At 46.4% G+C, this 71,337-nt stretch overlaps 3 protein-coding genes and 1 long non-coding RNA gene across 11 annotated transcripts; all 4 read left to right on the top strand.

Moving 5' to 3' along the window:
• The first annotated feature begins 17,089 nt into the window (after nt 1–17,089).
• Nucleotides 17,090–20,898, top strand: LOC123052188 (golgin subfamily A member 4). 4 transcript variants are annotated; one of them, XM_044475295.1, is made up of 8 exons: nt 17,090–17,757; nt 18,172–18,257; nt 18,772–18,874; nt 18,962–19,381; nt 19,448–19,572; nt 19,815–19,982; nt 20,198–20,308; nt 20,426–20,898. In XM_044475295.1, the coding sequence occupies exons 1-8, from the start codon at nt 17,682–17,684 to the stop codon at nt 20,648–20,650; spliced, it is 1,314 nt and encodes a 437-aa protein (XP_044331230.1). In that variant the 5' UTR covers nt 17,090–17,681; the 3' UTR covers nt 20,651–20,898. The 4 variants fall into 4 exon arrangements, with proteins under 4 accessions (XP_044331230.1, XP_044331232.1, XP_044331231.1 ...); XM_044475297.1 differs by having other exon boundaries at nt 18,962–19,572; nt 20,198–20,318; XM_044475296.1 differs by having other exon boundaries at nt 17,090–17,503; nt 18,962–19,572; nt 20,426–20,831.
• Nucleotides 20,899–21,273: 375 nt separating this feature from the next.
• Nucleotides 21,274–24,305, top strand: LOC123052189 (putative SNAP25 homologous protein SNAP30). 2 transcript variants are annotated; one of them, XM_044475299.1, is made up of 6 exons: nt 21,274–21,456; nt 22,243–22,616; nt 22,694–22,790; nt 22,869–22,996; nt 23,071–23,189; nt 23,956–24,305. In XM_044475299.1, the coding sequence occupies exons 1-6, from the start codon at nt 21,306–21,308 to the stop codon at nt 24,053–24,055; spliced, it is 969 nt and encodes a 322-aa protein (XP_044331234.1). In that variant the 5' UTR covers nt 21,274–21,305; the 3' UTR covers nt 24,056–24,305. The 2 variants fall into 2 exon arrangements, with proteins under 2 accessions (XP_044331234.1, XP_044331233.1); XM_044475298.1 differs by having other exon boundaries at nt 23,071–23,221; nt 23,956–24,302.
• Nucleotides 24,306–25,723: 1,418 nt separating this feature from the next.
• Nucleotides 25,724–32,155, top strand: LOC123052191 (uncharacterized). Of its 4 annotated transcripts, XR_006424511.1 has the most exons (5): nt 25,731–27,090; nt 28,263–28,331; nt 29,169–29,232; nt 30,379–30,661; nt 31,901–32,155. It is a non-coding gene; the product is annotated as an uncharacterized lncRNA (long non-coding RNA). The 4 variants fall into 4 exon arrangements; XR_006424513.1 differs by having other exon boundaries at nt 25,724–26,668; nt 26,960–27,090; nt 28,263–30,661; XR_006424512.1 differs by having other exon boundaries at nt 25,724–26,510; nt 26,960–27,090; nt 28,263–30,661.
• A 1,252-nt stretch (nt 32,156–33,407) lies between these two features.
• LOC123049055 (heparanase-like protein 2) lies at nt 33,408–35,771 on the top strand. Its single transcript, XM_044472052.1, has 5 exons — nt 33,408–33,765; nt 33,871–33,907; nt 34,069–34,252; nt 34,349–34,740; nt 34,822–35,771. The coding sequence occupies exons 1-5, from the start codon at nt 33,544–33,546 to the stop codon at nt 35,595–35,597; spliced, it is 1,611 nt and encodes a 536-aa protein (XP_044327987.1). The 5' UTR covers nt 33,408–33,543; the 3' UTR covers nt 35,598–35,771.
• The last annotated feature ends 35,566 nt before the right edge of the window (nt 35,772–71,337 follow it).

Consider the following 71,337-nt stretch of genomic DNA (forward strand, 5'->3'; position numbering starts at 1 on the left):
GCATATGGTGTCTAGTTTGTATTGCTCCTAATTAGTGTAAACTGCATCTGCTTAGCTTACACATGATACATGTGAATATGACACGCTTTCCTATTTTTCGTACATACTATATCTGTCTATCACACCATGTTCTTACATGAAACTACTCTTCTTGTGTATCCTGCATCAGTCACTTATGATGGAACACCTTTAAGTTGGCAGTGTGATATTGGTTTGCGTCTTGAATATGATTTCTAGCATGTATTGCTTCTAGTTTGATGAACGCCGCCTATGACGAGACAGTTTTAACTTGGCAGAGTGATATTGATTTCACCTTTCATATGGTTTCTAGTTTGCAGTGCTTCTAATTTGTTGAAGTGCCTTCTGCTTAGTTACCACATCATAGGTGTGAATATGTCAAGCCGTCCATTTTTTCGTACATATTCCATCTTCGTATCATGACTTTGCCTTTCATCAGAGTAGTGTTCGTCAGTATCATGCATCAATGAGTTCTGAAGAGCAAATTGTATTCCTTTTTCTTGTCGGTTTGACTTGACAAGGCAAAATCAAGAAAGAGGAAGGAAAAGAGTAAGGAAGGCGATGATGGTGGTCCTCTGCAGCAACGTAAACAGAGCATCTGTACCGATTCTCCTTGTACTGATAGTGCATTACAAGGTCCAAGTCTCCGCTCCCCTACTCCACCATCCAAGGTGCTTGCTCTAACTTGGTAGTGTGATATATGGTTGCATGTTGCATATGGTGTCTAGTTTGTATTGCTCCTAATTAGTGTAAACTGCATCTGCTTAGCTTACACATGATACATGTGAATATGACACGCTTTCCTATTTTTGGTACATACTATATCTGTCTATCACACCATGTTCTTACATGAAACTACTCTTCTTGTGTATCCTGCATCAGTCACTTATGATGGAACACCTTTAAGTTGGCAGTGTGATATTGGTTTGCGTCTTGAATATGATTTCTAGCATGTATTGCTTCTAGTTTGATGAACGCCGCCTATGACGAGACAGTTTTAACTTGGCAGAGTGATATTGATTTCACCTTTCATATGGTTTCTAGTTTGCAGTGCTTCTAATTTGTTGAAGTGCCTTCTGCTTAGTTACCACATCATAGGTGTGAATATGTCAAGCCGTCCATTTTTTCGTACATATTCCATCCTCGTATCATGACTTTGCCTTTCATCAGAGTAGTGTTCGTCAGTATCATGCATCAATGAGTTCTGAAGAGCGAATTTTATTCCTTTTTCTTGTCGGTTTGACTTGACAAGGCAAAATCAAGAAAGAGGAAGGAAAAGAGTAAGGAAGGCGATGATGGTGGTCCTCTGCAGCAACGTAAATAGAGCATCTGTACCGATTCTCCTTGTACTGATAGTGCATTACAAGGTCCAAGTCTCCGCTCCCCTACTCCACCATCCAAGGTGCTTGCTCTAACTTGGTAGTGTGATATATGGTTGCATGTTGCATATGGTGTCTAGCTTGTATTGCTCCTAATTAGTGTAAACTGCATCTGCTTAGCTTACACATGATACATGTGAATATGACACGCTTTCCTATTTTTGGTACATACTATATCTGTCTATCACACCATGTTCTTACATGAAACTACTCTTCTTGTGTATCCTGCATCAGTCACTTATGATGGAACACCTTTAAGTTGGCAGTGTGATATTGGTTTGCGTCTTGAATATGATTTCTAGCATGTATTGCTTCTAGTTTGATGAACGCCGCCTATGACGAGACAGTTTTAACTTGGCAGAGTGATATTGATTTCACCTTTCATATGGTTTCTAGTTTGCAGTGCTTCTAATTTGTTGAAGTGCCTTCTGCTTAGTTACCACATCATAGGTGTGAATATGTCAAGACGTCCATTTTTTCGTACATATTCCATCCTCGTATCATGACTTTGCCTTTCATCAGAGTAGTGTTCGTCAGTATCATGCATGAATGAGTTATGAAGAGCGAATTATATTCCTTTTTCTTGTCGGTTTGACCTCATAATGCAAAATCAATAAAGCTGAAGGAAATTGGCAAGGCATTGGATGATGGTGGTCCTTTCGAGCAACTGAAACGGAGGTTCTCTACAGATTCTACTCCGCCATCCTCCCAACAAGATTCGCAAGACAACGCAAGGCTAGACAGTCAATGTAGCTGTGTAGATGATGAGCACATCTCCCCTACTCCACCATCATAGGTGCTTGCTCTAACTTAGCACTATTATATGTGGTTGCATGTTGCATATGATGTCTAGCATGTATTGCTTCTAACTTTGTTGAATTGCATCTGCTTACTTTACACATAATGCGTGTGAATATGACACGTGTTCCTGTTTCTAGAACATGCGTGTACATGATGAGCACATCTCCCCTACTCCACCATCACAGGTGCTTGCTCTAACTTGGAACTGTTATATGTGGTTGCGTTTTCCGTATGATGTCTAGTTTGTATTGCTTCTGATTATGTTGAATTGCATCTGCGTAGCTTACAACTTATACCTTCAACGATCACTTACCCATAAGACACATTTAACTTGGGACTGTGATGTAGGTTGCATCTTGCATTGTCTTCTAGCTTGTACTGCTTCTAATTTCTTGAAATGGCACTTACGACGAGACACTTTTTACCTGATAGAGTGATATTGGTTGCATGTTCATATGGTGCCTAGCTTTCATTTCTTCTAATTTTGTTGAAATGTCTTCCGCTTACTGTTTTTCATACATATTCCATCCTCCTATCGTACGTGTGAATATGAAACGCTGTCTTTTTTTGTATATATTCCATCCTCCTATCATGTGCTTGCCTTACATCAAAGTAGTGTCCGTCTGTATCATGCATCAACCAGTTATGCAGAGCTAATTTTATTCATCTTCTTGTGGTTTTGACTTCATAAGGCAATATCAGAAAATAGGAAGGAAAAGAGTAAGTTAGGGGATGTTGGTGGTCCTCCGCACCGACGCAAACAGAGACTCTCTAGATTTGCCACTGCTACTGCTAATGAAGTTGAAGTCTCAAGTCTACATGATGAGTTCATCTCCCGTACTCCACCATCGCAGGTGCTTGCTCTAAGTTGACAGTGTGATAATTGGTTTCATGTTGCATATGTTGTCTAGCCTGTATTTCTTCTAGTTTGATTAAATTGCACCTGCTGAGTTCATACGTTATACATGTGCATATGACATGGCATTCTGTGTCTAGAATACACTGCATCTATCTATCATACCATGTTCTTACATCAAAGTACTGCTGTTGTGTATCCTGCATAAGTCACTCATGATTGGACACTTTTAACATGGCAGTTTGATAGTGGTTGCATCTTGCATTGATTTCTATGTTGTACTGCTTCTAATTTTTTGAATTGCCACTTATGACAAGACACTTTTAACTTGGCAGAGTAATATTGGTTGCATCTTTCATATGGTGTCTAGCTTGCATCACTTCTATTTTCTTGAAAATCCTTCTGCTTAGTTTACACATCATAGCTATGAATATGTCATGTCGTCCTGTTTTTCTTACATATTCCATCCTCATACGGTTGTCTTACATCAAAGTATTGCTTGTCTGTATCATGCATCAATGAGTTCTGAAGAGCGATTTTATTCTTTTGTGTTGTGGGTACGGCTTGACATGGAAAAGTCAAAAAAGAGCAAGGAAAAAATATAGAAGGGAGTGGTGTTACTCGTCGGGTGAAACGGAAAAGGATCGGCCGTCCAGATTCTGCTGGTACTTATAGTGCAGTAGAAGGTCCAAGTCCACCGGCTAAATCTACAAACACAGTATCACCTGCTCCACCAGCTACAGCACCTGCTTCAACTGTACCAACATCTTAACGAGTTACTCGTTCGTTTGCTCCGGAACTGGCTAGTTCCCAAGCTGCCTTCACACCTAACACTACTTCCGAAGCACTGCTGACACAACAGGACTTGGCAAGATCAGATGAACCTCATGAGCATCAACACCAAGACGGTACCTGACCGAGTCAAGTTGCAGTTGCATGCTCCTTTATATGTACTCTCACAGTTTGATGTACACTAACACTTTCCATATTCGTTGTTGAACTAGCACCATGACGCAAGCGGAAACAGACATCAGGGATAATGCTTGACAGATTAACAAAATCTAAAGGAGGAAGAATGGAGATCCATTTCGAGGCAGGTTTAAAAAGGCCACGTGATGCTACAGAGTCAGCCAAGTTAGTATCACAGGCAGCCGTTGCCGTTAGGTGTCATGCACGTATCCTCCCAACGTGGATCCAGTACAGGAATGAGAAAGACAATACCCAGTTTAACACCTTCCTTGACCATTTATCCGTAAGTAATGTTATTCATCGCAATTGGTAATATTGTCTTGCTTTGTCCCATACTTTCTAGCTTCCTCCTAATAAGACTCACATTCTTTTTTCAACAGATGAGGTTCAAGTTGGATCCGAAAGATGATGCAAATAAACAAGCATGCACTCATGTTTTTCAGTCTGCTTTGCGACAGTATCGGTACCACCTTAGAAAATCTCACTTTGAAGGCAAGGCTAACAATGAAATCGCCCAAACATCTCCAGTGGAATATATTACGGATGAAGACTGGACAGCCCTCGTTAAACACTGGTCTGATCCAAAGTATCAGGTAGGCTATATGTATTTGACCAGACCACATATTGAACTTGTATTTATGTATGTGCCTTACAAGTGTATCTTCTTCTAGGCTAACTGTTTGAAGAACAAGACCAACCGTTCTAAAGTGAAATTCCGACAGACAACAGGATCTCGTAGCTATATTGCACACTGCGAGGCTCTTGTAAATAGCTGCTACTTCCTTCTTTTTTCTGTGCCATATTATCGTATCTCTATTGACTTGTTCCAAATACAGAGGAAAGCCTGTGCGGACCAAAGAGAACCTGAACCGAATGCAGTGCAAATCTTCAAGGATTGCCACACCAGCAAGATGAAGGGCATGAGCACACCAGTTCAAGCCGCTGTTGTAAGTCCTTACTCCTCCTGCCTTTGAACTGATTGGTACTGTGATGTGTTCATTTAACTACTTGGTTTGCAGCGAATGTCAGTTACTCTGTTCACTTTTATGCACAGTTGTCTTAACGTATCATTTCACCTTACATGGTTTAAAAGAGATGAAGGATATTCTTTTGGTCTTGATCTGTATTCTAGTTGTTATGTTCACGTGCGCACACAATGATAAAATAGCCTGTTTGTTTTATATCTATTTGCCCATGATATGAATGATGTCATACTATGTTCATCCTACTTTAAACCATGTCTCTTTATCCTTAGATGTCAACGAATGTGAGGAAATAGACAATACAGTAGGCATGCTACATGGACATATGTTACGAAAGTGATTTTATTATGTAGTTGGCACTACAATACATGCTAATGTATTACAGTAGTTCACCAAAATAAGTTATGTATAAACGTGTAACCTACTTTGTTTGTTTTTGTCTCATTAGTAACTTATCTGGTACACTAATCTACAAGTTCAAACTTTCAGGAAGTTATGGAAAAAAATGATTGAACAGCCACGACCACCTGAAGGTGACGAGGCTACCACAGGCACAATGTCACCTCTTGCTGCAGTGCGTTAGTATCTCTCCACTAACAGTGCAAAAAAGCACCTGTCTGCGTAATTCTGGGTTGGTTATCAAGGTAACCTCGTCCAAATCGCCTACTAAACAAAATCTTCCGGCTAGACAGAGTGATATATATGTGCTCCAGACACAAGTCCAATCCCTAATGGACGTCGTTTTGGAAACAAGAATAGTGGTTGACAAATGTCGTCAAGATATGAATGGTTTTGAAACCAAACTATCAGACATTCGCTTCGTTGTTCAAGAGCAATGGCGGAAAAAAGGTGAAGATCGTGCTGCTCCATCAGATTCTACAGCCTGAAACATTAGCACTCAGGTCAAATGATCTGTGCTTCTATACATCTGATGGTGCTTTTATCTGCAAGGACTGTAAACTTTATGCCAACAGGCCTTTTGTTGTGATACATCATTTATGCTGCTGCCAAAGGCTGCAATAATTACGACGCTATTTTTGTATAGTGTAGGTTTATCTTAGTAATGTATTCGGCCGAAAGCTTCGTAGGAGCCCAACATGCCAACATTCGTCGGGCCCATTCCAATTGGGCTAAAAACGATTATGGGCCGAAGTTTCCATGTAGCCCACTAAAAATATCTGGGCCTAAATCAGCATAAGATTTCATATTTTTCTGGTAGGCCTGTTCCCATAGTGGGCCTTTAACAGGCCTAAACATAATTTGGGCCCTCAGTAACAATAGGCCGTTTACAGGTGTAACTATCTCAAGCCCATAAAAAACATGGGCCTTTAAAAGACCGAAAGTGAGATTGGGCCCATTTACGATGCGGATCTTTCACAGGCCGAAATTCGGACGGGCCGTAAATGCGGCGACCTAATATACGGGCCTTTAACAGGCCGGAAGTTCGGTCGGGCTAGATTATCGTCATTTTTATATGGGCCATTAATGGGCCCGATGTGACGTTGGGCCACATATGGCCCATGGATTTCGTCCGACGTTAACAGACCGAAAATCGCAATAGGCCGAAAGTGGCCCAAATCTATGGTGGGCCGCTAACAGGCCGAATGTCAGACATGGCCGAATATGGCCCAAATCCTTCATAGTCGTTTATGGGCCGAAAGTTTCAATGGCCTGTAAATGGGCCGAAATGAAGCAGGACCTTTAACAGGACGGAAATACACCGGGCCGTAATTCGGCCCATATACTTAGCGGACTATTAACGGGCCATAAGTGATCATGGGCCGCGATGATGACAAGTTTAGGACAGGCCGTTGACGGGCCGATTTGACACTAGCCGTACGGGCCATAACTGAGAATGTTGGGCCTTTATCTGGGCCGGCCCATTATGGTCCGCAAAATCTCGCGGCGCAAAATCTCGTGGGCCTTTAGCTGGGCCGGCCCATTATGATACGAAAAATCTCGTGGGCCTTTTGATGGGCTGGCCCATTATGGACCGCAAAATCTTATGGGCCTTTAGTTGGGCCGGCCCATTTAAACTTTATGGACCACTTTTGGGCCGGTCCACGTGTCAGCATATCATAGGCACATCTCGCCCATTGGATGAGTGACACCTGTGCCAACGCGGAGCTGACACGTGTTTCGCCAGCCAATCAGAATTTTACACGTGGAAAATCCCCATTGGTCCGGGCTGTTAACGGGTTATCGGATCCAAAACCTGACCCGATAGCTTAACGGCGTTCCGTTACGGTGGATGCCACGTATCGGTCACCCTTGACGAAAGCACTTCTGTGACGCGCGATTTAGCGTCATGGAAGTGGACACTTCCGTGATGATAATTTTGGTAATGTCATGGAACACTTCTACGACAGCACAGGTATGACTATCTTGATTCTGTCATAAATTTGTCATGGATGTACATGCATGACAGAAAATGTGTGGGGGCCGGTTGTCTTGCCAGATCTTTACATTTTCTTTTTTGAACACCAGATATTTACATCGTCTGATGATTTTTTAACTCACACACAAGTACACAAAAATATGATTTTTCAAACCGTTATGATTAGCCGTTGCATGTAGATGTAGTTCAAATTTGAATTATGGTCATTAAATGGCTAGAAAATCACTTAAATGACTTTAAAAGGTCAAATGACCCCTGAAATTTTCCAAATTTTCACATGACAGTTGTATTAGTGCATGTTAAACATAGAAAAAAATGAAGGTTGTAAGAGGAATCTATCTCCCCTTCGTCATCAAACATGCATTGTTCCCTGTCGGAACCACGAACTTTCTAGTGAGTTGCTCCAGTTTGTGAGGGGTGTGTCCAAACATTCGTCAAACAGGCTAATTTTTTTACAACATCATCTTGGTGGCATGACATTACATCAAGCAAGGTTTCATGTTTTTCTGATCATTTTTTAATTTTTTGGAATTAAAATGCCATGGCACTCCATGCAGGTGCCCATGCCTTGAGACCAATATGTTCGAAAATTCCTTCTATTTTACTGCACATGGAATTAACTCGCACACAAGTACACAAATATGATTTTTCAAACCGTTATGGTTAGCCGTTGCATGTAGATGTAGTTCAAATCTGAATTACGGTCATTAAATGGCTAGAAAATCACTTAAATGTCTTTAAAAGGTCAAATGACCGCGAGAATTTTCCAAATTTTCACAGTACAGTTGTAGTAGTGCACGTTAAACATAGAAAAAATATGAAGGCCGTAAGAGAAAGCTATCTCCTGTTCGTCATCAAACATGCATTGTTCCCTCTTGGAACCACGAGCCTTCTAGTGAGTTCTCCGGTTTGTGAGGGGTGTGTCCAAACTTTCGTCAAAGATGCCAATTTTTTTACCACATCATCTTGGTGGCATGACATTACATCAACCAAGGTTTCATGTTTTTCTGATCATTTTTATTTTTTTGGAATTAAAATGCCATGGCACTCCATGCATACATATGCATGTGTCCATGTCGTGAGACCAATATGTTTGAAAAATCCTTCTAATTTACTACACATGGAATTAACTCGCACACAAGTACACAAATATGATTTTTCAAACCATTATGGCTAGCCGTTGCATGTAGATGTAGTGCAAATTTGTATTACGGTCATTAAATGGCTAGAAAATCACTTAAATGTCTTTAAAAGGTCAAATGACCCATATAATTTTCACATTACAGTTGTAGTAGTGCACGTTAAACGTAGAAAAAATTTGAAGGCCGTAAGAGGAAGCTATCTCCCATTCGTCATCAAACATGCATTGTACCCTCTCGGAACCACGAGCCTTCTAGTGAGTTGCTCCGGTTTGTGAGGGGTGTGTGTCCAAACTTTCATCAAACATGCGAAATTCTTTACGACATCATCTTGGTGGCATGACATTACATCAAGTAAGGTTTCATGTGTTTCCGATATTTTTTTAATTTTTTGGAATTAAAATGCCATGTCACACCATGCATACATATGCATGTGTCCATGTCGTGAGACACATGTGTTTAAAATTCTTTCTAATTTACTGCACATGGAATTAACTCGCACACAAGTACACAAATATGAATTTTAAAACCGTTACGGTTAGGCGTTGCATGTAGATGTAGTTCAAATTTGAATTACGATAATTAAATGGCTAGAAAATTACTTAAATGTCTTTAAAAGTTCAAATGACCCTTAGAATTTTCCAAATTTTCACATTACAGTTGTAGTAGTCACGTTAAACATAGAAAATATTTGAAGGCCGTAAGAGGAAGCTATCTCCCGTTCGTCATGAAACATGCATTGTTCCCTCTCGGAACCACAAGCCTTCTAGTGAGTTGCTCCGGTTTGTGAGGGGTGTGTGTCCAAACTTTCGTCAAACATGCAAAAAACTACCATATCATCTTGGTGGCATGACATTACATCAACCAAGGTTTCATGTGTTTCGGATTTTTTTTTTAATTTTTTGGAATTAAAATGCCATGGCACTCCATGCATACATATGCATGTGTCCATGTCGTGAGACAAATATGTTTGAGAATTCCTTCTAATTTACTGCACATGAAATTAACTCGCACACAAGTACACAGATATGATTATTCAAACCGTTATGGTTAGCCGTTGCATGCAGATGTAGTTCAAATTTGAATTACGGTCATTAAATGGCTAGAAAATCACTTAAATGTATTTAAAAGGTCAAATGACCCCTGAAATTTTCCAAATTTTCACAAGACAGTTGTATTAGTGCACGTTACACGTAGAAAAAATTTGAAGGCTGTAAGAGGAAGCTATCTCCCGTTCGTCATCAAACATGCATTGTTCCCTCTCGGAACCACGAGCCTTCTAGTGAGTTGCTCCGGTTTGTGAGGAGTGTGTGTCCAAACTTTCGTCACACATGCCAAAATTTTTACCACATCATCTTGGTGGCATGACATTACATCAACCAAGGTTTCATGTGTTTTTGATTTTTTTTAAATTTTTTGGATTTTAAATGCCATGGCACTCCATGCATACATATGCATGTGTCCATGTCGTGAGACAAATATGTTTGAAAATTCCTTTCTAATTTACTACACATGAAATTAACTCGCACACAAGTACACAAAAATTATTTTTCAAATTGTTATGGTTAGGCGTTGCATGTAGATGTAGTTCAAATTTGAATTACGGTCATTAAATGGCTAGAAAATCACTTAAATGTCTTTAAAAGGTCAAATGACCCCTAGAATTTTCCAAATTTTCACATTACAGTTGTAGTAGTGCATGTTAAACGTAGAAAAAATTTGAAGGTTGTAAGAGGAAGCTATCTCCTGTTCGTCATCAAACATGCATTGTTCCCTCTCGGAACCACGAGCCTTCTAGTGAGTTGCTCTCGTTTGTGAGGGGTGTGTGTCCAAACTTTCGTCAAACATGCCAATTTTTTTACCACATTATCTTGGTGGCATGACATTACATCAACCAAGGTTTCATGTGTTTCTGATATTTTTTAATTTTTTGGATTAAATGCCATGGCACTCCATGCATGCATATGCATGTGTCCATGTCGTGAGACAATATGTTTGAAAATTTCTTCTAATTTACTGCACATGGAATTAACTCGCACACAAGTACACAAATATGATTTTTCAAACCGTTATGGTTAGTCATTGCATGTAGATGTAGTTCAAATTTGAATTACGGTCATTAAATGGCTAGAAAATCACTTACATGTCTTCAAAAGGTCAAATGACCCCTGAAATTTTCCAAATTTTCACATGACAATTGTATTAGTGCATGTTACACGTAGAAAAAATTTGAAGGTTGTACGAGGAAGCTATCTCCCGTTCGTCATAAAACATGCATTGTTCCCTCTCGGAACCACGAGCCTTCTAGTGAGTTGCTCCGGTTTATGAGGGATGTGTGTCCAAACTTTCGTCACACATGCCAAAATTTTACCACATCATCTTGGTGGCATGACATCACATCAACCAAGGTTTCATGTGTTTCTGACATTTTTTTAAATTTTTTGGAATTTAAATGCGATGGCACGCCATGCTTACTTGTGTCATACCCGTTAGACCAATATGTTTAAAAATTTCTTCCAATTTACTGCACATGGAATTAAATCGCACACAAGTACACAAAAATTGACTTTTCAAACCGTTATGATTAGCTGTTGCATGTACATGTAGTTCAAATTTCAATTACGGTCATTAAATGGCTAGAAAATCACTTAAATGTCTTAAAAGGTCAAATGACCCCTGAAATTTTCCAATTTTTGACATGACAGTTGTATTAGTACTACAAAATTTCTCGTACATTTAAAACACCGTCCGTTGCCACTTTAATCCAAATTCGTCTTTCACAGCTAATAAAAAAATATCTACAACATCACACACAGTTGTTTTCTAGGAACCGTTTGCGATGAAAATATCTCGGTCTATTTAAGTCTCCCTCCTTAAGCTTCGCCGGCTCGTCTGCTCCAGTGCCGGCAACCCCCGAATCCACAAATCCTGATCCCCATTCCCGCACCCCTTTTTGCAAAGATAACGCCCTGGAAACACTTCGTGAAGGCCCGTACGATGGCCGCCCCCCCGAGCACCGTCGCCTGCGCCGAGAGCGCAGCCGCCTACGCCGAGAGTGTCGCCGCATCCGCATTGAGCGCGGCCGCTTCCGCCGAGAGGGCGTTTGCGGCAGCCGACAGGGCAGCTGCAGTAGCCGAGACGGCTGCAGCTGCTGCTGCGACGGCGGCTGCAAACACCAAGAGCGCTCGAGCTGCCATCCGTGCCGCCGATGTCGCCCTGGCCCGGGTCGAGGCCATCCACGCCAAGATCGAGGATGCACGCGCCAAGATATTCCGGCCACCTCGGACTCCAGCATGCAACCCACGTCTGAAAAGGCGGCGGTCTCCATGGAGCACCTGCTTCCTCATGAGGTCGCCGAGCGGGAGCTGGAGATGCAGGATGCGGCGGAGATCGAGAAGCGCCGGGAGGAAGAGTTGCGTGTGGCTGAGGTCGGGGTAGAGAAGAGTCTGTCCGTCGAGGATCGGCGGTGGAGTACCAATGCGAGCTCTGGCGCAGCCACTACTACGAGTACTACAACCTTGAGGGCGGCGTCGAGGACGGGGACGAGGACGCGGTCGACTTCAGTAGGGGGGACGCGGAGTCCACCAACGGCGGCATGTCGCCAGGACAAGTCATCGACGTCTCATCTCACACCGGTGATGCATAGGCCGGCGCGGCGGCGGATTTGTTAAAATTATGCGTACTTAGGCTTTGTTTTTAATGCTGGTCTTTTGTTAGAGCAATGTTTAGGTCAACTGGCTCTATTTAATTACTAAAATTGCTCGATTCAGTAAATGTGGTATGTCTGCTGTACGCTCTTTTGTGTGCCCAAATTAGCAAGCAATGTTAAATTATGCAATGACGTACCCGGGGAAATTTCCACCCAAATTTGAATTATCAAACTCATCCCATGCACGTAAAGCAGAAGAATCGTTTGCGATGCACACAATCATTCAAAGTGAATGGTCCGGCGGCACCGCGCGCAAAGTTTCCCTCCACATTTCCAAAATTTTGGCCTACCGCCAAAATATCTACCCCCTTCCCCACCCCATTTTCTCCCTGACCACAAGTAACATTTCCCTTGTTTCCTCCTTCCTTCCTTCCTAAGCTATAGCCGCTTCCTCGCTCTCGTCGTCTCGCATCCTACCGCCGGGGTCGCCATGGTCTTCTTCAAAGACATCTCCAGCAGTTCCTCCTCCGGCGACGACTCCTTCACCACGCGGGTATGCCTCTCTTCTCTCTCTTGGGCTATGACTTGGAATGAAGGATTTTTTTACCCGGTGGTCGATTTGAGTCATTTCTTCCTCTTGTAGCTCCCTAGGACCATCAGTGACAAGGAATGGAGCGGGGTGGCTGAAGATCTATCTGCTCGTTGTCATCATCAATCTCCATGCGTGAAGCTAGTTGCGTTTGAATCTGTGGGCAGTGGGAGGAAGTTTCTGGCATGTGCAGAGAAGGTTAGACCCTCTTTCGTTGTTACAAATCATTTGTTAGATGTGATTCAGACAATGTCACGGTCCCAACCCATTCATACCACACCTTCAACCAAACACATCCTAAGACAGTGTCATAGTTTGTACCTAGTATCTAAAATTGTTGCCATCTCATCAGAGGTGCCATTAGAAAATTATTTGGCACCGCTTCAGCACTTTGTGCAGCCAATAGCCAAGCAGTAAAATACTAAATCTTTATGACACGAAGGAACTGGGCATCGAAGTAACTAGGTGCTCCGGAGTCCGGGTCCCTGATTCTTTTCCTCTACATCGGCTCGCCAGTGTAGGGCACCGGTGCGAGATGTAGCAACAGTTGTCTTTACACCAGTTTTGGCATACATAGTGGACGGCCTTAGTGCTATTAGTTCTATGTTACTAAATTTGTGCATGTATACACATGTTAGTATCAATTTGCTATCATCCAAACACTGTCGCTATGCTATTGCAGTTATATTTACCTTTCTCATAAAATATTCAATTTGTTATTTATTGTACATGAGTAAGAACTTGTAGCGTTGTTGTAGTTTATTATAGCTTCTGATGTTCCAGAATTTGGTTGTTGTCTCAGTAGCAATTGATTCATTTGCACATTGATCTTTTTGAGAAGATATGTCATAATTAACATGTTTCTTCAGTTTTTCAAAATAAGCATTGGTGGTTTTATATGTTGCTATAAACCCATTTCCCCTACAATTGTTACTGACCTAATTTTAAATATTATAGGATGAACGAAAGTGTTCTTACTTGGAGTGGGTTGATCAAGAGTGGCCACAGTCTTTGAAGATGTGCCTAGCGAAGCTCTGGAGCATGTATGAGGAAGATAACAGAGAAAGTGTTGTCAACACTGAAGAATATTTGAAGATGCGGGATAAAAAGAGGAAGGTGGAGAATGAGCTCAGATTTTTAAATCAGACTTTGCTAAGATGGTGTTGGCGAAGGAGAAGGCACTTTCCCAGTTGGCCAGTGCAAAATAGGTTCTTACTAAACTGAAAGAAGAGGTGGATAAGACGAGCCTGGATGATCTCGATTAGGGAAATGAATACATTGTTCTTATGAAGTTGAACTAGCTATATGTTGTGCTGTGCTATTTTCATGTAGCTATCGTACTATGATATTATAATATATTTATGTGCCTGATATTAAATTGCCAAATAGATGTTCGATATAAAATGTGAATTTGCGTAATACTGGAATTATTAATTGTAAACTAATAAACCTGCTAAATGTGCCATGGAACTTTGCAAACGGTTCTAGCAGTAAAAGTGCTTGTGATGGATAGCCCAATGCCACACAGTTTTCTTTATCAAATTGTGTGTGATGTAGTTGATAGAAGCAAAGAGTTAACCAAGGCAGAGCGTGTGCGATAGTTACACCTTTCACACACGAGCCTACACATAAAACTGTGTGGGATGTACATATGAACGGAAATGTTTTCCTGGATTGACTGTGTGGGATGTACATAAGAACGGAAACATATTCCTTGGATTGACTATGTGTGATATACATACCTACGGAAATGTTTTTCTGGGATTCACCGTGTGGGATGTACATACCTACGGAAATGATTGGGTTTCGATGCCTCGTCCGATCGCACACGAGCTCATTTGGTGTCCCAGGAGGGCCTATGCCCAACGATTTCTGGGTCGTGTGGGAAGGACCCCCCTATCTCCCACACTCACTTGGCGACGGTTCCAAATGCCGTCGCAGAAAGGGGTTAAAACCGTTTATATAGCACCGACGCGTACCAGTGAATGGTGAACTTTTGAATTCTTTCCACCTTCGAGAGGTTTGCATCAAGGTGACCCACTAAGTTCGTACCTCTTTCTCCTAATGGTTGATGTTGTGTGTACTTTGCTGCTCAAGGAGGTGGCTAAGGGGGGAGGTTTGTGTCAAGGTGACCCACTAAGCTCGTACCTCTTTCTCCTAATGGTTGATGTTGTGTGTACTTTGTTGTGCAAGGAGGTGGCTAAGGGGGAGGTTTGCGTCAAGGTGACCCACTAAGCTCGTACCTCTTTCTCCTAATGGTTGATGTTGTGTGTACTTTGCTGCGCAAGGAGGTGGCCAAGGGGGGTCTAACACCGATAAGGTTGCAAGGGTGAGCCCAGGTATCTCAAATCTTTTTATTTGCGGATGATAGCCTCCTATTCTTTAATCTCACTGTTGAATAAGTGCAAAAGATCAATGATGTTCGGATCACATTCCAAAAATGTCCAGGCTCGGCACGACACGACCGTGGGGCTGTCCGCGTTGATTTTTGGCCTTCTAGGTGTGCAGAAAATCGTTAGTTCCCTCGGTAGGGTACCTAGCATAGCTGAAAGTCACAGATCGGAGGTCGCACGTGGAATTTACCCAGGTGCCTCCATGGTGGAGTACTACCTACGTCGTGTTTGTGTTTGTTATTGATGATGGGTATACCTCGAGCGAGGAATGATTATAGAGACATGTATGAGTCTACCGAGAGTTGTTTCTACCAGCGAGGAGATGGGAATGAGAGCTCCCTAGCCTCCCATATACACGATGGAGGCTAAGGTTTTACAAGGAGAGATGCGATCTAGATCGTCGCTGTCGTTATCTTGGAGATCAAGATGATCCAGGGACGTATATCCCTTCCTCCGGGCACTCTCTTGTTGTTGGGTATAAGGCGGGCCTCGTAGGCCTACCGGTAGGTCTGCTGCTGGGCTCCTTGCTGATGAACCACCGCCGATGTATGACAACGTCACTAGATCTTTTGTTTATTAAAATCTAGAAAAAATCAAAAAAAAGGACAAAAGTTGTGAAAACCTAAAAAAATACAAGAAAATTGAAAAAACAAAAAAAAACAGAATAATAATCTTTACCTAATAATAAAGCAAATTGGGTTTCTTTCGTCCGTCATGGCATTTTTCAGAAAAGTTCCTCTATTTCAGAGAATTCAACCCGCAGTCCTGTTTTAAGTTAAAACGAATCGTTATTTTCGTATTTTACACAAAAGTCTCTGTCTTTTCTTGAAATCAACCCGCCGTCTGGATTTAAGTCACACCCGAACCGTTATTTTACATTTTTTCGAAAACCCCTGATGTTTTAGGTAATTCACCCGCGGATCATATTTAAGTCAAACAAATGCTTTTTAAAATCATCCATATCTTTTAAACCGTAACTCCGATTTGAACATGTTATATATGAAATTTGATTAGAAAAATATGTAGAATATGAATATGAGATTATTTTTACCTGTTAAGTATTTTTAAATACTATTTTGGAATATATTTGAGTCAAACCAAATGATTTTCTAAATTATCTGTATCTTTTAACTTTGATTTTAACATATTATATATGAAATTTTATTAGAAAAATGTGTGGAATCTAAATATGATGTTAATTTTACCTGTTAAATATTTTTTAAATATTGTTATGGAAGCAAACTTATAATTTATAGCGCAAGATTCATTTTTTTCATATTGGCGGTGATCCGGATTGCAAATAAACACCCCACTATAACCATATACGAAAAAAAAACATCAATAACTACACATGCATACCTCTGAAAAATGTCACAGGGGAAAACAACAGATTTCTCATCGCGAGAGTGAGAGAAAGCGAGAGAGAGAGAGAGAGAGAGAGACACCTTAGGATTAACCATATTCAACACAGGTTTTTTGTTGTTTTGCGTGAACACCGAGGCCATCGCCGGCGAGTGTGAGAAGGAGGTTAAGCGACAACACAAATATGATGCCTCGCAAAAATAAAGGAGATGGACCTATTATGGTTTTGAGTGATGGTTGTTGAGTTAAGAGCGTGTGTTATGTATTCTCTCCCGTTGCAACGCACGGGCTCTTTTGCTAGTAATATTTTAACAAAGATATAAAGTGCCAAACGGGCTGCCGCACTAGGCCCTGACTGTGTCATGCCGGCCCTCAATTAAAAAGGTCGTGTCGTGTCCGACCTTAAGGCCTGACTTTTGGGGGGTAAAGGCCAGCCCGGCCTTTAATTGCGTGTCGTGCCGGGCCCAGATTCCATGCCCGTGGGCTGGCCCACACGGCACGACCCATATGTCCAGGATTGCCTCACATGGTCAGGTCAAGCCAAGATCGGTGGAGTCACACCTCACCAGACCTGACCGCGACTCTTCCCATCGCTGGACCTCCACCAGAGCTACCTACCCACGCCGGCCGCCCCGCCGACTATACTCCGGCTGCCGCCGCCGTCGCCACCACGCTCCTACCCGGACGCCGCTCCGAGCGCCTCCCCTCCAAACGCGCCGTATTAACCCCTGCTCTTACAACCGAGGCCTACAGCTGCCGCCGTGCCCGTACCTTAGCGGCGTCACCGCCGACGCCTCAACCCCCCCTCCCTCCCCCCCACCCCACATCCACCCATCCACACGAAGCACCACGGCCTCTAAGGCGCGTTGCCTAGCCACCTCCGCCGTTCCCGTTCTTCCTCGTCGGGGCATCGCGTTCCCGCTGCCCCCACCCCGTCCGCAGTGCTCACCCATTTCGTCTAGAGGAGGTACGGCATTGCTTTTCATCCAGCGATTAGTTAAATTAATCACACTGAACACATCATCTAGATCCACCCGCGCCGGAAGTTTAGCGGTGGATGCAACCGAGCAAGTAGGTGCCAACAAGTTTGGGATATGTCTTTCTTGCATCTGCTGCCCACGAAGTTCCTTCCTCTGTAAAATGAGATGCTCTATTGGGTTCATTGCGCTCGAGACTATCAAACATATCATTATCTTTTCTTCTCACAATTGAACCTGAAAGGTGACTTTTCTCGATTTGCAACTCAATTGTTGTGTGCATCCCTGTTTGCTTAAAATTAACAAATTGCCCAATTTGCACCTGGTGGCAGTTTTTCAACTTGCCTTGGTAGATTCCTCGTGAGCAACATTTTCCAATCTGACAAATGAAAGTTTCCTGAATGCATTTGTATGCACACCTGAAAAAATTTAGGACTTAGTTTATATACTTTAGGTAAAATTATGATCCCCTTATGGCTGCTTTTATTTGTAGTGGTAATGATTATTGTTTATGGTCTTTATCGATTGCCAGATATTAGTTTTGAGATGGTGTTCTAATGACAAATTTGTTCCCAATGGGTGATTCAAAGGGTACAACATGCCATTTTAGATAACTTATGGCGCCCATGTTCGTACTTAGCCTTTTCTTATTCTGCAGATCGGCATATGGCTAGTAGCTCCAATGGCCATTGTCCAGCTAATGGTGCAAAAGTTCTGCCTGGAAGGGGGAAGAAGAATCAGGAGGTACTGATGGTTTGAACATCCCTTTCATGATTTTTTTTCTACTGTAGATTCCAATTTTAAAATGCATTATTTGTTGGTATTGATATGATAGAATAGTAATTTGCATGATGATATTGATACTGGACTACTCTCGCATTGATCGTTCTCATAATGGTATGTGGTACTTAGATGGTTCCTCTTTGGCTAATATCATGCATGGCTGCATGGTATTGATTGATGTGTTAGAGATAAAATTGCTGATTTGATAAGATGTTATGTCTTACTTAGAGTAAGTCGTAATTTTGCATGATGATTATGTTTTCTTGAGGTCTGATGAGAATGTATTTTAAGCATTTCACATGGTAGCATAAAGATAAAAATGCACTTGAAACATTTTCAGAGTAAACAAATTTTTTTGCATCACTTTGCTCTGTCTTATCCCAAGTCAAATAGCAACGCAATTTCTTTATAAAAATATTCCAACTTTTTTTAATAGAGATACCACTTCACTGAATTCGTAGTTTTGTTAATGCAGAAATTACAGCTTGACAAAGATGCAGCTTCTAGGGCCTGTCAAAAGGACAGGCAATACATTGAGAAATTGGAAACTGAGCTGAGCAACTGCTATCAGGAAATTGGTATGCTCTAGGAATTATTCCATTTCTTGTTTGTCTGGCTATTGCAAACCTTATTGCTTATGTAGTCTTTGCTGATCGCAAGTGCAGACTATTTGCAGGATCAGTTAAATATCAGGAATGTTGAAGCAAACATCATGGGGGAGCATATTCACGGCCTTGAACTGAAACTAACTGAACTTGAGAAATTTCCTGAAAGAGTGAGAGTTATGGACAATGCTCTGATGCGGTCTGATTCTCAGTGCTGGCTTCTGATGGAAGAAGTCCAAAGTAAAGAAGAGGAGCTGCAAAAGGCAGCCTTACAAATAGAGAAGCTCGAAAGCGTAACTTTGGACATGCAATGTGAAATTGAGAGTTTAAAACTTGATTTGACTACGCTTGAGCAAAGACTTTTTGATGCTGAGAGCTTTAGCCAGCATACTGCCGAGTACAAAGTTAGAATAGAGAAGCAACTGGGAGAACATGAGCTCCAGCTGCAAGAGGCATGGAAGACTATTGATCATCTTGAGGGTGAGAATAAACAACTGAAAAAAGAGTACTTGCCTGGAAGAGCTCCTAAACAATCCTCTTCTACAGGCGTGGAGCAACTTGATAAAACAGTGGAGCATGATGGTCATGCAAACTATGAAAGAGGTCATGAAATTCTTGAAAAGATGGGGAAGCAAAATGAAGAACCTGAACTTATAATTGAGCAGCTCAAGGTCAGAGTTTGTGTACTACTTGTACTTCAGCATTTTGGTATAAGTTCGTTCGAATACGTTCCATCTGTAGTTTTCTACTACCAAACAAGTTCAGAAACAAATTATTTTGAACGTATCGCTATGGAATTTAGTTGCTTGCACTGCTAGTTGGGTAAATTCAAGGATCTGTCTGTTTTGTTGATTCTGATTTCAATATAAGTTTCCCATTTCCGGTGAGATTTAAGTGTTGCTCTCCTTGTTAGGTAGAACTTCGAGAACAAAAACTGAAAGCAAAGGAGGATGCAGAAGATCTCACTCAAGAAATGGCTGAATTGAGGTACCAGATAACTGGCATGCTTGAGGAAGAATACAAGCGTCGGTCTTGCATTGAGCAAGCGGCTATTCAACAAATTCAGCAGCTGGAGGCTCAGGTAGAGAAATAGACTCTTTTTTTTTCCTAACTGTAACTGCACCAGTAGAAATATAGTTGCACATATAGCTCAAGTTGTTGCTCCATAAGACCATTATTTGAATTTTGAATCTAATCGCATGATTACAAATGAAATAGACACAATCTCTTAGTCTTGTCATATTGACAACCCCTCTACGCCCTGATTTAATTTTGTTTTCTGATATTCAAAACCAGGTCTCCAAAGAGCAAAGGAAATTGAGCGGAGCACTAAGACAACTGCAGGAATCGCATGAGCTAGCTGACACGCAAGCTACGGAGATTAAGAAACTGAAGGATGCTTTAGGGGTATGTGCATGTAGGTTATAGCATCCCACCAAAAATGAACTAATCTTTGCAGCAGTCTTCTGCTCGATACTAGTTGTTTCATGGTACTGATACACCATGCATATGCCTCCATTGTAGAGATTGAACTCTGCAATGAACCTCGGGAGGGTTTGCAAATCTTGCTCTTGCGGGTTCTGTCCAATGCTGGTAGAGTTGTCTAATTGCTCGATTGAAGGGTCGCTTGACCTCAGATCTTCCGATGCTAGCAACATTGACGAAACACCACCGGAGAACCAAGCGCTAGTAGAGTGGCATCCCGATGAAGCTTCAGATGGTGCCGCAGTAAATAATGTAGGATGCTAGATGCATATGCACTCATGTGGGCAGTTGCTGTATATAATTCTTTGTGCCACTGTTGTTTGTAGATGCATTTGTAACCTTAGTGAGCTATTTTACTTACAGATTACCACTTGAGTTAAGCTCCAACGGCAGCGCGAATGTAACTTGTAAAAGCTTCATATGTATCGTCTCAGATTCAGCCTCAGGACTCACAAGGATGTTACATGTATTAGCATACACAGATTTGCCAAATGAGAATGTTGTAAGTGGCATGAGTTTGGTGTGTACACGTGGTTTGTACGAGAGTTATTTGTCCAATAGGATCAGAAACATATTCCAGGATTAGAAAAGAAATGGTGAACACGTAGCTTAGATGGTTAGGTTTCTTATATGTTGAAATAAGCCCATTCAAATCCTAGACTTGCACGGCTGCATGCACATTTCTCGAATTATTTTGGCCTTCTCAACAATGTTTGATGCTCATATGGGCATGAACGGTTTGTAGGAGTGATCATATAACGCAGGAAGTTTGCCTAAACTTGCAGTCATTTCTATAGTAGTAGTAACAATTTAGCTTCAGTTATTCCACACATAAAAAAACAATTTAATCTCAGTTATTACAGGACGAGGTCAAGTCATATGGCCAGAACATGACGCCGGGTAATCCGAGATTATAAAAATGCGATTTGCGAGGCAAGAAGGTCTGCAACTGTCCTGGAAGAAAAGGACATCCTCCTTGCCTCCAACTCCAGTTCTGCCGCCCAGCCCAGGAAAAAGCAGGCGGCCGGCAACCTCTCCGCACCCTCGTCGCGCGCCTCCTCTCCTCTCAGGTTCGATCCATTCCCTCCTTCCACCTCTATCAACTCATCGGAACTCCTTCGCCCCAGGATGCGGCTCTTCCCTACCTCAGTTCGTTCCTCTTGCCGGTCTTCTTCCGGCAACTGCGACCCGCGCACGGCAGTTTCTCGACCCCGGTTTCTTCAGGCGACATGGGATCCTAGACTGTTCTTTTTTAGGTGCGGGATCAGCCTGTGATTCGTGTCGTTCGTGTCACGACTGATCTTGGGTTTCGGTCTCTGAAGACATGGTCGGTCTTTAGGATTTTTGCAGGGATGTTGTGCGATCGTCGTGCAAGCCAGGAGGAAGTTCTTGCGCAATGTTACTTGGGTTATAACTATATATACTGCTCAAAATTATAGTAAAGTACAACTGTAGAACAAATTCACGAGTTTTAACCGTTTTGATTAAGCATTTACCCTTTTTCTTCGAATGTCATAGATATATGGAATTGACTTATATTTCGAAACTTTTCAGGTATATATAGCACATCAACCCACATCCACTATTTTTACTGAGATTAAATTGAAGCTTCCGAATTTCCTAAAAATGAGAATATTCACATGGTTTCATCGATTTAAATTTCTAGTATATATTGTTATCTCATAGGTTTCATTCAGCGATGGCTCTTACTTTGAGGCTTTCAGCTTTCTACTGCTCCCCTCACTTATGAATTAGACGTGGAGTTCACTACTTTTATCTCTAGTAAACACAATCCTGAATTCCTTTCTTCAGTCTTCTTTGCATTTTATAACTAGCTAAATCGTGGCTACGAACAGGAAAGATGCCCGTGTCAAGCGTCGCAAAACCTTTGTCCTCTAAACCAAATCCGTTCGATTCCGACTCAGACTCTGAATTTACCTCGAGGCGTGCAAGAGCATCATCTTCCAACTCAGTTGATCCTGGCGCCAATGGCCGATACAAGAATGGCTTCCGCGATTCAGGCGGGTTCGACAACCAATCCGTGCAAGAGCTGGAGGGCTACGTTGCACACAAGGCCGAGGAGGTCACTCAGAAAGTGAACGTCTGCCTTCGGCTCGCTGAAAACATCAAGGAGGATGCTACCAACACTATGATCGCCCTGCACAAGCAGGGTCAACAAATGAATAGGACCCATGAAACCGCTGCGAACATTGATCAGGACCTTAGCAGGGTAAGCTCGAAGCCGGCAGTTTCTTTTGCACTACTGTACTTCTTACTGGTGTTTGAGCTCTTGGTTTTCCTTCTCAGAGTGAGACACTTCTGGGAAGCCTTGGAGGGTTTTTCTCAAAAACCTGGAAGCCCAAGAAAACCAGGCAAATAAAGGGACCAGCAGTTATCTCGAGAGGTTTGCATTTTCATTGGGCTCAAACAAGGTTGACTTTGAGTGTTCTCTTTATGCTGACATTGTTACTTATTGAAATAGATGATCCCTTCAAAAGAAGGGCTAACCACCTAGAGCAGAGAGAAAAATTAGGATTGTCTTCAAGCCCCGTAGGGAAGTCGGATCCTCAGAAGTATTCTGATCCTACCAACGCCATGGAGAAGGTTCAGGTTTGTGCTGGTGCTGGGATCCATGCAGCATAAATTGGACCTAATGACTAATCACAAACCATTTTATTTGGCAGGTGGAGAAAGATAAGCAAGACAATGCCCTTTCTGATCTTAGCGATGTCCTGGGACAGCTCAAGGGCATGGCTCTCGACATGGGCTCAGAAATCGATAGATACGTGCTTCATCGACTTCAGTTCACCATATCTTATTTCATTGGCCAACAGGGTGAGGATTCTGCCTGAAAAACATCACACCCAAGTTAAAAAGTATCCTCACCCTGTTTTCTTCCATGGAATTGTACAGTCCTTTCCCGGTTTGTTTGTCAGTGGGTTTGGAACAATGTTTTGAATGCAACACGTCTCACTGCCTTTTAAGCGCTTACAGGAAAAAAAATGAGATTGCTCACCAAGTTGATGCTTTATACAGAACAGTAAATAATGAGTGCTCTTGATTGATTGGTGTTTGTTCAGCTTAACAAACTCCAAGAAGTGACAATAAATTAATGAAACTTCACATGTATATTTGTCTTATTTTACGAAAGTAAACAGTGTCATGTTTTTAAGCTAAATGGAAATATTATTGTGTTTATGCGTGTGTGCACAAGTAACATTATGTATGTGTGGGTGTGGCCAAGTAACATTTTAGCGCTTAAAACATAACTCTAGTGCAGATAGAATCTTCGCACAAGGTCGAAAACGTGCACCGCACATGGTTTCACAAAACATGCCATTAGGGTCTTTAAGGACAAAGAAAGAAAATAAACATTTCACCATAATCTTGTGTTCCTAGTTACCTTTTACTGACAAGAAAAAACAACTTTAAAGGAGTCCTTTTATAAAATAGATAAAACAATCTTTTCAGATTGAAATGTACAATAAAACATTCCATCAGGACTTTTTCTTCTGTTCTGTGCTTGTGCATCCTGCTGAATGGTGTTGTATATACATACTGGAATGCAGGCAAAACAAAGCCATGGACGGTCTACAAGATGATGTGGAGGAACTCAACTCCAGGGTGAAAGGAGCCAACCAGCGTGCACGCCGTTTGCTTGGGAAATAATATTGCCTCGAAAATGTATGAGTGCAGTCTTGGTATGTGAGGTTGCAGAATCAAAACATGGCTGCTGCTGCTGCCGCTGCCTTGCTAAGCATACCCTTGTAACTTCTCTTGGGAAGGAAAAGTATCCTTGCAAGTTGCAACATTGCCCCCAAAATACGTATGTGGTGCACACATATAATCATCTATTTTCCATAGTTTGTGATCAACCAAATTGCTCAGAGATTTTGAAAGCAACATCAACTATCTGTATTTGTACAAAGATTTGTAGTTTTCTGTCTTTCGAAATTCAACATAGAAAAACCCTCGGCTTTCCATAGTTGACACATGCCACTCATAAATTGTGATCCACATATAATGTTTAAAAAATGTTCATTCAACTATTGACGAGTTTAAGCTTGGTTCCTAAACTCCAAAATCTAACAACTTAACTCTTAACTTTCAGTACCACAATACTTTGGTCTCTCACCCAGGTCAAACCAGTATGACTTGTGACGTGGAGGTGATTTGGAACAAGATGTAACATAGTATATGATCATTTGGAGTCAAGTGTGGAAGCAAACTTGCATGAAAGTAAAGTGAGTAAGGCACATATACTGCAATTACAAGGAGTCTATTGTTGGCACATTGTTGGCGGAAGCTTGGCAGTCATATTTCAACACCTTCAGTAGTGTGTTGATGTTTAAACTAGTGTGTGATGGCATGAACATAGCAGCACTCTAGGTTGGCACTAGGTGTTCAAACCGGTTTAGCATTGTGAACTTAGGGCATCTCCAAACGACGTCCCACGAATTTCATCAAACACGATGGTATTAACTAAAATTCAGACGTGTATATATAAGGGACAGTATTCCATCCGTTTAACTTAAACTTTTAAAAAACTAGACCTAGTACGCGTGGTCAACCTGGCCAGCGGCACCGTAGTCGTCCCTCGTCGAAGTGCTCCCTCCAGCGGCGGAAGGGCACGGTGAGGAGTCATTCTGCTTCTCCTGCTCCGTGCGGAGGGCCGTCATGGCCAACGCCGACCTAGGCCGGGGAGCCTTGCCCTTGCCCCTGCCGGCGGCGGCGATGGCGATCCTGTAGAGAGACCACTCCTCGTCGATCTTGGCGAGCTCCCCGTTGAGGTAGCGATGTCACAACATGGTTGTCTCAGGTCGAGGGCCCATGCCATTGCGAGGTTGGGGTCCGCGTGGCGACGGCTCCTCCTTCACGCGGGTTGGTGGCAGCGATGACAGCGCCGGACTACGACCCCGGTGCGACCACTCCATCAAGAGCTCGATCTGCCGCACAAGCTGGTCGTCCATGACCACGGCCTCCAAGAGGAGGCGCGGTTGCTCCTCCTCGTCGCCGGAGGAGATGACGATTTTCTCCTTCTCGGAGGAGGAGGCTGTGGAGGATGAGGGCCTCGGAGAGCAAGGGCGCCGACACCAAGATCTGGAGCCACCACCGCCTGTCGCACGGAGAACCAGGACTTGGGCATGGTGGAGAAGGTGGTCTAGCCGGCGCCCGAGTGTAGAGGTGGGTGTGGTGTGGACGGCAACGGAGCGCTTCTCAAATGATCGATATAGACATATGATTGATTCCTTTTTATAATATCTCTATTCCTAATGGACGACTTGATGAATAGTCTCCGCAGTTTAATTTCACTGGGTTTTTTCCGTCATCCTCCCACCTCCGTGCTCCCTGTTGGTTTCCCCCCTCCGCATCGCTCGATCCAACTCCTCCCTCTCCCTCGGTCTCGCCTCTCCTATCGCTCGATGTCGCTCGATCCTCTCTAGGGTTCGCCGCCCGCCGCCGTCCCTCGCCGTCCTGCTCCGCTGTCGCCCCTCCCTCCACCTACCTCGCCCCTGCTCTAGGGTTCGCCTCCCGCCGCCGCCGCCCCCCGTCGCCCTGCTCCGCTGTTGCCCGTCCTTCCGCCTGCCTCGCCCCCTCCCCTACACTCACCCCTGCCCGATCTGGATGAGGCGTTGCCTCCTGTTCCTCTCATCGCGTCCCTTGTGCCAGCCATGGAAGAGGGGAGGAAGAAGGGGAGGGAGAGCAAAGAGGACCGCGGTGGCGATGTGCCAACGTTGGCAGGACGAAGATGTGTGAATCAAGGAGTCCCTGCATCTACCCGCGACCCTAGAATAGCCGCTACCGCTGTGACCTTTCTCCATGCCGTGAGCTTCGAGGAGTCTGGCGGCGCCATCACGCCGGCCTCTGTCCAAGAGGTCATCGCGCTCAACAGGCCCTCACTCCTCGGCTCCGCCTGCGGAGGTCGTCGACGCCATCGCAGGGTGCCGCTTTGAGGCCGGGGTTGAAGCTGCCACCGAGGAGGCCATCTTGACGCAGATGTTGCAGGCACTCCTGACGTTCATGCGCTCCCCTGCGATTAGTGACCAACACATCTGCTCTGTCGTGAGCATGTGCTTCGTGTCATACAGGTCGCGGCCAAAGGCGAGCTCGTGCAGCGGTTCAGGTGCATCCCATAGGGGCAGCTCAAGTTTCTTTCATAATGCTATTTGTTCTGAGTGCATTGTATATTGAAGTAAACTGGATGGGTTAATCTTGAGTTCCTCCATCAAGTTATATTACCTCGACAAGAAAAGGTGCAGGGAAACCATATAAAGTACTATGGTGAGTCTATCTCAATTGAACTAGAACTCAAATTGTAGCAATTCCAAGCTTTTCTCTACAACTGCAATTGGGTGGACTATGGTATGGGTCGGTTTATTAGTTTGAAGGGATTTTAAGTGACAACCTGCTACTTTTTCTACTGGTAGTGAATTCAAATTAAGTCTGATGTCTCTATCTAATATACTGAACCTGGAAGATTTGTCTGAGGTCTTTATCTAATATATCAAGAATTGTCTTTCTGTTCTGAACATGGAACTGAACATGAGAAATTTACCTTACTGTTAATTGCAGTTTTGTCTCATTGCCAATATATCTGCATAAGGTACATCTAAGGAGGCCTTCTCCGACAAGGAGGCTGCGGGTCGAGGTCGTCGGCAGTGACGATGCCGCCAGCCGCAAGCGCCGCCGCGAGGACGACAAAAGTGAGCACTTTACCCCCGCCAGATCGATCGCGTCTTCCCCCTTCTTTGCGCGCAAATTAAACCTGTGCGCAACTCGGATAATTGATTTGTGTAAAGGGAGAGCAAGATAATGGAGATAATTTGAATAAATAAAAAAGTTTGGATTTCGAGCTGTACGCCTGTACTCTACTATGTAATCCAGGCGACTAATTTGGATGCAGCACATCTGTCGCCACATATTTGGTTGTAGCAGTAGTGTTCAGCAGACTGCATCATATACCATTTACTCCCTCCGTCCCAAATTAGTTGACTCAGACTTGTCTAGATAGACATGTTTTAGTGTTAGATACATACGTGCCTAGACAAATCTAAGACAACTAATTTGGGACGGAGGTAATAGAGTATTTTGTATGCGATTGGTCTGCAGAACTGGTGAGCTGCATACTGGTTAAGGCCAGTTATGTGTGATTCGCGTTCTGTGTCTGTATGTGTGATCCAGGCAGCACAATTCTCCAGACTCGGATCAAAGGAACAGGCTGATCAAGTATTAAACATCTTTCACAAGAGAAATGTGATTTGCTTGATTGCTGCATTGAATCTGCAGTTTTTATATCTCTGAATGTATCATCCAAAGGTCCAACACAAGTAGAAGGAAAGATTCATCAAAACTGTTATATTTCTGAATGTATACATGGATATCTAGAAATGTGTTTAGTTTTTTTTTTTTTGCAAATAAGAAATATATTTAGTTAGGAGGTGTGGAGTGAGGAGCTCCTAAATCTCTAGAACTCTCTCCATAAACCTGCTCTCTATTCCACATCTCATCTCAATTTATGTCGTTTTGCATTGATACATTTACAGTCGATATTAGTCTGCTCATAATCAGTTAATCACTTACTTTTAGTTAGTACGAACACTTGTAGACTGTTATACACACCGGTAATGTCGGTACAGTACTAGCACAGTCCATTGATCAAATATTTAGTATTTAGTTGATTGTTTTTTCATAAATGATCAACATACTATTTATGACCCAGTCCTAGCAAGATACAAATTATTTTGCAATGGAGGAACAATAATTTGCACCGTACTACATGCGGAACTATATCGCCGCAGGTTCCACCCAAAAATATTTAGAATATTTTATGTAAATATCAGGCCGCTGCCAACATGATGTTTCTATTATGTTTCAGGAGAAGTTTAGATCTTTTTGGACAGTTATTGCAGCCAACAGCCAACATTCTAAATGAGTATAAAATGAGGTAATATATCCCTCTGTGATAATAGTTTAACATATGGGCTACTCGTGGTTGCATGCTAAATTATTGCTGGTATCAACTTTATTATTAGTTTAGTGATTATTACAAGCATCTCAATTTTTCAGTCAAAGGCATCTAAAATGTTTCTTGATTCACGCATGTATATTTCAAAGAGGAATGCAGCCTTGAGTAAATGAATATTGCAAAGCTTAATACCAGTCCCCAAAACTTGCTCTGGCCAGAGAAAGAGGCCAATATCCGGCGTGGTCTGTTCAATCTACTACATGTAATTTGATATGTGTAGCTAGACCCCGTCGAAGTGATCTTTTTGTTTCTCGTCTCATGTAACTGAAGAAAATGAGAGAAGGTATTGGACACTGGTCATGTATGTAGTCGGCAGAGCTGTTTTATGCAATGCCTATTGTCACAATAGCATATATGTCTATACGGGGAGGAGACCAAGAGAGTACATCAGAAGCCATTGATTTGCCATGGAATATTAAAAACTTTCAGATTACCTGTTCATATGATGGTATCCACAAGAAACTTCCTATCCTGTATGTTTTAGCATGCTCCACACAAATATATTAATTAATTTGTGTAGGTATGCTTCTCCTTCTTTCAGTTCCTGAATAATTATACCACCATCTGTGTGGAGTATCTTGTAGTGCTCCACACAAATAGATAAATTATTATTTATGAGTATGCTTCTCCTTTTATCAGCTCCTGAAGAATTATACTGATGTCGTGTGCTTTATTTGCAAGATTTATATGACTTAAACAAGAACTTGTTAAATAATATGAGTGCATATAAGTAGATTGATCTTGCCTCTTATGTAGTCTGGTAGATTTGGAAAGAAAGGAATTGCAGATTTTGTCTGGACAAAGAGATGAAGCCAGAAAGGTAAATGTCTCAAGTTCTACAGAATGTTCGCCTCATATTGGAGGCATTTGAAACAAGCCTTTGCTACTGTACATCCAAGCTGGGTTCTTGATGTTAATTTCATTTATACGCATAGTAATAAATTTTGCCCCTGGCTTCCTAAGCATATACTTTGTTCCTGGCTAGGAATAATTTCCAAACAGTTTTACAAATGGTGAAAAAGAAAGGGTTTTGTTTACTATTTTTTATGACCGTGGACTCATGAGTTCATAACATATAATGTATTATTTGTGTTCATTCCTTTAATGTGGATTATAACATGATCTACCTTTGCATAAACATCAAGGACTACTTTTGGTTCATATTCATGCATCCACTTCTCGATATTGAGATTTTTCACATATACTGAACTTGTCTTAGTCAGCCCAACTCAGCTGTATGTGTGACATTTATAAGATGACTCCGTAAAATTCATAGAAGACACTATTCTTTTATTCTGTTCTTTTGTTTCTTCCAGATTTTGCTCTCCTTGCTTATATTTCGATATTGTTAATTTGATTAGATGACTCGGTCGATGATGTTGGGCATGTCCATGGTATCCATTAAAAAACTTAAAAAAAGTCTTGCACCGGAATAAAATTAGATAGCACACCACTTATGAGTCGAAACATATGCAAGCCAAGCCGGTACCATAAAATTAGTAGATTAGGTCCATTCCAGCCGCTAATTCTTTGTGCCAATGCTAAGTATGTGATGATCTTTCCACAAAAAATCAAGTTTGTATAGAGTGACCAATGCTAAGTATGTGATAAGCTTGCACTGACTTTTAGTTACATCTGATGATCTTTCCACAAAAAATGTATTATAGAGTGTAATATTTACAGTGTGGGGATGTTGGTGGCCAAGAAAGTTTATGCCCTTGTGAAGACATTACTATGAAATCCTAAGTTATCCTGTAAAAAGGATTCTTATGATACGCATGTAAAGCAACTTCTGAACTTTTATGTAGATATTTAAGTGCCAATACCATCTTTTGGTATAACACAAAAAAATCAAGTTTTGAGGCCAGAGATTTACCTTGCTTTTGCATGTGCATTACTTTAGCTATTCAACCTGCCGTCGAGCTTTTAGTTGAAGTTCACTAAATTTCTTATATCGGCATTTCAGGGATAATACGATTGACCCAACTGTTACCGGTGCAATGCTTTTGGGGTCGACCAAAACATTTAAAAATGTTAAATGTGGTTATGTGATAAAATCAAGTATGAAGGAGGAAGAGATCAACACCAGCCGCGGCAACAAAGATGACAGTGTGTCTCACTGAGCATGAGCAATGGCACACTCTTGTCGAGTACCTACCAAGATGCTTCCCTGGTCAGACTTCGAGCACTTCCTCCTTGCCGCCGCCGCCTTGGCTAATGTTGTTGTTTCCTTGGATAAGCCGTATCAGGTTGGTTCCATTGCACTGCAAATACTACCACTTCTATTGGGCAACTAAATACAACTTGCAAGCACGGGAAAACATGTACACCAATGTTGTCGGGCGCGCGGAAGCCAATTCCTTGGGTCACCCATTGTACATCTGCTGCTCTAACAGTAACCATGCCTTGCTCCCAGTAAATTTGAGCTCGCAGCCATTTAGGTAGATTCTTGTCATGCTCACATCTAGCAGCAAGAAAAAAGAGAAGCAGATGACCAGAGTGTAATGTCTTAGTGGTAGTGTAGACCACCAAGATATGATGCTCTAATCCAAAATATTATAGGAATATCTACTTACTTTAACCACTTTTCGTAATTGGTATTTAATCCATCTACATGTAGAAACACGAAATGCAGATATTGTTTTGTTGAGAAATTTTATGATTTGCCCAAATGATTATGGACCGTACATTGATAATGATCTAATGGTTAGGATGATGCATCATTTGATAATTCAAGAAAATGTCGTGTCTTTACAGAAATGTTCAATTCCCCCTCAGTTTGAACTTGTAAGGTATTAATTTTTTAAAAATTCAAACTTACCTAATTTTCACCAATTTTATAGAATAAAACATAAATATCTACTATAGAAAATCATTATCATTAGATTCATGATGAAGTATATTTCCATATTTGATTTATTTAGTATTGTAGGTGTTAGATGTATTTTGCTACAGATTTGATCAAACATAGGAAACTTTGACTTTTGAAAATTTAATTCATCTTATATTTTGACACACATGGAGTAGTAATCGCTGGGACCAGATCCATGCACCATCATCTGAAACCCATGTATTCATGAGGTGTGATGTTAATTTTAACAAATCTGCCCATGGACAGAACCTCGATACCATGATTCACAGACCAGCCCACATAGAATTTCTGTAGACTGACATATGCGCCGAGCTCATCTTGTGGTATGTCCCTGAACTTTTCTGATGACAATGCTCTTAGTTGGGATGCCATCAGGCTCCAAACCAAACCAAAGCAAACCTGGGAGCACTTTACTTAACAATAAATTAAGATAACTTTTGCATAAGGTTTTGTTGTAATTCGTTACCAAGATGGGTAGCACTGTATAGTTTCCTAGCAGCAACATTTGGCCAGCTTCTTAGATTTTATCTGCATGAATAGTAGATTTTCTCATTTTGATTTAGAACATTGTAAATGTTCACGTCAGCTGCCAGATTAACATAATGGAACGTCTCAGGTGTATTTGAAGGTTGCCAGTTTAGGTGGGCCAAACAACCAGTGCGCTGAGGTCAAAATAAGCATGACACCAGCTTTATTCTTTTAGGGGTCGCCTACATGATGAAGGATGCTCAGGCACACATCATTGTTGGGTTTTCGCATGTCATGTCATACTTGGTCTGTAACTGAATCTTGAGAATTCATTTGTATGACTTGATGTACAGACGTGTTATTCATAATGAAAATAATATCATTGTATGTGCTTAAAATATTATGTCATAACTCTGTAAAAAATGGCATCTTCTACTAGATAAAGAAGTGATAATGGTAAAAAAAATCTTTGGGCAGTCTCCATGTGTAGAAGGTTGGAACGTTAGATATTAGGAAGTGTGCATTAATTCTCCCGATGGAAAATCGCCCAGCTAGGGAATGAGAATAGCGACACGAAATCCAGATTTTTGATGTGCTTGTATTTAAAACAAGATAAGAGCAAGATAATAAAAATTGATGTATGCTTTCATAAAGGTTTAAGGAACTACGGATAACAATGTCTGCACACTATCGATACACACATGCACTCACATACATGGATGGGTATCATCACTATCCTAACCATTGAACTATTGGCTGGTTTCAATAACATTTGGTTTATCAGCAAGTAACATATTATTGCGTTTGATAGTATGATTTATGTTAGTTGATCGTAAAAAAAGAGACGTGTGTTCTTTTAGACGGCATTGTTCTCGGTTATTTTAGCTTTATGAATTGCATCTTAATTTTTTGTAAAAGCCTGTGGCAACGCACGGGCGTTATACTAGTCAAGTAGTACTATTTGTGTAGATTTGGTATTAGAGATTCACTATGTGATTGATTCCTTCCCATAAATACATTACTAAATATACTGAAGATTGATCTGCCTGATTTTATGTAGATTTGGCAGATAAAAACTGAATTAAATAGATCTGTGGGCTAAAAACCAGTTTAAGTAAATTGATGGAATAGAAAAAATTGATGAGAACGGTTTTATTGAAGTGGAGGCGATCTTACCAACTTCTTTTTTAGAGTAGAGATTATCAGGGCACATTGTACAAGCAATCAGCCTCAAATATAGTACTCCCTCTGTCTCATAATATAAAAACGTTTTTGTCAACTCCCTCCGTCTCATAATATAAGAGCGCTCTTATATTATGGGACGGAGGGACTAGTACTAGGCGAGCTCAAGAAAAGCGCACCGTGCCTGAAAATCCACCCTGTAAATCATTGGTCAGCTAATCTATGGCAATCAGACTACTCTTATGCAAAGGCCAATTTCTTCCCTAAGCGCCGGCCATGGTTTTTACCAACGCTGTTCGTCGGTTGCGAACGTTTTGGGCTTACCGCAGATTGTGCTGGAAGTATGTTTGTCGAAGAGACGACTTTTTCTTACTTAGACTCTGTCGCATGCAAAAAAACAACACACACACACACACACTAACAACCCGTCCTGTTCGTGTGCAACGTAGTGCTTATCCATAGTCCCTTCTGCAACGCAAAGCCCTATTCTATTGCTTCCTGGGCTGACTTCACTCCGAGCTCTCATATATAGCTCCACCCATATAACCGTCATCGAAGGCACCGGCGTGGCACCAGCACCATTGCTCCCGAGCACGAATTCCTTCTCCAATGGCCGCTCCAGCTGGGGTCCTTCTCCTTTGCCTCCTCGTCTTATCCGGTCCGCCGTATGCCGCCGTCGCCGCCGGCGAGAAGGCGACCGTGTCGGTGAGGGCGGTGACGGCCATCTCCCACACCGACGACGACTTCATCTGCGCGACGCTCGACTGGTGGCCCAGGGACAAGTGCAACTACGGCATGTGCCCCTGGCACAACTCCTCCATCATCAACCTGGTAACTTAATTAGCCCAACGTGTTTGTATGTGCATGGTTAATTGCATGCCGTCTTGCACACACCTTTAATCCTACTGATTATGTATCGGGGTTAATTACCTGCAGGATCTCTACAGCCCTATCCTGTACAATGCTGTCAAAGGTGAAATAAATAGAAAATGAACTTGGTTGTTTTGAGATTGATATATGAATTAATCACTGGTTCGATTGATCGATCAGTGCATGCATGCATGCATCCACATGTTGTAGTACTATATGATGCATGATCCATATCGACATGATGGTTCCATCTTTGCATGGCAGCCTTCAACTCGTTGCGGATTAGGCTTGGAGGATCGCTGCAGGACCAGATCACGTACAAGGTTGGCAAGCACTACGCCGACTGCCCCAGCTTCCGGCGAAACGACGACCGCCTCTTCGGCTTCACCGACGGCTGCCTCGCCATGAACCGCTGGGACGAGCTCAACATCTTCTTCCGCCGAACCAAGTAAGCGATCATGCATGCATGCCACATCTCTGATGCAACCATTAATTCATGCATGGCTACAAGAATCCAAGTTCACATCTGATCTGCATGCACCAGCACGACGGTGACGTTCGGGCTGAACGCGCTGAGGGGCCGGCGCAAGGCCGCCGAGAACGGCAGCACGCTCCACGTCGGCGGCTGGGACGGCCGCAACGCGCGCGACCTGATGCGCTACACCGTGAGCAAGGGCTACCGCGTGGAGTCGTGGGAGCTGGGAAACGAGCTGTGCGCCGGCGGTGTGGAGGCCAAGGTGAAGGCGGCGCAGTACGGGAAGGACGTGCTCCGCCTCAGGAGGATGGTGGAGAAGGTGTACAACGGCACCGGCCACCTCCCCAAGGTCCTCGCGCCGGGGGGCTTCTACGACGGGCCCTGGTTCTCCGAGATGCTGCGCGTCTCCGGCCCGGGCGTCGTCGACGGCGTCACGCACCACATCTACAACCTCGGCTCCGGTGATTCACTCGCGCGTCGCCGGCCGCGCTGGATGTTTGGTGACGTGTACGTGATCGAGTGAGTGTTGCGTGAACTTGCAGGGAAGGACAAGGAGATGATCAACAAGATGCAGGACCCGTACTACCTGGACAAGGTGGCGCAGACGTTCAGCGACATGGAGGCGACGGTGCGGGAGTCCGGGCCGTGGAGCTCGGCGTGGGTGGGCGAGTCCGGCGGCGCGTACAACAGCGGCGGAAAGGACGTGTCGGACAGGTTCGCCAACAGCTTCTGGTACCTGGACCAGCTGGGGATGTCGGCCGTGTTCGGCACCAAGGTGTACTGCCGGCAGGCCCTCGTCGGCGGGAACTACTGCCTCCTCAACACCACCACGCTCGCCCCCAACCCGGACTACTACAGCGCGCTGCTCTGGCACCGGCTCATGGGCCCGGGGGTCCTCCAGACCACCGCCGCCGCCGGCTCGCCGTACCTCCGCTCCTACGCGCACTGCTCCAAGAAGCAGCCAGGCGTGACGGTGCTCCTCATCAACCTGTCCAACTCGACGGCGTTCGACGTGACGGTGGCCGGCGACATGGACCTGCACCCGCCGCCGCGGAGGTTGCTGCAGGCGGAAGCCGGCGGCGGAAAGGAGGCGGTGTGCGGCGGGCGGAGGGAGGAATACCACCTGAGCCCAGAGGGCGGCGACATCCAGAGCCAGGTGGTGCTGCTCAACGGGGAGCCGCTCGCGCTCGGCCCGTGCGGCCAGATCCCCGAGCTGCGGCCGGCGATCGCCATCGACGAGTGCACGCCGGTGCACGTCGAGCCCCACTCCATCGCGTTCGTCAGGTTCACCGGCTTCAAGGCTCCTGCCTGCGCGTGATAGAAGCGACGAGGTTCCATTTGTATTTATTAAGTACAGTAGTTAGGATTAGGACGCGCGTGACATGAAGAAGGCACTAGCCACTAGGTGCCCATGCCGGCGCCACACCGTGAAATCTGAGCTGTCCACCGATAACTCTTGATTATAGAACAATAAATACAAAAATTGACGTGAGCAAGAATTAGCAGGTATCAAGAAGAGTTAACATTATTAAGTCAGATAATTTGGAGGCCATTGGCATCACAAAGAGCCCTCTCACTAAGGCCCCGTTTGATAGCAAAGTATTTTTAAAGTATTCTAACAATACCGTAGTTTTTTAAAATACTACTCCCTCCTTCCATCTATATAGGGCTTAATGCGTTTTTCGAGGCTAACTTTGATCAAATATTAAAGCAATAATATATGATATGCAACTTACACAAAGCACACCGTTAAATTCGTGTGTGAAAGGAGCTTTCAATAATATAATTTTCAAATTATGCATGTCATGTACTATTAATCTTGTCAATAGTCAAAGGCGGTCTTAAAAAACACATTAGGCCCTATATAAATGGAAGGAGGGAGTATGGTTTTAATTACTGTGAGGTGTTTGACTACCCAGAAAAACTGTGGTATTAATACTACGGTATTCCCAAAACCACAATATTTTCTCTGTCTAAAAAAAGAACTCCAGACCTCTTTTTTTGAAACAGAGCATGCGAAAGAAACGGCTGCTGTTATCTTCTTCCTCGGTCCAAGTCGTCTCCTCCCTGTTGTCCCTCGAGATCTTCTCCTTCGGCGGTCATGGACAAACCAAGAGACAACAAAGGAAAAATAACAGTGAATATGTTGATCTTCATCCTCCCGCCTCTCCCCGCAGGCCGCCCGTGTTCACCTACAAGGCTACAATAGAAGCTAGCACAAGGGATCTAATCCAGTTCACCACGCATGATTTAGCCACAAGTGCACGCTAGCACTCCATGGGTTACCTACGTGATATGTACCTTGCCGTAGACTATGCCCGTGGACACCGTGCCGCTCCGCGGCTGGCAGGACGACCAATGCCGATGCCGGCACCCTGAACTTTAGCCTTGGAACGCAGTTATGGTGGAGGTGCTGCACGAGGAGTCACTATTAGAGAAGGCAGGCTTGCAGCAAGCTGTGGACACGACGAACGCCATCTTGGGCGCGCGGTTACAGTTCACGGCCAGCTCCAGGTGCCTCTCCACGGCGGTGTGGATGAAGGCCAGGCCGTTTCAGTCCACGCACACTCGCGTAGCTTTGTCCCATGGTACACCACCAGCAATGCCATATTGCAGTGCGTCAAGTGGTCGCTCCACCATGACTCTACTGACACAGAAGAAGGCCAAACAGTCTCGTTGTGCGTCGTCGGCTATGTCGTGTTGCCGAACGTCGTCCATGGAAAGGTACAAGCCTTGTGCATGGCCATGCAGTGCCGTTCAATTTGTGCATGCAAGCTAGGCATTAGCTAAAACCCATTTTACATCGCTGCATACGGCACTGCCAAACAGGTCGCTGTATCGTCAATACTCTAAAATAGTTTGATATATCAATACTGTGGTATCTTATGCCAACGGGCTAAAATACTGCGGTTTTTCAATACTCTGTTTTTTGCAGTACTTTGTTATCAAACACAGCCTAATTTCAAACATTTGTAATAGAAAAGCAAATGGGAAATTTTCCACCCGGTGTGCCAGCCGAAACGTTGCGCCGGACGACACGGGCCTTGCGATCGCTCTTAGATCGTGCGCGCTCGCATCCAACATGGCCCCATGTGAACTACAGTAGTTAGGACGGACGTGACATGGAGAAGGCACCCGGCGCCACACTGTGAAATCTGAGCTGTCCACCGAGACCTCGTAATTGTAGAACAATTAATTCGAAGATCATTGGCATCATGAAGATGAAGAATGGAGGGCAGTATGCGCCAGCGGCGGCGCGTGGTTGTTTTTGGCGATTGTTATTTAAAAGGAAAGCAAATAGGGTCACTCATGAACTTGCGAGAGTGGTTTTTTATGGCTTGCATGGTTTAAGGAGTCTCAAATGGATTAATCTCGCCCCCTCCCTGTACGACCGGGTCGTACATGCTGAAATTTGAGATGGACTCTAGGCCCATGTAGCAATTTCTGAAAAATCTCTAAGGGCCCATGTGGGTTATATGGCACTAGGTGTAGTGGGAAGTTTAGTCCCACCCCGAAAGTGGAAGAGGAGTTGGACCTCCTTATAAGGGTTTCTCTTCTACATGCTATTGGAGCTTGAGAAGAGAAGAGGCCCTCGCGCACTCCTCCTCCTCCGCCCGCCACGCCGCGGGTTGCGGGATTGAGCCGAGCTTACACCTACGCGCTTATTTTTGCCAGTCACTAACGGAGAGTTTTCTGTAAGTGTGCGGTGACTCCATCCCGTCCGCCTACACGGTCGACGGGAGAGCAGGTCTCCGAAACCACGCCCTTCTGGTTCCTGTACGGGGTGAGGGGCGAATAGGTTTTTGGGCAGCGATTACGCGACTGCTCACTTCCGATCGTCTACTTCCTCTGCGTCCGCGTCGCCTTCATCATCACCATGTCCACCGACGCCGAACGTGCCGCCGCCGAGAAAGCTGAAGCTGACAAGAAGGCCGCCGAGGACGCCGCTGCTGCCACCAAAGCCGCAGCCTCTGCATGGCCTACTGGAGGGTATAACTCGTTTATCCCGCTCCTATTGTTTTCTGTTTTAGCCATGCTAGCGTTATACGTAGATCTTTCTGCAATTAGCGTAGTATGTGCTACTTTGACTGAATATCAGTATGCGATCATATGTGTCAATGCCATGCTAGTGATTTACTCGTGGATTAATTTAATCGAGAAATTGCCTATTTACTCAACAGTACAGTGCCCGTCGGGAGACCACCTCCAGCAATTGACATGTGGCAAAACTGGATCTCAAAGCAACAAGGCACAGGAATAAGTCGGATCCCCTTTCCTTCTTCTCCCCTGCCTCTCTGCTCCCGCTGCAGTCCACGGCCGCGCTCCCCGGCGGCCCGGCAGCTAGCCCCTGGCGGCACAACTCTTTAGCTCGTTACGGCCATGGCAACCCTCTTCGATGCCTCCGCTCGCACCACCGGCGATGATTGGTCACACATCCACAATGTTTGTTTTCTGGGCTGGACATCTTCTCCCAGATTCCTTGGTTGATTGATTTCACAACCACAAAATTTACATAATCGAAGCAATTTATCCTCTAAATAGTTGAAGCAAATAGCAAAATCTCAAATCACAGCCACACCAACACTCATCAGGCACCAGGCTTGGTGAACGCTAGTACTTAATTAAGCCTGTAGGCTGCAGCTATGCCCTCGTCGCGTGTCCTGTCGCCGGACTTGACGCCAGAGCCGATGATGTGTGCAGACTGGGGAATCGTGGAGCATTGTTGTGGATGAAGCGCTGGTGGTTAGCGACGCAGCGAGTGGCGCCGCCAGCGGCGAGCTGCAGGCCCGTCGAGGATCACGCCCGTCGACGGTGGGGGAGAGCAGATGGTTCCAGCGACAAAGGTAGCAGGGGAGTTGCCGGAGCGTGGGCGCCGGAGAAGAAAACAAGGAATTATAGAGGATATAAGGGGCCTTCATGCTTTGAGATTCGTCTTTGCCACATGTCAATTGCTGGAGATGGTCTCCCGACGGGCACTGTACGACCCGGTCGTACAGGATTTTTTCCCTCCCTCCCCCCTCCCTCCCCTCCTTCAATTTCAGTCACAACAGTTTACATCAGCTAGCTCTGTAAAACTTCCGTCGATGTAGCATTGCTCTAGATAATTACCCGCACCAACACAAAACGAAGTCCAAAAAACTTAGTAGTTCGATGGACTCGACACCCAAAATTGATAGTTACAACTGCATTATAACTTTATTTTCTGGAATTCAAAGTAAAATAGAACAAAGCCTAGTTGATTGCAGCTGACTTGCTAGTTCATCCAATTATTCGGTAATATCTCAGATTGATCAAAGAGGAGGAGTTGCGGTGATGGACCCTTGAGGTCTGGCGTGGCTGTTGACAGCCCTCCACAGAGTATTTGATAAAAAACTACCACATTAGGGGTATCCGTCCCACAGAACTACCACTTTCAAAAAAGTGACTAATAACTACCGAAAATTTAAATTTTTGTGGCAAAAAACTACCGAGTCGTGTTGATCGTCCATTTAGCCGTTTTAACCGCTTAACTGACAGGGATGGCCCACATGGCAGGCCGACGCCGGCCCTAACGGCTAACGGCGCCCCACTGGCGGCCGTTAGTGGCCCGGCTCGGTCGGAACCAGCCAGGGGCCAGGTCAAAACGACCGACCGGCCGGCCGACCGACCAAACCACATCTCTCTCCCCGAGCTCTCTCCTCTGTATCCTTAGGCGGCGGTGGTAATGGCGGCGGTGGATCCAAACCCCGACGGCGATTTGTTCAGCGGCCAACCTCCTGACGTAGTTGGGGGCCGCGTCGACCTTTTGGAGGTCGATACGTGGCTAGGCAACTCTAGCTTTGCGGCGCAACAGTCTGAATCTGGAGTTGGCGGCGGCGGCGGCTCGACCACCGACGAGCCATCCCAGGAGTTGGCGGCGGCTCCACCACCGACGACGACAAGAAGTGCACCTCGTGGCCGGCGCAAGCTTCCTCGTGCGGGAGGCGGCAGGTACAACATATCTTCTTCTTTTTCAGTTTTATTGACATGACGTATTTTAGGTCAATTTCCCCTAATGTATGATAATAGAGTAATTGCAAATTGTTAGAAACTTTAGCAGTGTGCATTCTTTACAATAATTCATTCCATTTTTGTCTAGTATTGATGACCCAAAATGGGGAATTTGGTTCCATTTAGAAGGCAAAGATTCTGTTGTTAGAAACATGTACCAGTCAGACATATCATTTGGGACTCTGATATCTCTAATTAGGAGTGAGGGTTGCTGCTCTGATGATTATATGTACTATGTTAGTGATGCTCATAAAGGGATAGAAGGCTTAGAGAAAATATCTTCTGAAGATGATGTGCAGTAGATGTTGCTCCACTCTCTAAATGAAAAGAGTGTGAACATAAGAGTTGTGAAAGCAAATGAGCTGTGTAATGCAGATGAAAACAGAGATTATTATTTTGTTGATCATTGCATTAACACCCAACAAAGTTGCACTAAGTTGGTGGATGCAAGCATGGACAGAAAGGAAGAGCTTAAGAAAAGTATTCTTCAGAGAGAAGCTGACCTCAATCATTTTTAAGGTGACACTGATGTATCAGAATTTCTGTCTGATTCAGATGGCAACAGTGTGGAACTGCAAGCAGTTTCTTCATCTGATGATGAAGATAGACCAATGGCACAGAAACTAAAGCCAGTGAGAAATCCTGATCCAACAATTAGATCACACAATGAGGCTAAAAAAATGGAAAAACCAGATTGGTTGCCTGAAGCTGATGAAAAATGTTTTCCTGGTGATTATGGCATTAGTGATGAAGAAGATGAGCCTGAAGGATCCTATAAACTACCAAGTGGTAGGAAGAGAAGGAATATGAAGTTGAAGGAAAGGGTATGGTTCAATCCCAAACTACCAAACTCAGAAGAACAGTTTTGTAAGGGATTGTGCTTCACCAGTGTTTATGAGTACAGAGATGCACTTAGGGATTTTCACATTAGGACATTGAGGAACTTTCAATACCATAGAAATGCCCCAGATAGGATTATTGTTTGGTTCTCAGAGAGAGCACAAGGATGTGATTTTTATATCACTGCCTCTAAAATAGCTCATGAGAAAACTTTTTGCATCAAGAAGTGTGATATTGTGCACACTTGTGGAGCATGTGCAGAGTCCACAAAGGTTACTACAAAGTGGTTGTCCAGATCAGTACATGAAGCATTGAGAGAAGACATTAGATCTCCTGTGGATGCATTAATTAAAAAGACAAAGACCAAGTTTTCAGTGGATGTGTCAAGGAGTGTGGCATATAGGGCAAGGAGGAAGGCTGTTGATGTGGTGCAAGGTGATCACAAGCAGCAGTATTTGAGGTTAAGAGATTATCTTCAAGCTGTTCTTGATACAAACCCTGGGAGCAGGTGTATAGTGACAACATTTGAAGATCCAGAAAACCCAGCACCTACTCCTAGATTCAAGTATCTTTTCTACTGTTTAGCAGCTTCAAAGGAAGGTTTCCTTAATGGTTGCAGACCATTTATAGGTAATTTTTGAAGATTTAACTGTTATTAATTAGTGGTTTCCTAGTAGTTCTATGCTGTAGCTAATTTGTCACTTAATCCAGGTCTTGATGGATGCTTCATCAAGTTAACCACTGGACAACAAATACTTGCAGCCACAGGAAGGGATGGCAACAACAACATCTACCCCATAGCTTTTGGTGTGGTTGACAAGGAAGATGGAGAGAGTTGGACTTGGTTTTTAACTCAGTTGAGATGTTGCATTGGTAGTGGCAACAAGTTTGGAACATACACCATCATATCTGACAGGCAAAAGGTTAGTGTCTTATGCACAAATATGTTTGATCAATGTGGTTTTAGTACCTATTAGAATTATTTAAGTTTGATCATGTGCATTACTAATTTATTGATGCACAGGGCTTGCTTAAGGCAATAAATGAGGTATTCCCTGATTCACCTCAAAGGTACTGTCTTAGGCACATATATGCAAATTTCCAAGCAGCTGGATTTAGGGGGCAGGAACTAAAGAAATGTGTGGACCAGGCTAGCTACTCTTACACAAAACATGGTCATGAATTAGGGATGGAAGATTTGAAAGCACAGTGTGAGGATGCTTGGAAATGGCTAAAAAAGATTGATGCTTCTGCTTGGGCTAGGTTTGCTATGGATCATACATGCAAAACAGATCTAGTGGTGAACAACCTGAGTGAAGTGTTCAACAAGATGATACTGGATGTTAGGGCTAAGCCTATAAGGACAATGTTTGAAGGGATTAGGACCAAGCAGATGATCAAGAGGCAGCAGACCAGAGAGAAGTTACAGATTAGCAGGTGGACAATCACACCCAACTATGCAGAGATTTTAGAAGAGAACAAGAAATATGCCAAGTATTGCCAGGCTGATAGAGCAGGTGAAACAATATGGCAAGTTACCAGCAAAGAAAAACAATATTCTGTTGACATGGAAAAATATACCCGTGATTGCAAAAGATGGAACATGCAGGAGTACCTTGCAGTCATGGCATATCTGCAATGACAAAGCAAAAACTGCATCCTGAGGACTATGTTAGTGAATTTTTCAAGAAGACATTATATTTTGAGACATACAAAGAAATTATATACCCTGTCCCTGGTCCAAATTGTTGGCCTCAAACAAACACACCAGACATTGAGCCTCCTGTTTTTAAAGAAAAGGCAGGGAAAAAACAAACTGCAAGGAGGAAAGGGTAGTTTGAAGTTCCAGGTCCAAGAGATAGTAGTAGGATGGGGACTATAACATGTAGTAACTGTGGGCTAGAAGGACACAAGTATACAAGTTGCCAGAAGGCTCTGAGGCCTAAGCTTCAGATGAGGAAAAACAAACATCAGGTAATTACATGACTTACAAGTTTCCTTTTCCATGGTATTTACCTCACTAAATGTGTCCTGGTTCTTGAATGCAGGAAAACAGGGCAGTTTATGCAGATACACCAGCTGCACCAGCTCAATAAGGCCATGCTACAACTGGAAGAAGAGCCAATCCTACCATATCAGTCCCTGCTGCAACAATAAATAGAGCATCACATTCTGCTCCAGGACCTTCTGCATCAGCACCAGCCCCTGTTGGTACATCCAGAAGGGGCAGGCCTGTAGGTAGAGGGAGAAACGTCCCGGATGAGATCACGGACATGACAAGGAGTCTCGAAATGGTTGAGAGGTAAAGATTAATATATAGGACGATAGTATTCGGACACCGGAAGTGTTTCGGAGTGTATCAGGTATTTATCGGAGTACCGGAGGGGTCACCGGAAACCCCGGGGGGATATATGGGCCATATGGGCCATGAGAGAGGAGCACACCATCCCACAAGGGGTGGCGCACCCCCCTATGGCAGGAGGCTGAATTGGGAGAAGGAGAAGGAGGGTTCTCCCCCCCTTCCTTTCTCTCTTCCCCCTTCCCTTTCTTCTCCGGTGAAATAAGGCAAGGGGCACCACTTGGGGAAACCCCAAGTAGGATTCGGATCCTACTTGGGGCACGCCCTGGCTGCCTCCCCTCTCCTCCCACCTATATATGTGTGTGTGGGGGGGCGCCCCTAGCACACCCCATACAACTGCCTAGCCGTGTGTGGCGCCCCCCTCCACCGTTTACTCCCACGGTCATATCTTCGTAGTTCTTAGGTGAAGCCCTGCGTGGATCACTTCACCATCACCGTCACCACGCCGTTGTGCTGACGGAACTCATCTACTACCTCGACATCTTGCTGGATCAAGAAGGCGAGGGACGTCACTGAGCTGAACGTGTGCAGAACTCGGAGGTGTCGTACGTTCGGTACTTGATCGGTCGGAGCTAGAAGAAGTTCGACTACATCAACCGCGTTGTCAAACGCTTCAGCTTACGGTCTACGAGGGTACGTAGACACACTCTCTCCCTCGTTGCTATGCATCTCCATGGATAGATCATTGCGCGTGCGTAGAATTTTTTTGTTTTCCATGCAACAATTCTCAACAGTGGCATCATGAGCCAGGTCTATGCGTAGATGATATGCACAAGTAGAATACAAAGAGTTGTGGGCGGTGATAGTCATACTGCTTACCACCAACGTCTTATTTTGATTCGGCGGTTTGTAAGATGAAGCGGCCCGAACCAACCTTAATTACATGTCCACGTATATGAGACCGGTTCCACCGACAGACATGCAACTAGTTTTGCATAAAGGTGGCTGGCGGATGTATGTTTCTCCTACTTTAGTTGAATCGAATTTGACTGCGGCCGGTCCTTGAAGAAGGTTAAAACAGCGAACTTGACGAAACACTGTTGTGGTTTTGTGCGTAGGTAAGAATGGTTCTTGCTAGAAGCCCATAGCAGCCACGTAAAACTTGCAACAACAAAGTAGAGGACGTCTAACTTGTTTTTGCAGGGCATGTTGTGATGTGATATGGTCAAGACATGATGTGATACGTTATTGTATGAGATAATCATGTTTTGTAAAAGTTATCGGCAACCGACAGGAGCCTTATGGTTGTCTCTTTATTGTATCAAATGCAAACGCCATGTAATTGCTTTACTTTATCACTATGTGTTAGCGATAGTTGTAGAAGCAATAGTTGGCGAGACGACCATGACGCAATGATGGAGATCAAGGTGTCCAGCCGGTGACGATGGAGATCATTACGATGCTTTGGAGATGGAGATCAAAAGCACAAGATGATGATGGCCGTATCATGTCACATATCTTGATTGCATGTGATGTTTATGTTTTATGCATCTTATTTTGCTTACTACGGCGGTAGCATTATAAGATGATCCCTTAACTAAATTTAAAGGTATACGTGTTCTCCGTGAGTATGCACCGGTGACAGTCCGTCGTGATGAGACACCATGTGATGATCGGGTGTGATAGACTCTACGTTCACATACAATGGATGCAAGACAGTTTTGCACATCCGGAATACTCGGGTTAAACTTGACGAGCCTAGCATGTACAGACATGGCCTCGGAACACTAGAGACCGAATGGTCAAACGTGAATCATATAGTAGATATGATCAACATAGAGATGTTCACATTGATGACTACTCCATCTCACATGATGATCGGACATGGTTTAGTTGATTTGGATCACGTATCATTTAGATGACTTGAGGGATGTCTATCTAAGTGGGAGTTCTTAAGTAATTTGATAAATTGAACTTAATTTATCATGAACTTAGTCCTGATAGTATTTGCATATATATGTTGTAGATCAATGTCCTGTGCTACCGTTCCCCTGAATTGTAATGCGTTCCTAGAGAAAGCTAAGTTGAAAGATGATGGTAGAAACTACACGGACTGGGTCCGTAACTTGAGGATTATCCTCATTGCTGCACAGAAGAATTATGTCCTTGATGTGCCGCTAGGTCAAAGGCCTGCTACAGGAGCAGATGCTGATGTTTTGAACGGCTGGCAAGCTCGGTCTAGTGACTACTCGATAGTTCAGTGTGCCATGCTTTACAACTTAGAATTGGGACTGCAAAGACATTTTGAACGTCATGGACCATATGAGATGTTCCAGGAGCTGAAGTTAATATTTCAAGCAAATGCCCGAGTTGAGAGATGTGAAGTCTCCAACAAGTTCTATAGCTGCAAGATGGAGGAGAACAGTTCTGTCAGTAAACACATACTCAAAATGTCTGGGTATCATAATCACTTAACTCAGCTGGGAGTTAATCTTCCAGATGATAGTGTTATTGACAGAGTTCTTCAATCAACTGCCACCAAGCTACAAAGGCTTCGTGATGAACTATAATATGCAAGGGATGGACAAGACAATTCCCGAGCTCTTCGCAATGCACAAAGCTGTGGAGGTAGAAATCAAGAAGGAGCATCAAGTGTTGATGGTTAACAAGACCACTAGTTTCAAGAAAAAAGGGCAAGGGAAAGAAAGGGAACTTCAAGAAGAATGGCAAGCAAGTTTCCACTCCCGGGAAGAAACCCAAAGCTGGACCCAAGCCTGAAACTGAGTGTCGGTGTGGAACAACACCTATGGGATCACAAGAATCCCTACTACGGTTGCTGGGGCGCAGGGTTGCAAGAAGAGCAGGATTAGTAATCAGCACAAGGATCGTTTACCCAGGTTCGGGTCGCGAGGATGCGTAAAACCCTAGTCCTGCTTTGGTGGATGTATTGAGTGTTCTTGAGCCCTCAAACTAGCTACGGTGGCTGAGTAGTTCTCGAGAGCCGAATCCTTCTCCAGTACGCCATGGGCCTCCTTTTATAGTCGAAAGGGGCTGCCACAGTGGCACACAGGAGGTGGAAAGGCGTATAGTGCTACGAGCTTATCGCTCGTATTACAGGACAAGACGCATTTAATGCATCGCTTAGGTGTCCCCTAGCTTTATCGGGGACGGGGGTGAGGCCCGTCCCGTCCGTCGCCGCTCCCCCTCGCTTCGACACGCCCCCTGGCCAGCGCTGCATGTGGCGCCATGTAGGCAGGCAAGCAGTTGAGGTGCACGGCGGTAGGGCCTTCACGAAGATCTACATGCCGCCACGCATGTGCTTGCTGAGTTGGCCTGGGAGCTGCATGTTGCCATGCAGGTGCGTGCCCAGCTGGTTGGGCTGGCAGCTGCATGCAAACGGCGGTGGAGACTTGGCTGGTGCGGGCCTGGAGGTGGCCCCGCTGGCGTCCTCGGTGAGGGCCTTGCCGGGTGGCCCGGCAAGGGTCTTGCCGTGGCGCGCTGTCGTCCCCGGCTCTCCTCGGCAAGGATCTTGCCGAGGACCATTGTCTTTTAATCCTCATCTGATCTTGAATATTCCTTGGTCTTGACAAAGATCTGCATGTCACCATGGAGGTGCCTCCCGAGCCCTAGTTCCAACGTGGTTGGTTGAGTTGGAACCCGTGGGCTCGAGGGTGGCTCACTTCGCTAGTGTGGGCGAGCCGCCCCGGCAAGGGTCTCGTCGGGGCTGCTAAGGCTGCCCCGGCAAGGGTCTTGCCGGGGGAGCCTACTTCGTCCTTCTGCTTCTTTGTGTTCTTGGCCTTGGCGTTGCCTTGGTTGTCTTGTACTTCGGCTTCTCTCCAGCTTCCCTCCCTTGCCTTGCTTCGTATGGCCGCGGCGCGTGGCTCTGACTGCCCGTGCACAAGTAAAGGGGTCAAAAAGGAGAGCCCCTACTTTCGTACACCGACAGGAGCCCCCGGGCCTGGGCCATACATAAGCGCGACACGTTGTTGGGCCAGTCCCAAAACGGTGTGCGGGCAGGCGGAGCGGATTTTCACCCCAGTAACTCTTCGTCCGCTGCGCTTCCCCACGACCCATGTTGAATGCGCGACGTGGGAAGGGTGCGTACGTGACATGGGCGGCATGCGTGGGGTGGTTTCCGCAGGCATGCATCACATCGCGATACAGGGGCGGCTCGCGCCTTCCCCATGAAGAGGGAGAGGCGTAAAGGCGCGGCCCATTTACTGAATGGAGCCGGGTCGCGGTCTTCAAGGCGTCCACACCCCACGATCACAGGGTGGGGAGAGGTCGCTTCACCCGTTCCCTCTGTTCTGTACGTTCACCACGCGTCCTCCATGCGCTTGGGGTGGCAAGCGGTGGAGATGGGAAACCGGGCCGTCGCTGGTTGGGGCAGCGGGTCGTTCTTGATTCCCTGCGCCTGTGGTGCCTGGATTGGCCGAGCGGGGCGCCCGAGCCCGACCCCACCCCTTTATAAGGAGAGTGAAGGGGGGATGGCATCCCGCATTCTTCTATCTTCTATCTCCTCCCGCTTCTGCTTCTTCCTCTCATCCGCCATGGAGAAGGGGAACCCTGGTCCCTCGACGGTGGTGGCGAGGGTCGCCGTTCGACAGCGCGTCCCTCCTCCTCCTGAGCCCGCGGTGGTGGAGCCGGCCGCGAGGGGAAGGGGGAGGGGGCGAAGCCGTGGCAGAGGTCGTGGTGCTCGAGGAAGAGGAGGACGGGGCAGCGCGCCGACCTCGCACCCGCCAATGATGTCTTTCCCGACGGAGGGCCACGTTGGAGACCAGCCCCGCGAGTTCTTCATCAGGCTGCGCCGGCCTCCGCGTCGCCGTCTTCGTCTTCCCGCCCCGTTTGCTCGGGAGATGGAGCATGACCCACCCCAAACCCTCAGGTTGCACACGAGGGGCTGCGGGAATGGGGGCATGTCGGAGTAATGGGCCACGGGTAGGCTAACCCGAGACCCAGAACCTTTCAAGACATCGGGGCTGGCTGCGCCCCTCAAGACACCAAGACGAAGTGCCGCCTTTTGGTGGCCGGCTGGAGGAATAGCCGGCCGCCCGTAGACGGCCGAGTTCCAGAAGCTGGCATCAAAACAAGCCGACTCCTAGTGGGTGGCTTCCAGATAAGCCAGCCCCTAACAGTCGGCCCGAGGTGCCACGAAGCCTGCGCCCTCATCAAGAAAGACAAGACAGGGAGTGGCTACAGCGTAGCCCATCCCCCCTAATCCAGGGACGGGCGTGGCCACAGTGCGCCGTACCGGCGGAGATCTCCGCCCGGTGCGGCACTGTTGCCACACCACCCCTGACGTCACCACAAGCAGGCGGAGCCCTGCTCCCACGACGGCCTATCGGTACGGCCCAAGGACGACGGGCCCCACCGATCAGCGAGAACCCGGAAGACGGCTAGGGCCCCACCAGTCGGACCCGAGGGAGGTCGGCCCCCAGCAGTCGGCCCGCCCCTTCCTCGGGGCCCACTCGCCATTAACCAGACGAGACGCAGAGTGGCTACAGTAATCGCCCGCCAGGCGGCGGAGCTGTAGCCACGCTCCCCTGACCGAGCCTGCGTCATTAGCATCACGGCTACAGTGATCAGCAGCCGACAAGACCCGTGAGCGACGGAGGTGGCCTGTCGGCCCCGTACCAGACCAGTCGGCGGGGCCCACCAGGCGGCGAGTGTTGGGGAACGTAGTAATTTCAAAAAAATTCCTACGCACATGCAAGATCATGGTGATGCATAGCAACGAGAGGGGAGAGTGTTGTCCACGTACCCTCGTAGACCGACAGCGGAAGCGTTATCACAACGCGGTTGATGTAGTCGTACGTCTTCACGATCCGACCGATCAAGTACCGAACGTACGGCACCTCCAAGTTCCACACACGTTCAGCTCGATGACGTCCCTCGAACTCCGATCCAGCCGAGTGTTGAGGGAGAGTTTCGTCAGCACGACGGCGTGGTGACGATGATGATGTTCCACCGACGCAGGACTTTGCCTAAGCTCCGCAACGGTATTATAGAGGTGTAATATGGTGGAGGGGGGCACCGCACACGGCTAAAATATCGTATATCAAGTGTGTAGAGAGGTGCCCCCCTGCCCCCGTATATAAAGGAGCAAGGGGGAGGCCGGCTGCCCTAGGCGCGCCAAGGAGAGAGGGGGAGTCCTCCTCCTAGTAGGAGTAGGACTCCCCTTTCTTAGTCCTACTAGGAAAAGAAGGGGGGAAGGAAAGAGAGGGAGAGGGAGAGGGAAAGGGGGCTGGGCCCCCCTCTCCTAGTCCAACTAGGACTCCTCCTGGGAGGGGGCGCGCCACCTCCTGGCTGCTGCCCTCTCTCTCCCCTCAAGGCCCACCAAGGCCCAATACTTCCCCGGGGGGTTCCGGTAACCCTCCGGCACTCCGGTTTAATCCGAAACTTCTCCGGAACACTTCCGGTGTCCGAATATAGTCGTCCAATATATCAATCTTTATGTCTCGACCATTTTGAGACTCCTTGTCATGTCCGTGATCACATCCGGGACTCCGAACAACCTTCGGTACATCAAAACATATAAACTCATAATATAACTGTCATCGTAACTTTAAGCGTGCGGACCCTTTGGGTTCGAGAACTATGTAGACATGATCGAGACACCTCTCCGGTCAATAACCAATAGCGGGACCTGGATGCCCATATTGGCTCCCACATATTCTACGAAGATCTTTATCGGTCAGACCGCATAACAACATACGTTGTTCCCTTTGTCATCGGTATGTTACTTGGCCGAGATTCGATCGTCGGTATCTCGATACCTAATTTAATCTCGTTACCGGCAAGTCTCTTTACTCGTTCCGTAATACATCATCCCGCAACTAACTCATTAGTCACAATGCTTGCAAGGCTTATAGTGATGTGCATTACCGAGTGGGCCCAGAGATACCTCTCCGACAATCAGAGTGACAAATCCTAATCTCGAAATACGCCAACCCAACAAGTACCTTTGGAGACACCTGTAGAGCACCTTTATAATCACCCAGTTACGTTGTGACGTTTGGTAGCACACAAAGTGTTCCTTCGGTAAACGGGAGTTGCATAATCTCATAGTCATAGGAACATGTATAAGTCATGAAGAAAGCAATAGCAACATACTAAATGATCGGGTGCTAAGCTAACGGAATGGGTCAAGTCAATCACGTCATTCTCCTAATGAGGTGATCCCGTTAATCAAATGACAACTCATGTCTATGGCTAGGAAACATAACCATCTTTGATTAACGAGCTAGTCAAGTAGAGGCATACTAGTGACACTCTGTTTGTCTATGTATTCACACATGTATTATGTTTCCGGTTAATACAATTCTAGCATGAATAATAAACATTTATCATGATATAAGGAAATATATAATACTTTATTATTGCCTCTAGGGCATATTTCCTTCAGTCTCCCACTTGCACTAGAGTCAATAATCTAGTTCACATCGCCATGTGATTTAACATCAATAATTCACATCACCATGTGATTAACACCCATAGTTCACATCTCTATGTGACCAACACTCAAAGGATTTACTAGAGTCAATAATCTAGTTCACATCGCTATGTGATTAACACCCAAAGAGTACTAAGGTGTGATCATGTTTTGATTGTGAGATAATTTTAGTCAACGGGTCTGTAACATTCAGATCCGTAAGTATTTTGCAAATTTCTATGTTTACAATGCTCTGCACGGAGCTACTCTTAGCTAATTGCTCCCACTTTCAATATGTATCTAGACCGAGACTTAGAGTCATCTAGATTAGTGTCAAAACTTGCATCGACGTAACCCTTTACGACGAACCTTTTTGTCACTTCCATAATCGAGAAACATATCCTTATTCCGCCAAGGATAATTTTGACCGTTGTCCAGTGATCTACTCCTAGATCAGTATTGTACTCCCTTGCCAAAATCAGTGTAGGGTATACAATAGATCTGGTACACAGTATGGCATACTTTATAGAACCTATGGCCAAGGCATAGGGAATGACTTTCATTCTCTTTCTATCTTCTGCCGTGGTCGGACTTTGAGTCTTTACTCAATTTTACACCTTGTAACACAGGCAAGAACTCTTTCTTTGACTGTCCTATTTTGAACTACTTCAAAATCTTGTTAAGGTATGTACTCATTGAAAAACTTATCAAGCGTCTTCATCTATCTCTATAGATCTTGATGCTCAATATGTAAGCAGCTTTACCGAGGTCTATCTTTGAAAACTCCTTTCAAACAATCCTTTATGCTTTGCAGAATAATTCTACATTATTTCTGATTAACAATATGTCATTCACATATACTTATCAGAAATGTTGTAGTGCTCCCACTCACTTTCTTGTAAATACAGGCTTCACCGCAAGTCTGTATAAAACTATATCCTTTGATCAACTTATCAAAGCGTATATTCCTACTCCGAGATGCTTGCACCAGTCCATAGCTGGATCGCTGGAGCTTGCATATTTTGTTAGCACCTTTAGGATTGACAAAACCTTCTGGTTGCATCATATACAACTCTTCTTTAATAAATCCATTAAGGAATGCAGTTTTGTTTATCCATTTGCCATATTTCATAAAATGCGACAATTGCTAACATGATTCAGACAGATTTAAGCATAGATACGAGTGAGAAACTCTCATCGTAGTCAACACCTTGAACTTGTCGAAAACCTTTTACGACAATTCTAGCTTTCTAGATAGTAACACTACTATCAGCGTCCATCTTCCTCTTGAAGATCCATTTAATCTCAATGGCTCACCGATCATTGGGCAAGTCAATCAAAGTCCATACTTTGTTCTCATATATGGATCTCATCTCAGATTTCATGGCCTCAAGCCATTTCGCGGAATCTGGGCTCATCATCGCTTCCTCATAGTTCGTAGGTTCGTCATGGTCAAATAACATGACCTCCAAAACAGGGTTACCGTACCACTCTGGTGTGGATCTCACTCTGGTTTACCTACGAGGTTTGGTAGTAACTTGATCTGAAGTTACATGATCATCATCATTAACTTCCTCACTAATTGGTGTAGGAGTCACAGGAATAGATTTCTATGATGAACTACTTTCCAATAAGGGAGCAGGTACAGTTACCTCATCAAGTTCTACTTTCCTCCCACTCACTTATTTCGAGAGAAACTCCTTCTCTAGAAAGGATCCATTCTTAGCAACGAATATCTTGCCTTCGGATCTGTGATAGAAGGTGTACCCAACAGTCTCCTGTGGGTATCCTATGAAGACACATTTCTCCGATTTAGGTTCGAGCTTATCAGGTTGAAGTTTCTTCACATAAGCATCGCAACCCCAAACTTTAAGATACGACAACTTTGGTTTCTTGCCAAACCATAGTTCATAAGGTGTCGTTTCAATGGATTTCGATGGTGCCCTATTTAGAGTGAATGCAGCCGTCTCTAAAGCATAACCCCAAAACGATAGCGTTAAATCAGTAAGAGACATCATAGATCGCACCATATCTAATAAAGTATGATTACTACGTTCGGACACACCATTACGCTGTGGTGTTCCGGGTGGCGTGAGTTGCGAAACTATTCCGCATTGTTTCAAATGTAGGCCAAACTCATAACTCAAATATTCTCCTCCACGATCAGATCGTAGGAATTTTATTTTCTTGTTACGATGATTTTCAACTTCACTCTGAAATTCTTTGAACTTTTCAAATGTTTCAGACTTATGTTTCATTAAGTAGATATACCCATATCTGCTCAAATCATCTGTGAAGGTGAGAAAATAATGATACCTGCTACGAGCCTCAATATTCATCGGACCACATACATCTGTATGTATGATTTCCAACAAATCTGTTGCTCTCTCCATAGTTCCGGAGAACGGCGTTTTAGTCATCTTGCCCATGAGGCACGGTTCGCAAGCATCAAGTGATTCATAATCAAGTGATTCCAAAATCCCATCAGTATGGAGTTTCTTCATGCGCTTTACACCAATATGACCTAAACGGCAGTGCCACAAATAAGTTGCACTATCATTATTAACTTTGCATCTTTTGGCTTCATTATTATGAATATGTGTATTACTACGATCGAGATCCAACAAACCATTTTTGTTGGTGCGTATGACCATAAAAGGTTTTTATTCATGTAAACAGAACAACAATTGTTCTCTAACTTAAATGAATAACCGTATTGCAATAAACATGATCAAATCATATTCATGCTCAACGCAAACACCAAATAACACTTATTTAGTTTCAACACTAATCCCGAAAGTATAGGGAGTGTGCGATGATGATCATATCAATCTTGGAACTACTTCCAACACACATCGTCACCTCGCCTTTTACTAGTCTGTGTTTATTCTGCAACTCTCGTTTCGAGTTACTACTCTTAGCAACTGAACCAGTATCAAATACCGAGGGGTTGCTATAAACACTAGTAAATTACACATCAATAACATGTATATCCAATATACCTTTGTTCACTTTGCCATCCTTCTTATCCACCAAATAGTTGGGGTAGTTCCGCTTCCAGTGACCAGTCCCTTTGCAGTAGAAGCACTTAGTCTCAGGCTTAGGACCAGACTTAGGCTTCTTCACTTGAGCAGCAACTTGCTTGCCGTTCTTCTTGATGTTCCCCTTCTTCCCTTTGCCCTTTTCTTGAAACTAGTGGTCTCGTCAACCATCAACACTTGATGTTTTTCTTGATTTCTACCTTCGTCGATTTCAGCATCACGAAGAGCTCGGGAATTACTTTCGTCATCCCTTGCATACTATAGTTCATCACGAAGTTCTACTAACTTGGTGATGGTGACTAGAGAATTCTGTCAATCACTATTTTATCTGGAAGATTAACTCCCACTTGATTCAAGCGATTGTAGTACCCAGACAATCTGAGCACATGCTCACTAGTTGAGCGATTCTCCTCCATCTTTTAGCTATAGAACTTGTTGGAGCTTTCATATCTCTCAACTCGGGTATTTGCTTGAAATATTAACTTCAACTCCTGGAACATCTCATATGGTCCATGACGTTCAAAACGTCTTTGAAGTCCCGATTCTAAGCCGTTAAGCATGGAGCACTAAACTATCAAGTAGTCATCATATTGAGCTAGCCAAATGTTCATAATGTCTATATCTGCTCCTGCAATAGGTCTGTCAGTCAGCGGTGCATCAAGGACATAATTTTATGTGCAGCAATGAGGATAATCCTCAGATCACGGATCCAATCTGCATCTTTGCTACTAACATCTTTCAACATAATTTATTTTCTCTGGGAACATATCAAAAATAAACACAGGAAAGCAACAACGCGAGCTGTAACATAATTTGCAAAATACTATCAGGACTAAGTTCATGATAAATTCAAGTTCAATTAATCATATTACTTAAGAACTCCCACTTAGATAGACATCCCTCTCATCATCTAAGTGATTACGTGATCCAAATCAACTAAACCATGTGCGATCATCACGTGAGATGGAGTAGTTTCAATGGTGAACATCACTATGTTGATCATATCTACTATATGATTCACGCTCGACCTTTCGGTCTCCGTGTTCCGAGGCCATATCTGCATATGCTAGGCTCATCAAGTTTAACCTGAGTATTCCGCGTGTGCAACTGTTTTGCACCCGTTGTATTTGAACGTAGAGCCTATCACACCCGATCATCACGTGGTGTCTCAGCACGAAGAACTTTCGCAACGGTGCATACTCAGGGAGAACACTTTTATCTTGAAATTTTAGTGAGAGATCATCTTATAATGCTACCGTCAATCAAAGCAAGATAAGATGCATAAAGGATTAACATCACATGCAATCAATATAAGTGATATGATATGGCCATCATCATCTTGTGCTTGTGATCTCCATCTCCGAAGCACCGTGTTCGTGATCTCCATCTCCGAAGTACCGTGTTCGTGATCTCCATCTCCGAAGCACCGTGTTCGTGATCTCCATCGTTACCGGCGCGACACCTTGATCTCCATCGTAGTATCGTTGTCGTCTCGCCAACTTATTGCTTTTACGACTATCGCTACCGCTTAGTGATAAAGTAAAACTATTACATGGGGATTGCATTTTATACAATAAAGCGACAACCATATGGCTCCTGCCAGTTGCCGATAACTCGGTTACAAAACATGATCATCTCATACAACAAATTATATCACATCATGTCTTGACCATATCACATCACAACATGCCCTCCAAAAACAAGTTAGACGTCCTCTACTTTGTTGTTGCAAGTTTTACGTGGCTGCTACGGGCTTAGCAAGAACCGTTCTTACCTACGCATCAAAACCACAACGATAGTTTGTCAAGTTGGTGCTGTTTTAACCTTCGCAAGGACCGGGCGTAGCCACACTCGGTTCAACTAAAGTGAGAGAGACAGACACCCGCCAGTCACCTTTAAGCAACGAGTGCTCGCAACGGTGAAACCAGTCTCACGTAAGCGTACGCGTAATGTCGGTCCGGGCCGCTTCATCTCACAATACCGCTGAACCAAAGTATGACATGCTGGTAAGCAGTATGACTTATATCGCCCACAACTCACTTGTGTTCTACTCGTGCATAGCATCAACGCATAAAACCAGGCTCGGATGCCACTGTTGGGGAACGTAGTAATTTCAAAAAAATTCCTACGCACACGCAAGATCATGGTGATGCATAGCAATGAGAGGGCAGAGTGTTGTCCACGTACCCTCATAGACCGACAACGGAAGCGTTAACACAACGCGGTTGATGTAGTCGTACGTCTTCACGATCCGACCGATCAAGTACCGAACGTACGGCACCTCCAAGTTCCACACACGTTCAGCTCGATGACGTCCCTCGAACTCCGATCCAGCCGAGTGTTGAGGGAGAGTTTCGTCAGCATGACGGCGTGGTGACGATGATGATGTTCCACCGACGCAGGGCTTCGCCTAAGCTCCGCAACGGTATTATCGAGGTGTAATATGGTGGAGGGGGGCACCGCACACGACTAAAATATCGTATATCAAGTGTGTAGAGAGGTGCCCCCTGCCCCCGTATATAAAGGAGCAAGGGGGAGGCCGACTGCCCTAGGCGCGCCAAGGAGAGAGGGGGAGTCCTCCTCCTAGTAGGAGTAGGACTCCCCTTTCCTAGTCCTACTAGGAAAAGAAGGGGGGAAGGAAAGAGAGGGAGAATGAGAGGGAAAGGGGGCTGCGCCCCCCTCTCCTAGTCCAACTAGGACTCCTCCTGGGAGGGGGCGCGCCACCTCCTGGCTGCTGCCCTCTCTCTCCCCTCAAGGCCCACCAAGGCCCAATACTTCCCCGGGGGGTTTCGGTAACCCTCCGGCACTCCGGTTTAATCCGAAACTTCTTCGGAACACTTCCGGTGTCCGAATATAGTCGTCCAATATATCAATCTTTATGTTTCGACCATTTCGAGACTCCTCGTCATGTCCGTGATCACATCCGGGACTCCGAACAACCTTCGGTACATCAAAACATATAAACTCATAATATAACTGTCATCGTAACTTTAAGCGTGCGGACCCTTTGGGTTCGAGAACTATGTAGACATGATCGAGACACCTCTCCGGTCAATAACCAATAGCGGGACCTAGATGCCCATATTGGCTCCCACATATTCTACGAAGATCTTTATCGGTCAGACCGCATAACAACATACGTTGTTCCCTTTGTCATCGGTATGTTACTTCCTCGAGATTCGATCATCGGTATCTCGATACCTAGTTCAAACTCGTTACCGGCAAGTCTCTTTACTCGTTCCGTAATACATCATCCCGCAACTAACTCATTAGTCACAATGCTTGCAAGGCTTATAGTGATGTGCATTACCGAGTGGGCCCAGAGATACCTCTCCGACAATCGGAGTGACAAATCCTAATCTCGAAATACGCCAACCCAACAAGTACCTTTGGAGACACCTGTAGAGCACCTTTATAATCACCCAGTTACGTTGTGACGTTTGGTAGCACACAAAGTGTTCCTCCGGTAAACGGGAGTTGCATAATCTCATAGTCATAGGAACATGTATAAGTCATGAAGAAAGCAATAGCAACATACTAAACGATCGGGTGCTAAGCTAACGGAATGGGTCAAGTCAATCACGTCATTCTCCTAATGAGGTGATCCCGTTAATCAAATGACAACTCATGTCTATGGCTAGGAAACATAACCATCTTTGATTAACGAGCTAGTCAAGTAGAGGCATACTAGTGACACTCTGTTTGTCTATGTATTCACACATGTATTATGTTTCCGGTTAATACAATTCTAGCATGGATAATAAACATTTATCATGATATAAGGAAATATATAATACTTTATTATTGCATCTAGGGCATATTTCCTTCAGCGGGCCCCAGCGGTCGACGGAGAAGCCGACAACCAGAGAGACTGACGGCCGGGTCCTACACCCGGCCGGATTACTATTGTACCCCTGGGGGGTAGGCCTATATAAGCCCCTAGGGCACCCATGCAAAGGGTTCCGAACCTGTTAGAACTAGACCGACCCCTAGAGAAAGGAGAGAGCTAGCCTTGCTCTCTTCCACCTCTAGCAAACAGCTCAAGGAGCACCATTGTACCACTAGTGCCTTAGTGATCATGCGGAGACCCCGCAGAGCACGACTAGGGGTGTTATCTCCTAGGAGAGCCCCGAACCTGGGTAAAGTGCGCCGGCGTTCGTGTCTACGCCTCATCCCGCTTCCAGGCACCGGCGACGTTCTACTCGCTCCCACCATGATAAGCCATCCATTGGCATATGTCGCACCCAACCCCTGACATTTGGCGCCCACCATGGGGCGAGGTGCACTGTCTCCCGGAGACCTGTTCTGGACGGGAACCTTGTTCCTTCCTGGCGAGCACAGCCAGCCCGGCACGCCAGACGGAGTCTGTGCCGATGCGCTGCATGGCGCGGAGGTCGCCTGCGCGGCGAGCTGCCTTGCCGACCTTGTTGGCAAGGTTCGCCTCTCCGACGAGCCAGCGTCCGATGCGGGCAATGATGGCCCTGAGAGCCGCCTCGTCAGCCTCCTCGATCAGCTCCACGTTGCCAACGAGCCTGCTGTAGACTTGGAGTCTGTTGGCTCCACCGACCTGATGCTTGTCGATTCCGACACTGCGTCGCTTGACGCGTTCCCCACCAATGTAGTGGTCTACGACGAGACGCTTCCTCGCATAGAGAGCGGCGGAAGCGCCGTCACGGAGGTGCTGGTCATCGGCCACGGCGAGCACTCCGGCGGAGGTGCTCATGGCCCGCTCGACGCGACACTGCAAGACCTGACGGCGCCCATTCCAGAAGACGCCGATGCCGAGACGCTGGAAGTACGCCGCGCCCAGCTCGTCGAGGGCGCCAAGAAGCTGGCCAGCATGAGACGCCTATCGGAGGCCTACCAGCACGAGATGGACCGCGCTGTGGGCGGCACGCCGGCTCCCGGTGGGCCTAGCCACCTTGGCACGGTCCGGCAGCGCGGCATGGCCATCGCCAGCCTGTTCGGGGCAGATCGCCCCATCTATGCCACGCCTGTGGAAAATATCCGAGCTGCCCAGGCGGCAGCAGAAGAGCTGGACAAGTTCGAGGGCGAAGAGCGTCGCTAGATGGCGGAGTGCGTCCAGCGACTCCTCGACGCAGCTGCTGAGCAGCACGAGGCCGGCTGCCGCACTGAGGCGCCTCACCGGCAAAATGACGATCTGCCTCCCCGCTAAGATCAAGGCACGACATCTTGGACGCCGACTGGGGGCGTCCGCGGAAGAAGAGACAAGGAGCCGGCTGCCAGCCGTAGCCAGACTCGCATCACCATTGAGCGCGACCAAGACGGCCGCCCGAGAGCAGTGGAATGACGGGATGATTGTCCGCCTCCTCCCCCTCGCAGGGAAAGGCGCGTCTCCCCGCCGCCTATTGAACACCCGACACTTGGCGACCGCCTTGGCTGCCGAGAAGGAGTCGGAGAGAACGATGCCCGCCACCGGATCGACCGTCTCCACCGATCCCTAGCACTAGAAGAAGAAGATGAGCTGGGACCGCCTTGTTTTGGCCCCCGCATTCGAGACGAGCCCTTCCCCAAAGGGTTCACGCTCCCAAGAGATACGCCCAAGTACACCGGCTCCGTGAAGCCGGAGGACTAGCTGGTCGACTACTCCACAGCCGTCATCACGCGAACGGCAACAAGCGCGTTGCTGTGAAGTACGTTCCGCTCATGCTCCAGGGCACGGCCCGGACATGGCAGAACAGCCTGAAGCCCCGCAGCATCAACAGCTGGGTCGACTTCACCGAGCCTTCATCCGCAACTTCACCAGCACGTACAAGCGGCCGTCCAAACCTCGCCAGCTCTCCTTGTGCGTACAAGGCCCCAACAAGTCGACTCGCGACTACCTCACGCGCTGGGCCGAGCTCCGCAACTCTTGCGAGGGCGTGCACGAGGTGCAGGCCATCGAGTACTTCACTACTGGGTGCCGAGAGGGCACCCTCCTCAAGCACCGACTTCTCTGCGACGAGCCAGCGACCCTCGATGAGCTGCTGATCATAGCAGATAAATATGCCACGGCCGACTCCTCCATGAAGGCAGAGATCCAAGTTGATGCATCTGGCAAAGTGGCCCCTCAAGCCCCTCGGACCCCGGCTGGCGACACCAGTCGGCACCAACAACCAAGCGACAACAAGCGCAAGGCCATGCAGCCGGCTTCCACAAGCCGGCAGGTGGCGACAGTCGAAGACCAGCAGCCGGAAGGGCAGCCTCCATCCAAGTGCCAGAAGGGCAGCAAGCCCAATTGGCTACCTGCTTTCTCGTATGAGCAGACTCTTGACGCGCCCTGCAAGTTCCACAGTGGCGCGAAGCCGTCCAACCACACCACTCGGAAGTGCCATTGGCTCACCAGGATCGCCAAGGGAGACGGCCTTCTGCCTCCTCCGCCTGTTGGGCAGCCGCCTCCTCCTCCCCCCAGCAGCCGGCAGTTCGACCAGTCGGAGCCATACAAGACGAGTATCCTGAAGAGCATGGAGCTTATGTCATGTTCACCAGCGTGGCCGACGACAAGCACAGCAGACGGCAGCGACAGCAAGAAGTGAATGCGGTGGCATCAGAGACCCCCGAGTTCATGCACTGGTCTGAGAAGCCCATCAGCTGGAGCAGAGCCGACCACCCAGAAGTAATGCCCAATCCCGGCTCTTACGCCCTGGTTCTGGATGCCACCTTTGCCACCGATAGGCAAGCTGCTCGCTTTTCCCGAGTCCTGATAGATGGCGGCAGCAGCATCAACATCCTGTACAAGGATACCATCGAGAAGTTAGGAATCGAACAAAGGCAGCTTCAGTCCAGCCGGACCGTATTCCATGGCATAGTCCCTGGCCTTTCCTGCTCACCAATCGGCAAGATCCAGATAGACGTCCTCTTTGGAGACAAAGATCACTTTCTCCGAGAGCCAGTCTGGTTTGAGGTGGTGGACCTTGAGATCCCCTACCATGCACTGCTTGGCCGGCCTGCTCTGGCCAAGTTCATGGCGGTCCCCCACTATGCTTACCTCAAGATGAAGATGCCAAGTTCCAAGGGAATTCTAACCATAGTAGGGGATTACAAGAAGTCGTCCGCTTGCGCAGCAGATAGCAGCCGGCTGGCCGAGTCCCTTGTGATCGCGGCCGAGAAGTGGCTCCTTGACCGAGTTGTGGCGATGGCAATGTCACCCAACCCCAAGGAGTCGAAAGCCGAGGGCTTGTTCAAGCCGGCCAAAGAGACAAAGAAGATACCCTTGGACCCGGAGCACCCGGAGAGGTACGCTGTCATAGGTGCAAACCTTGACAGCAAATAGGAAGGCGAGCTCGTCGATTTCCTTCGTGAGAATCGGGACATCTTTGCATGGTCACCTAAAGACATGCCGGTTGTTCCGACGGAATTCGCCGAGCATAATTTACATGTCTGGTCCGATGCCAAGCCAGTCAGGCAGCCCTGGTGCCGTCTGTCAAAAGAGAAGAGAAGAGTCGTTGGAGAAGAGATAGCCCGGCTGCTGGCTGCCGGCTTCATCATGGAAGTGTTCTTTCCAGAGTGGCTGGCCAACCCAGTCCTTGTGCTGGAGAAAAACAAGCAGTGGCGCATGTGTATTGATTACACCAGCCTCAACAAAGCCTGCCCCAAACACCCATTTGCTTTGCCGAGAATTGACCAAGTGATAGACTCCACAGCCGGATGCGAGCTGTTGAGTTTTTTGGACGCTTACTCGGGGTATCACCAGATCAAGCTGAACCCGGCCGACAGGCTGAACACCGCCTTCATCACACCATCTGGAGCCTTCTGCTACTTGACCATGACGTTCGGCTTGAGGAATGCCGGCGCCACGTTTCAACGTTGCATGCAGAAGTGCCTCCTCAAGCAACTCGGCAGGAACGCCCATGTTTATGTGGACGATGTTGTGGTGAAGACAGAAAAGCGTGGAACGCTGCTAGAAGACCTCAAGGAGACCTTTGAGAACTTGCGCCGATTTCAAATCAAACTCAACCCGGAGAAATGCGTCTTTGGAGTACCATCTGGCCAGCTTCTTGGCTTCCTTGTCTCAGAGCGCGGCATAGAGTGCAACCCTGTGAAGATCAAGGCCATCAAGAGGATGGAAGTGCCCACCCGACTGCTCGACATGCAAAAGTTCACCGGCTGTTTGGCGTCCATCAGCCGCTTCATCAGCCGGCTGGAAGAGAAGGCTCCTCCCCTGTACCAGCTCATGAAGAAGACCACTTTTTCGAGTGGAACGACAAGGCGGACGAAGCTTTTCTCCAGCTCAAGAAGATGTTGACCACTCCGCCTGTCCTGGCGACTCCGACTCCTAAGGAGCCCATGCTCCTCTACATCGCCGCCACCAGCCGAGTGGTCAGCACAGTCATAGTGGTAGAGCGCAAGGAGGAAGGCAAGGCACTACCAGTCCAGAGACCGGTGTATTACCTGAGTGAAGTGCTGTCAGCTTCCAAGCAAAACTACCCCCACTACCAGAAGATGTGCTACGGCGTGCACTTTGCCGCCAAGAAATTGAAACCATACTTTCAAGAGCACCCAATCATTGTGGTCTGCACAGCTCCACTGGCCGAGACCATTGGAAGCCGAGATGCTTCGGGCCGAGTGGCCAAATGGGCCATAGATTTGGCCCCCTACACCATCTACTACCAGCCTCGCACCGCCATCAAGTCACAAGCACTGGCCAACTTCCTCGTCAACTGGGCCGAGACCTAGTACCTGCCGCCAGCGCCGGACTCCACCCATTGGCGGATGCATTTTGATGGTTCCAAGATGCGTACCGGTTTGGGAGCCGGCATCGTCCTCACCTCTCCCAAAGGCGACAAGCTCAGATATGTGCTGCAAATCCACTTTGCCACCTCCAACAACGTCGCCGAATATGAGGCGCTCATTCATGGGCTCCGGCTTGCCAAGGAACTCGGCATTCGCCGGATCCTGTGCTATGGTGACTCTGACTTGGTGGTCCAGCAGTCGTCGGGCGACTGGGATGCCAAAGACGCAAACATGGCGAGCTATCGCTTCCTCGTACAGCAACTCAGTGGATACTTTGAACGGTGCGAGTTTCTCCATGTGCCAAGGAATGACAATGAGCAAGCAGATGCCTTGGCACGAATCGGCTCCACCCGTCAAGCAATACCAACCGGCGTCGCCCTACAATGCCTCCTCAAGCCGTCCGTCAAACCATCGCCAGAGTCGGATTCCATCTTCGTGCCGGCCCCTCCTGAAGCAGTCGGATCTGACTTGAGAGCTCCAGCTGCCGGCACAGGAACTCCGGCAGGCGGCCCGGGGGCCGCGGCAGTCGCACCCGGCCCGGGGACTTTAGAACCCGGCCCGAGGACTGCAGCGGCCAGCCCGGGGACTTCAGAGCCCGGCCCGGGGACTGCAGCAGTCCGCCCGGGGACTTCATCGACCCAGCAAGTGGTAGCCGACTCCAACCCGCCACCTCCCGGCCCAACCGCCCTCGTGCAAGTTGCAGTCCTAGCAATCGAAGAAATTGCAGCACTTTCATGGGCGCAGCCCATCCTCAACTTCCTGGTTAACAAAGAGCTGCCAACTGATGAGATCTCGGCCCGGCAAGTGCAACGCCGGGCAGCAGCATACACCATAGTCAACAGAGAGCATGTAAGGCGCAGTGTCACTGGTGTCTACCAGCGCTGCGTGGAGCCGGAGCAAGGCCAAGCAATCCTCAAAGACATCCATCAAGGCGAGTGTGGTCACCACGCGGCTTCAAGAGCACTTGTCGCCAAAGCTTTCCACCATGGTTTTTTCTGGCCGACTGCTCTAGAAGACGCCAAAGACTTGGTCCAGAAATGCAAAGGGTGCCAGAAGTTCCGCTCCAAGCCACATCAGCCGGCTTCTACACTCAAGACTATCCCCATTGCCTGGCCCTTTGCTGTCTGGGGCCTGGACATGGTGGGACCATTCAAAACAGCACGAGGTGGCATGACTCATCTGCTTGTCGCAATGGACAAGTTCACCAAGTGGATAGAAGCAAAACCAATCAATAAATTGAATGGTCCGACTACTGTGACTTTCATCTCCGACATCACCATCCGGTATGGCATACCACACAGCATCATCACCGACAATGGCACGAACTTTGCCAAAGGTGCCTTGGCCCTTTTCTGTGCGACGCAGGGCATCCGGCTGGACTTAGCGTCTGTTGCCCATCCGCAATCAAACGGCCAAGTAGAGCGAGCAAACGGCGTCATCTTGTCCGGCATCAAGCCCCGACTGGTCGAGCCTCTGGAGCGCTCGGCCGGCTGTTGGCTCGATGAGCTGTCGGCCGTCCTCTGGAGCCTGCGCACAACTCCAAACAAATCAACCGGCTTCACGCCTTTCTTCCTCGTCTACGGTGCCGAAGCCGTCATCCCAATGGACATAGAATTCGACTCCCCTCGAGTCACCATGTACACCGAAGAGGAGGCAGAAGAAGCGCGCCAAGACAGCGTCGATCTGCTAGAAGAGGGCCGGCTGTTGGCACTCAGCCGGTCCAGCATCTACCAGCACAGCCTGCAGCGATACTACAATCGGAAGGTCAAGCCGAGATCTTTCCAAGAGGGAGACCTTGTGCTCCGGCTGATCCAACGAACAGCCGGCCAGCACAAGCTCTCAGCGCCTTGGGAAGGCCCCTTCATCATCAGCAAAGTGTTGGGCAATGACTCCTACTACCTGATCGATGCCCAGAAGCCTCGAGCGCGCAAGAGGGACGACTCTAGCAAGGAGACAGAGCGGCCATGGAATGCAAATCTCCTCCAAAGATTTTATAGTTGATGCAGTATGTACCACGCTACCTTTTGTATTAAAGTACGAAGACTCCGGGTCCCCCGAGAAGAGCTCGGGGACTGCCCTCTTTTATCTATATGATAACAATTATGCCTATGAATGTGTCATTTTCTTTATGCCGCTTGGCACCGGGTCCGACTAGTCGGCCCGGGGACTTGCCGCCTTGTACTATGAAATGCTTCCTGCAGCCGGACAAGTAATGTGTTGGCACTTAAGTCGTCTCCTGCCAGAAGCCGCAGCTCGCAGAGCGACTGTCTGGTGGGCAGGAGTAAGGTAGAAAGGGTGCCCACACGAAAAATGGCTAAGGACCCAAAGCATGTGCATAGTTTAAGCCGGCTTCCCGCCTTCTACGACCGGCTGTTGAGCAGCCGGTCGGCCGGCTTCTACTTAACTTGCTAAAGAACTCTAAAATGGCTAAGTACTTGCCTCCCCGAAAATAGCTAAGTACTTGACCCAGCCACAGACCGCAGAGCGGCTGTTCGGCTGGCAAGACGGCAACCAAGGGAAGGCGGCAAAGGAAAAAAGCCAAAGAGCAGCAAGCAAGGAAAGATAGAACTCGGAAAAATATTTTACATAGCAAAAGGCCCTTGGCCAATATTCAACGGAAGTTTGAAATACACCCGCGGGTGGAATTGTGCAAAATTAACAAGTTCGTCGAGACTGATAGGCAGGTAAAGCAAAGATAAACTAGCGGCCTAGGGGGCGGCAGACGGGTTCGGTGGATCGGAGGAGTCGGTGGCGCCGGTTGGGGGAGCGGCCGGCTGGTCAGTCTTCGCTTGGTCGCCTCCAATGGTAGCTGGCTCGCTTAGGCATGGCTCGTTGCTGGAGGCGCGGCCAAGCTGAGGCTGGCCGACCGCTCCGACCTCTGGCGCCTCCTCTTCGCCTTCCTCCTCCGCCTCGCCTTCTTCCTCGCCGCTGGAGTCGATCACCTCGGCCGAGTCCTCGCCGTCCTCCGGGTTCAGCCCGAACCATTCTGGTGGCGCCTCGGCGCCGTTCTCAACCCGCTCCGGGACGAAAACGCTGGTGTCAGTGTACTCGGCAATTGCTGCCGCGCGCTTGACGAGGTCATCTTCCACGACCACCAACTCCGCCTGAGCTTCCAGCCGGAACGTGGCCAGCTGGGCTAGACTTAGCCCAAGGTACCACGCCTTGACGAATTCCAAGGCCCGGCGCGCTCCAGCCCAGGCCGAGGAGCCCTTCCAGGCCTCAAGACGGCCGGCCGCCACCTCCAGCCAGTCGGCAGTCCGATTGGGAGTGCGCGGTGCCGGCATGTCCGGCCACAGGGTGGCGATTGTCTAGGCGCCGGCACGCTGAAGACGGCGCAGCATCCGGTGAGCCGGCCGAAGACGGGCCTCGATGCTCAGGATCTGCTCGCTAAGGGTTCGGGGCGCGTCGGCAGCGATCTGTGCGCCGTCCGCCCTCCGTCCTTCACGATTAGCTTCAATGGCTTGATTGGCGGCGTCCGAGTGACCAGGGAAGAAGTCTGCCAAGACAGAAAGCAAAAAGCCAAAGTTAGAGTCAAGAGGCCGGCTAGACCAGCAGCCGGCGGCTCGAAGAAGGAAAAAGAGGGAAGCTCACCATCGACTATGTCTTCGATCTCGTGAAAGCCAGAAGTCGACATCGCCTCCTTGTTGGTCCAGGCGGAGCGCTCGGTCGCGAACTCAGCAAGGAGGCCGTGTTGGGGAACGTAGCAGAAATTCAAAATTTTCTACGCATCACCAAGATCAATCTATGGAGTAATCTAGCAACGAGGGGAAGGGGAGTGCATCTACATACCATTGTAGATCGCGATGCGGAAGCATTGCAAGAACGCGGATGAGGGAGTCGTACTCGTAGCGATTCAGATCGCGGTTGATTCCGATCTAAGCGCCGAACCACGGCGCCTCCGCGTTCAACACACGTGCAGCCCGGTGATGTCTCCCACGCCTTGATCCAGCAAGGAGAGAGGGAGAGGTTGGGGAAGACTCCGTCCAGCAGCAGCACGACGGCATGGTGGTGGTGGAGGAGCATGGCAATCCTGCAGGGCTTCGCCAAGCACCGCGGGAGAGGAGGAGGAAGAGGGGTAGGGAGGTGTTCTCTCGTGTGTATGGCAGCTCCAAACCTCAAGTATATATAGGGGAAGGGGAGGGGCTGCGCCCCCATCTAGGGTTCCCTCCCCAGGGGTGGCGGCAGCCCCCAAACCCATCTAGGGTGCGGCCAAGGGGAGGAGAGGGGGGGCGCCACTAGGGTGGGCCTTAAGGCCCATCTGGACCTAGGGTTTGCCCCCTCCCACTCTCCCATGCGCCTTGGGCCTTGGTGGGGGGCGCACCAGCCCACCTGGGGCTGGCTCCCTCCCACACTTGGCCCACGCAGCCTTCTGGGGCTGGTGGCCCCACTTGGTGGACCCCCGGGACCCTCCCGGTGGTCCCGGTACATTACCGATATCACCCGAAACTTTTCCGGTGACCAAAACAGGACTTCCCATATATAAATCTTTACCTCCGGACCATTCCGGAACTCCTCGTGATGTCCGGGATCTCATCTGGGACTCCGAACAACATTCGGTAACCACGTACATCTATTCCCTATAACCCTAGCGTCATCGAACCTTAAGCGTGTAGACCCTACGGGTTCGGGAACCATGCAGACATGACCGAGATGTTCTCCGGTCAATAACCAACAGCGGGATCTAGATACCCATGTTGGCTCCCACATGTTCCACGATGATCTCATCGGATGAACCACGATGTCGAGGATTCAATCAATCCCGTATCCAATTCCCTTTGTCTATCGGTATGTTACTTGGCCAAGATTCGATCGTCGGTATCCCGATACCTTGTTCAATCTCGTTACCGGCAAGTCTCTTTACTCGTTCCGTAACTCACATCATCCCATGATCAACTCCTTGGTCACATTGTGCACATTATGATGATGTCCTACCGAGTGGGCCCAGAGATACCTCTCCGTTTACACGGAGTGACAAATCCCAGTCTCGATTCGTGCCAACCCAACAGACACTTTCGGAGATACCTGTAGTGCACCTTTATAGCCACCCAGTTACGTTGTGACGTTTGGTACACCCAAAGCATTCCTACGGTATCCGGGAGTTGCACAATCTCATGGTCTAAGGAAATGATACTTGACATTAGAAAAGCTCTGAGCAAACGAACTACACGATCTTGTGCTAGGCTTAGGATTGGGTCTTGTCCATCACATCATTCTCCTAATGATGTGATCCCGTTATCAACGACATCCAATGTCCATGGTCAGGAAACCGTAACCATCTATTGATCAACGAGCTAGTCAACTAGAGGCTTACTAGGGACATGGTGTTGTCTATGTATCCACACATGTATCTGAGTTTCCTATCAATACAATTCTAGCATGGATAATAAACGATTATCATGAACAAGGAAATATAATAATAACCAATTTATTATTGCCTCTAGGGCATATTTCCAACAGTCTCCCACTTGCACTAGAGTCAATAATCTAGTCCACATCACCATGTGATTAACACTCATAGGTCACATCACCATGTGACCAACATCCAAAGAGTTTACTAGAGTCAACAATCTAGTTCACATCACTATGTGATTAACACTCAATGAGTTCTGGTTTGATCATGTTATGCTTGTGAGAGAGGTTATTAGTCAACGGGTCTGAACCTTTCAGATCCGTGTGTGCTTTACGAATATCTATGTCATCTTGTGGATGCTACCACGCGCTATTTGGAGCCATTTCAAATAACTGCTCTACTATACGAATCCGGTTTACTACTCAGAGTCATCCGGATTAGTGTCAAAGTTCGCATCGACGTAACCCTTTACGACGAACTCCTTTTCACCTCCATAATCGAGAAAATTCCTTAGTCCACTAGATACTAAGGATAAGTTCGACCGCTGTCATGTGATCCATTCCCGGATCACTATTGTACCCCTTGACCAACTCATGGCAAGGCACACTTCATGTGCGGTACACAGCATAGCATACTGTAGAGCCTACGTCTAAAGCATAGGGGACGACCTTCGTCCTTTCTCTCTCTTCTGCTGTGGTCAGGTCTTGAGTCTTACTCAATACTCACACCTTGTAACACAGCCAAGAACTCCTTCTTTGCTGATCTATTTTGAACTCTTTCAAAATCATGTCAAGGTGTGCGTTCTTTGAAAGTATCATCAGGCGTCTTGATCTATCTCTATAGATCTTGATGCCCAATATGTAAGCAGCTTTATCCAGGTCTTCCTTTGAAAAACTCCTTTCAAACAACCCTTTATGCTTTCCAGAAATTTTACATCATTTCGGATCAACAATATGTCATTCACATATACTTATCAGAAATGTTGTAGCGCTCCCACTCACTTTATTGGAAATACAAGTTTCTCATAAACTTTGTATAAACCCAAAACTTTGATCATCTCATCAAAGCGTACATTCCAACTCCGAGATGCTTACTCCAGTCCTTAGAAGGATTGCTGGAGCTTTGCACACTTGTTAGCATCTTTCAGGATTGACAAAAACCTTCTGGTTGTATCACATACAACCTTTCCTCAAGAAAATCTTCGAGGAAACAATGTTTTGACATCCTATCTGCAAGACTGCTAATACAATTCCAACAGACTCTTAGCATCGCTACGAGTGAGAAAGTCTCATCGTAGTCAACTCCTTGAACTTGTCGGAAAACATCTTAACGACAAGCCGAGCTTTCTTAATGGTGACACTTACCATTATTGTCTGTCTTCCTTTTAAAATCCATCTGCACCCAACAGCCTTACGACCATCAAGTACATGGATCCTCTCTCGGATTTTATGGCCTCGAGCCATTCGTCGGAATCCGGGCCCACCATCGCTTCTCCATAGCTCGTAGGTTCATTGTTGTCTAGCAACATGACTTCCAAGACAGGATCACGTACCACTCTGAAGTAGTACGCATCCTCGTCGTCCTACGAGGTTTGGTAGTGACTTGATCCGAAGTTTCATGATCACTATCATGAGCTTCCACTTCAATTGGTGTAGGTGCCACAGGAACAAATTCTGTGCCCTGCTACACACTAGTTGAAGTGATGGTTCAATAACCTTATCAAGTCTCCACCATCCTCCCACTCAATTCTTTCGAGAGAAACTTTTCCTCGAGAAAGGACTCGTTTCTAGAAACAATCACTTTTGCTTCCAGATCTGAAATAGGAGGTATACCCAACTGTTTTGGGTATTCTATGAAGATGCATTTATCCGCTTTGGGTTCGAGCTTATCAGCCTGAAACTTTTTCACATAAGCATCGCAGCCCCAAACTTTTAAGAAACGACAACTTAGGTTTCTCTAAACGGTGTCGTCTCAACGGAATTGCGTGGTGCCCTATTTAAAGTGAATGCGGTTGTCTCTAATGCCTAACCCATAAACGATAGTTGGTAATTCGATAAGAGACATCATGGTATGCACCATATCCAATAGGGTGCAGTTATGATGTTCGGACACACCATCACACTATGGTGTTCCAGGCGGTATTAATTGTGAAACAATTTCCACAATGTCTTAATTGTGTGCCAAACTCGTAACTCAGATATCTCTATGATCATATCATAGACATTTTATCCTCTTGTCACGACGATCTTCAACTTCACTCTGAAATTACTTGAACCTTTCAATAATTCAGACTTGTGTTTCATCAAGTAAATATTCTCAGCATCTACTCAAATCATCTGTGAAGTAAGAACATATCGATATCCACTGCGTGCCTCAGCACTCATTGGACTGCATACATCAAATGTATTACTTCCAACAAGTTGCTCTCTTGTTCCATCTTACTGAAAACGAGGCCTTTCAGTCATCTTGCCCATGTGGTATGATTTGCATGTCTCAAGTGATTCAAAATCAAGTGAGTCCAAACGATCCATCTGCATGGAGTTTCTTCATGCATATATACCAATAGACATGGTTCGCATGTCTCAATCTTTTCAAAAACGAGTGAGTCCAAAGATCCATCTACATGGAGCTTCTTCATGCGTTTTATCCCAATATGACTCAAATAGCAGTGCCACAAGTATGTGGTACTATCATTACTTTTGGCATGAACATGTGTATCACTATGATCGAGATTCATTTTAGGTGCAAGACCATTGAAGGTATTATTCAAATAAACAGAGTAACCATTATTCTCCTTAAATGATTAACCTATTGCGATAAACATAATCCAATCATGCTCAACGCAAACACCAAATCTCGATGGTAGAGGGAGCATGCGATGCTTGATCACATCAACCTTGGAAACACTTCCAACACATATTTTCATCTCACCTTTAGCTAGTCTCTGTTTATTCCGCAGCTTTTATTTCGAGTTACTAACACTTAGCAACCGAACCGGTATCTAATACCCTGGTGCTGCTAGGAGTACTAGTAAAGTACACATTCATATAATGTATATCCAATATACTTCTGTCGACCTTGCCTGCCTTCTCATCTACCGAGTATCTAGGGTAGCTCTGCTTCAGTGACCGTTCCCCTCATTACAGAAGCACTTAGTCTCGGGTTTGGGTTCAACCTTGGGTTTCTTCACTAGAGCAGCAACTGATTTGCCGTTTCATGAAGTATCCCTTCTTGCCCTTGCCCTTCTAGAAACTAGTGGTTTTACTAACCATCAACAATTGATGCTCCTTCTTGATTTCTACTTTCGCGGTGTCAAACATCACGAGTTGCTCA

Source organism: Triticum aestivum, chromosome 2D, assembly GCF_018294505.1.
Source record: "Triticum aestivum cultivar Chinese Spring chromosome 2D, IWGSC CS RefSeq v2.1, whole genome shotgun sequence".
In the NCBI taxonomy this organism is placed as follows: Eukaryota; Viridiplantae; Streptophyta; class Magnoliopsida; order Poales; family Poaceae; genus Triticum; species Triticum aestivum.

Excerpts from the sequence above, each read along its gene's own strand:
- LOC123052188 (XM_044475294.1), top strand. The coding sequence starts at position 17,682 with ATGCTCTATTGGGTTCATTGCGCTCGAGACTATCAAACATATCATTAT. Across the intron at positions 18,258-18,771 it reads GGGGGAAGAAGAATCAGGAG|AAATTACAGCTTGACAAAGA; the intron begins GTACTGATGGTT and ends TTGTTAATGCAG. Across the intron at positions 19,983-20,197 it reads TTCAGCAGCTGGAGGCTCAG|GTCTCCAAAGAGCAAAGGAA; the intron begins GTAGAGAAATAG and ends ATTCAAAACCAG.
- LOC123052189 (XM_044475299.1), top strand. The coding sequence starts at position 21,306 with ATGCGATTTGCGAGGCAAGAAGGTCTGCAACTGTCCTGGAAGAAAAGG. Across the intron at positions 22,791-22,868 it reads ACCAGCAGTTATCTCGAGAG|ATGATCCCTTCAAAAGAAGG; the intron begins GTTTGCATTTTC and ends TTATTGAAATAG. Across the intron at positions 23,190-23,955 it reads TACGTGCTTCATCGACTTCA|GCAAAACAAAGCCATGGACG; the intron begins GTTCACCATATC and ends ACTGGAATGCAG.
- LOC123049055 (XM_044472052.1), top strand. The coding sequence starts at position 33,544 with ATGGCCGCTCCAGCTGGGGTCCTTCTCCTTTGCCTCCTCGTCTTATCC. Across the intron at positions 33,908-34,068 it reads CCTGTACAATGCTGTCAAAG|CCTTCAACTCGTTGCGGATT; the intron begins GTGAAATAAATA and ends TTTGCATGGCAG. Across the intron at positions 34,741-34,821 it reads CATCTACAACCTCGGCTCCG|GGAAGGACAAGGAGATGATC; the intron begins GTGATTCACTCG and ends GTGAACTTGCAG.